The sequence below is a fragment of the Capsicum annuum genome, chromosome 7 (assembly GCF_002878395.1).
Source record: "Capsicum annuum cultivar UCD-10X-F1 chromosome 7, UCD10Xv1.1, whole genome shotgun sequence".
Taxonomy (NCBI): Eukaryota; Viridiplantae; Streptophyta; class Magnoliopsida; order Solanales; family Solanaceae; genus Capsicum; species Capsicum annuum.
The window spans coordinates 49614111-49686199 of NC_061117.1; the positions used below are offsets into that span (position 1 = coordinate 49614111).

Genomic DNA, 72089 nt, shown 5'->3' on the forward strand with positions numbered 1-72089 from the left:
CATACCCATTAGTAATTTCTAAGAAAGAGAAGAAAAAACAAAAGTTTAAGTATCATTGAAATAAGGACTGGACACCCTATGACTATAGGGCATGAGTCATACCTACTAGTCATGAGTCGTTATGGGACTCATGAAATTAGTTGGTGCTTGGGTATTGTCCACTGGTCAGATAATGAGTTTTCCTGATAAGTCATTAAGTCTTATTACGACCCGTCACTAATACTCATTGTCTGATTAGAGACAAGTACCGGGTGCATTATTCTTCCCAGTGATCATGACTCCTCATCACAAGCCATATAGTCAAACTATGACATATGACCTTGAGTCGTGATGTGAACAAAATCTATGCTCTTCTAACCAAGCATGCTACTAGTGGCTACGAGTCATGTAAGGACTCATGAGGTGACCTTATAAGTCGTTATGAGTCCCCTAGCCATTACAATATTCTTATTTTGAGGAATTAATCCCGATACACCTTCCCAACATAACATCACACATTATAACAATCATCAACAATTCCTACTTTATCCCTAATCAACAATTTATAGCCAAAAGTCCATGTTTACTCCCATTATCATATTACATTTTAAATTACTCAAGAATAGGGCCGAACTATTTTTATACACACATAGTTCGGCCAACGATTTTGTGCCAAACGATTTTTATGCACACATAGTTCAATCAAGAAACCCAAGCAACTCTTACACATTGAAGTACCAACTTAGTATATAGAATTCAAGCACAAAATACTTACTTGTTTACATGACTTGGATTTCTTAAGAACATAGATTCAATGATTTTGTGCCCTACCTCTTGAGCTTTACAACTTTGGGAGAATTTTCTTAGTTGATTGCAATTTTAAGGGATGAAATTAGAATATTCTTATGTTGTGGTGGCCAACTAAGGGAATGAAGGGAGTTACAATATTTGAAAATCGTAATTTTAATCATTTAGATTGAATTCCCATATTTAAATCAATCAAATCGGATTGGGTCAACCCGCTAAGCCAGCGATGTCGGGCATGTTCACGAGTCATCATAACGACTTATTACCACTGACTATGGGTCATGGACTCCCCCGTAATGAATGAAACTTTACCTGGGTTTCCAGTCATCACAACTTAAGGCAATGAGTCTTAATCACTGAGTACGACTCATTCTGAGAGTTGTGATAACTCCGGAAACCAAATACCTCAGGATGGTCAGAGTACCAACTCCGTACGACACTAATGATAAGTCACAAAATATCCTTATGAATCATGAAGTAGGTCATAAGGCCTGGCACCAAAACTTTTTTGGTCCTTTTTTGCAAACTCCAGCCCTGCACAATGAACACACAAGTTACCCCATAATCAAATAAGTACAAAACATGGGTTGCCTCTTATGTAGCATCTGATTTAAAATTTCAGCATGATACAGTTGCCTTGGTTACTCAGACTTCACCAAAGCTCAAATCCTCAATCACTTTCACTTCCTCAGTGTTTCCCATGTAGTGCTTCACCCTTTGCCAATTCACTTTGAACGGGGCTTCACCATTATGCTTTATCTCTATAGCACCATATATGAACACCCTCACCATAGTGAATGGTCCATACCATCTTGACTTTAACTTTCTAGGAAATAAGTAAAGTCTTAAATTATACAACAAGACTAGATCACCAGGCTCAAACATTTTTTCTCAATTTTTCGATCATGATATAGCCTTATCTTCTTCTTATATAAAGCATAACTCTTATAAGAACTAAGGAAATCATCCAACTAATTCACCTTGCTCATCCTCAACTTTGCTGCATTATGCCAATCAAAATATAGCTTTTTCAGCGCTTATAGTGCGTTATTCTCAAGTTTTACAGGAAAACGACATGCCTTGACATACATAAGATGATATGAAGAGGTATCTATGGGTGTCATATAAGATGTACAATAGGCCCACAATGCATCATCCAACTTGCTTGACCAGTCTGTCTTGTTAGAATTCATACTCTTCACCTATATGTACTTGATCTCTCAATTGGAAACCTAAACCTATCTGCTTGTCTGAGGATGGTAAGGTGTTTCCACCTTATCCTTCACACCATATTTTTCAAGAAGACTCTTGAATAGACGATTATAGAAATGTGACCCATTGTCACTAATCATTCAACATGGAGTGCCAAATAGAGAAAAATGTATTTTTTTAGAAAGGTGGTGAAACTTCAACCTTTATTATTGGAGAGCTTAGCTTCTTTCACCCATTTTGATACATAGTCCACCGCCACCAAAATATATTTCACACTATAGGAGCTCACGCATGGGCCCATGAAGTCAATCCCCTATACATCAGACAACTCTAACTCCTGAATAGGGGTTAAGGTGAGTTCATGGCATCGTGAAATATTTCCTTGAGGTTGACATTGGTCACTAGTGAGTGCAAAGTTGTAAGCATCCTTGTAGATTGTAGGCTAGCAATACCCATATTGCAGGATTTTATGGTCCATACGGGTTCCTCCATGGTGACCCTCAATGGGTGAAGCTTGACAAGCCTCAAGAATACTCAATATCCCCACCTCCGGGTTGTATCTAAAAATCATACTATCCCCATAAATCCTTTATAGATAAGGCTCATCCCAGAAAAAGTTTCTTACCTCATGCATAAATCTCTTTCACTGGTGGAAGGACAAGTCTTTTGAGACAAAGTCACTCGCTAAGTAGATGGAAAAGTTAGCAAACCAAGGAATTAGGCCTTACGATACTGCTAAAAATTGCTTATCAGGAACAATATCATTGATTTTAATCCTATCCCCTCTACTTTATGCATTTATTCTTCCTTAAGTCTGCAAAAGTGATCTACAACCTGTTTTTTGTGCCTTTCTGGTCCTTCACCTCAAAATCTAACTCTTGCAGCAAGAGTACCTAACAAATCAATCTCGACTGTGTATCTTTATTTTCTATTAGGTATCTCTAAGATGAATGATCTATATGAATAATGACTTTATTCCCACTAAATCTGAATACTGATAACATAAGTTTCGTATGATTGATATACTATTATCTGAATGACTGTGTGACAATCCTATTTTTAAAGGAACTAGCTAAGTCCCGTACTGAACTTGGTGACTGTATCTGACAGTCTTGAATTCTGTAGAACTATCTGAATTCTATTACTGAGACTGAGACTGTGGGAAGTATTCATCTAACCGACATGCCCCAAATAAGCTATTATAGCTGGGTTGGGGTCCATTCTGTAACCCCAATTAGAAAAGTTTCAATACCGCACCACTAGATAAGCTATGAGTGACCCTCATCTAATAGTGTCCCCAAAAGAAAATGGTGGGACCCTCATCTAATAGTCTTAATACATCTCATCAACCCTCATCTATCAGTGTTGATGTCTCAACCTATGTTGGCTACATAGTTCCAGAACGCAAGGATTGCTTCTAAGGATCACACCTTAACTGTCAATGTGTGCCCTCATCCTTGGGTTTACTCGGTGCTAATTCCTACTCCCATCTGAATAGACACTGAAACATGATTAATTGAACTGAACTGGACTGGACTCAGTAAGTTCTATTGACTGACAAAATACTATTGAGATTACTGAGTTATTGAGATTTCTGAGATTACTTGGATTTCTGAGTTTTCTTGAGTCATGAGTCTCACTGAATTCTACTGAGCATGGCTTGTCTGAGAGTATCTTGAAAACTGACACTGGCTCTAGCCACACAACTAAATTGTTGGGTACAAGTATCCCCAGGACTTGATAGCATGAAACTGATAAGACATGATACTTCCTGGACTCACAACCATAATCAATAATCCATAATACAATCATTGGGGAATTTCATGAGGAACTTGAATATCATGGTTTGGTACATGAATAGGAATGCATATAAACACATCATAATTTCATAGGGCTAATCTCATGAACAATCCATCAAACAATTTCAATGCATAACAATAACATGGAAGTCATTTTGAACATAAAGGTAAAGCATGGGTTCATCAATTTGGTCATAATTGAGTCCGAAAGCATGATTCTTGTTATCTTGGGCATTTTATCAAACACATTGCATGTATAACCTTAGACTTAGGAATATACACTAGTTCATACATCATGGTTACTTTAATCAACTCAATTTAAAAGTCTACAACCCACATACTAGCATAATTTCATGAAAAGTACATAAAGACTTCAACTTGGGATTCATACAACCACATCAACATAATTAAAATCGACCCACCACATGGAAATCACAATTCATGAGTTTAAAATGGGATTCTTGAGCTTTATGGGTGAAAGAAACCCATGAATCAATACTTTAAATACCTAGGTGGATGATTTCTTGAAGATTAGTGGAGGAAAGCTTGCATTCTTGACTTGGGATTAAACACCTAGGGTTTCTTATTCTTGGGGATTGATCTTTGAGAGAAACTCTAATTTGGTGTTATAGATGAATAATGAAGTTATGAGCTATGCTCTGGTATAATTAGGGGTTAAAATGGGTGGAAAAGACCTAAATACCCTTTTAAACACAGCTTAAAATCACTGATCGAAAGTGGTGATGGTTTGGGCGATGGTCCATCGCTGGCTCGACAGTCCGTTGGTCCATCCCGTAGTACTTGGCCAAAACCTAAACTTTCTGCCTCATCTATAATGGTTTAGGCGATGGTCCGTTGCTAGCTCGACGGTTCGTACCGTCGGTCCTGACCATCACAGTTGGACAGAAGATTGGTTTACTGCCTTAGCCACGATGGCTTGGGTGAAGGTCTGCCGCTAGATCAGCGGTCCATCGGTCCTGACCGTCGCTTCTGGGCAGTTTCGACAGTTCTCTGTAAAATGTCCATAACTTTTTACTCCGATACCAGATTTGGATAAAATTGGTATTGCTGGAAAGTTAATTCAATTTTCCACATGATAAAAAAATTGAAATTGGGGAAATTCTATCTGATTTAAACATTAATCATTTAGGAAGTCATTACTAACTCTTATGGAGACTAGATTTGACTTAAAGAATGTTTGGGGTATTACAATATCTCCCTCTTGGAAATATTTTTCCTCGAATGGGACTGACTAGACTAGGAAGCTAATAGAATGCTCTTACTTAAGGGACGTGAACATTTAAATATGTCTATATGACTGGAACTTCTGATATACTGAAATCTTATACTGAATATGCATGTCTGATACATGGATAAGTGACGGATAGTCTTCATGAATACTTGACTGAAATTACTGAGAAGTTGAGTTTCTCATGATAAGAATGCATATCTAATGCACGAAGACTTGACTAACATGATACATGAACATATGACTGGATATACAAGGTTATTTGATACCAAGTTTATAACAAAAATCTAAACATGAAGCTGAATAAGCTTAAGGAAAGCTATTACCTTGGGCTGAGTCTGATTTTGTGTAGAAAAGGTGAGGATACTTGGTCCGCATGTATACTTATGCTTCACAAGTAGCTCCCTCAACGGTTTGATTCCGCCAAAGAACTTTGACTAGAGGGACTCCTTTGTTCTTCCATCTGTGAGTCTGGTAGTCAAGAATTTTGACTGGAATCTCTTCATAAAAGAGGTTGTTCTGAACATCAATGTCCTCTATAGGGACTACAACTGATGGGTCACCTATGCACTTCTTGAGAAGGAGACATGGAACACTGGATAAACTGAGGCTAGATCTGAAGGCAATTCATGCTCACTTGCCGAAATAACTGAGAATTTTAAAGGGACCGACATATCGGGGACTGAGCTTTCCCTTCTTGCCGAACCGCTTCACTCCCTTCGTGGGAGAGATTTTCAAGTACAGATAATCACTGATCTAAAATCGAGATTCTTTCTGTGCATATTTGCATAAGACTTCTGTCGGCTTTGAGCATCCCGGAGTCTTTCTCTAATCAACTAGACTTTTTCTAAGGCATCGAATACTAAGTCAGGCCCTATAACTGAAGCTTCACTAACTTTGAACCAACCAATTAGAGATCTTCATCTCCTACCACAGAGAGCTTCGAATGGAGCCATTTGAATGCTGGAATGATAGTTGTTATCGTATGCAAAATCAATCAAAGAAAAGTGGTCATTCCAACTGCCCTTGAATTAATTGCACACGCTCGCAGTATATCTTCTAAAGTCTGAATGGTCCTTTCTTCTTGACCATCTTTCTAAGGATGAAAGGTTGTACTGAGATAAACTTTGGTACCAAGACTCCTTTGGAATGCTTTTTAGAAGTGAGGTGAACTGGGTACCTCTGTCTGAAATAATGGACAATGGAACACTGTGTAATCTGACCAACTCTCTAATATAGAGTTTGGCATAATCCTCAACTGAATAAGGGGTATGGACTGGAAGAAAATGAGTTTATTAGTCATCCTATCTACAATGACCCAAACTGAATCATACTGGCAACGAGTACGATGCAAACCCATCACGAAGTCCATGTTCACTTCTACCCACTTACAGGTAAGACTACTGAACTCCTGTATGGACCCACTAGGCTTTTGATGCTCTATCTTAACCTGCTGATAAGTAGATCACTTAGCCACAAACTCTACAACATCTCTCCTCATCCCACTCCACCAACAAATCTCTCACAAGTTGTGGTACATCTTAGTGGCCCCTGGATGAATAGAGTAGCATACACCATCACATATGTGAGAATTCACTGCCTCAAGTCATCTACACTGGCACACAAAGACTACCTTGACAGCGCAAAACACCATCTCCTCCTTAGGAGAAAACCTCTACTTTTTGATCGTTGACTGCTTTTTTTAACTTGATTAGACTGGGATCTCTATCCTATTTTTCTTTCACCTTGGAAACTAGAGAAGATTTTGAACTGTTCTGAGCCCATATACTACCTTCTGCTGAATCGACTAGGCGGACACCTAGTCTGGCAAGCTGATGGACTTCCTGAGCTAACTTTTTCTTACTGTCCTCAACATGATCAACACTACCCATAAACAGTCTGCTGAGGATGTCGAACACTATATTGGTCTTGCCAGGATGATAAAGGACACTCTTATCATAATCTTTCAAGAGCTCTAACCCTTCTCTGATGAAGATTTAGATCTTTTTGAGAGAATACGTATTGAAGGCTATTATGATCTAGGACCACATCTACATGAACACCGTACAAGTAATACCTCCAAATTTTCAAGGAAAAAACTACGACTGCTAACTCAAGGTCATGAGTAGGATAATTCATCTCATGAGGCTTAAGTTATCTGGAGGCGTAGGCTATTACCTTACTATGTTGTATGAGGACACAGCCCAAACCCACTCTAGATGCATCACAGTACACCACAAACCCATCTAAACCTTCTGGAAGAGCTAAAACTGGGGCTGAGGTGAGTTGAGTCTTTAACTCCTGAAAACTCTTCTCACAAGGATCTGACCACTAAAACTTCACTTTTTTTGAGTCAATCTGGACATAGGGGATGCAATAGAAGAAAATTTCTCAACAAACAGTCTGTAATAGCCAGCCAAACCCAAGAAACTCTTGATATCTGATGAAAAGACAAGGCGAGGCCAGTTTTTTACCACTTTGGCCTTTTGAGGATCAACTCTAATGCCATCACCGAAAATGATATGACCAAAGAATGCTACTGACCTTATCCAAAATTTGCACTTATTGAATTTGGTGAATAATTGATGATTTTTGAGAGTCTACAACACTATTCTGAGATGGTATGCATGATTACGCTCACTGCGAGAGTAGACAAGAATATCATCTATGAAAACTATGACGAACATGTCCAAGTACTGCTTGAACAAATGGTTCATTAAGTCCATGAAAGCTGCTGAGGCATTGGTAAAACCAAAGGACATGACTAAGAATTCAAAGTGACCATACCAAGTTCGTAAAGCTATTTTTGGAATGTCACATTCCCTAACTCTGAGCTGATGATAGCCTAATCTGAGGACTATTTTAGAGAAATAACTCGCACCCTGAAATTGGTCAAACAATTCATCAATTCTAGGAAATGGATACTTGTTCTTTACCATGACTTTATTGAGGAAATGATAGTCAATACACATTTTGAGAGAACCATCTTTCTTTTGCACGAATAAGACTAGTGCACCCCATGGGGACATACTGGGTCTGATAAATCCCTTGTCTAGGAGATATTTTAACTATTCCTTCAATTCTCTGAGTTCTTCTGGGGCCATTCTATATAGCGGAACAGATATAGGCTGAGTATCCAGAAGAAGATCAATTCCAAAGTCTATTTCCCTTTTGAGAAGAATTCCTGGAAGATCTTTAGGAAAGACATCTAAATATTCATTCATTACTGGGACTGATTCGAGACTGGGAGTTTTGGAACTAGTATCCTTAACTCGAACAAGATGATAGACACATCCCTTAGATATTATTTTTTGTGCTCGAAGGTAGGAAACAAGCAGACCTCTAAACGCTGAAGTATTACCCCTCCAATCTAGGATAGGTTCATCCAAAAACTGAAACTGGACCACTCTATTTCTGTAGTCAACTGTGACATAGCAGGAATGAAGCCAATCTATGCTGAGAATGATATCAAAGTCGGTCATCTCTAATTCGACTGAGAATGATATCAAAGTCGGTCATCTCTAATTCGACTAAGTCTGCTGATGTGACTTTCTGAAATATCATAACCGGATAGTTCCTGTATACTCGTTAGGCTATGATGGTTTTACCCACTGGGGTAGAAACTGAGAAGGGTTCTGCTAGAATTTCAAGACTGACTTCGAAATCAAATGCTATATAAGGAGTAATTAAAAATAAAGAAGCGCCTAGATCTAGCAAAGTGTAAACATGCATATGAAAGATCTGTAACATACCAGTAACCACATCAGAAGAATTTTCCTGATCCCATCGGGACTGAAGAGAATAGAGTCTGTTTAGGTGCTGCCCATTAGTTATGCTGGAAGTGGCATCCTACTGATTCAGGCGACCGGACTGGACTGAAAAATTGTTCTACTGACCTTGAAAGCCTGACTGGGGACAATCTCTAACTCTATGGCCAGGCTTGCCACATCTAAAACACACATCACTACCAACTCTGCAAATACCTTGTGGTTTTTACCATAAGTCTGGCAAAGAGGGTTGGTTTGAGCACTGCTAATACTGCCCTGAGACTTAGAGCCTGACGCCCTATCTTTGTTACCATCCCCAAACTTAGGAACTGGAGCACTGGCTGAGGAAGGAGCTGGAACGGATGACTTTGGGAGGAACTGAGAATGGTTACCACCCTCTAACTTAGGTTGATTAAAATTAAAGCTACAGATTCTAGCTTTCTTATTTTGCTTCTCTCTCCTCTTAATCTTTTACTATGTTATCTATTGAGCATGGATTATAAGCCTAGCTATATCCATCTCACTAATCAGCATTGTAGATCTGCACTCATTGACCACACTATCATTAACCCCAGAAAAAAACTTAATCATCTTAGCCCTGCTGTCTTCCACTACATGAGAAGCATATCTAGCTAATTGAGTAAACTTAAGAGAATACTCTTTCAATGTCATGTTGCCCCGCCTGAGGTTGATAAATTCTAGCACCTTAGCTTTTTTCAGCTCTAGGGGAAAGAATCTATCAAGAAAAGCAGTGGCAAATTTCTCCCACTCAATAGGCCCTACATCTGCAGCCCTCTCTACTTTCCACTATTTGAACAATGTGTGAGCCACATCCTGCAAATGGTATACAGCTAGCTCAACACTATCAACAACTGACATCCCCATGACATCGATAACCTTATAAACCTGATCAAGAAATTCTTGAGGGTCCTTATCTGACTTAGACCCGAAAAAGGATGGAGGATTCATTCAGGTTAAGTCTCAAATCCTGGCTGCAGCTGAATTGGCCTCTAGGTTGGCTGGAATGATAGCTGGAAATTCATTTTGGACAGCAACAGAATTATTAAGAGTTGTGAATTCAGCTCTAAACTCTTCATGAGAAACATGTTCGTCCAAGGGATCTTCTCGAACGGGCTGAGGGGCTGACTGATTTTCGTTTCTCCTCTTTAGAGGGATGTTCTATAGAAAAATGAGAGAAACGAATTATACTGAGATTTAAACTTTAGCTCATGCTCACTAGCATGACATAAATACTAAAAGAAGGGAAACTATTCCTAAATCATCTTATAGCCTCCTGTACATAAATGTGGTGGGCAACACATCCATGCACAAGACTCTATTAGATGCGGCTTTCAGACTCCCTAGGACACTATTGAACCTTAGGCTATAATACCAAGTTTGTAACACCCCAAATCTGGTACCCTGAATGCTACACGGTGCTCATGACCCCAAAGGACCACAAGCTAACCCATGACTGATATCTATAACTGGGCACTACATAATATACTGTATAAATGTAGAAAAAGGCTAAAAGGCCATAAGGTTCAAATATCTGATAAAACATAACATCTCAAAATACAGTCTATCAATACCAAAACAAAACTGAAATAACTGTCTGACATGCTATAGTCTGGAAGCCTCTAAACTATCAAAAAACTATGGAGTTGATGGAACATGCCCCCAATTAACTCTGGACTACTGAAATAATAAAGTAATAAAATAATTATGCTATCCTTGAATAATGACGACTCACTGCTAGTCTGGCCACTGAATATCTGATCTACTAAGGATGCTCTAGAGCTCGTGCTTCTAAACCTATGGAATAAAATACCATAGCATAAATGCATTAGTACGATTGAATGTACTTATATGTAAGTGAGGTAGGCTGAATGTAAGGGGTTTATATGCATGAACAATACTAACTGACTAAATAACATGAACGTAAGAATACATGCATGAATATGTGAACTGTAATTGAGATCATGACATCACTGAATCTGAATATTAATAACATAAGTTTCATATGACCGATATACTATTATCTGAATGACTATGTCTGACAGTCCTATTTCTGATGGAACTAGCTGAGTTCTGTACTGAACTGGGTAACTGTATTTGACAGTCTTGAATTCTGTAGAACTATCTGAGTTCTATTACTGAGCTTGAGACTGAGACTATAACTGTGGGAAGTAGTCATCTAACTAAAATTCCCTAAATAAGCTAGTATAGCTGAGTTGGGGTCCAATCTGTAACCCCAATTAGAAGGGTATCAATATCGTGCCATTGGAAAAGTTATGGGTGACCCTCATCTGACAGTGTCCCCAAACGAGAATGGTGGGAGCCTCATTTGACAGTGTTAATCCATCTCATCAACCCTCACCTTTTAGTGTTGATGTATCAACCTATGTTGGCTACATAGTTCTAGAACGCAAGGATTGCTTCTAAAGATCACACCTCAACTGTCATTGTGTGCCCTCATCCTTGGGTTCACTCGGTGTTAATTCCTACTCCCATCTAAATAGACACTGAAACATGATTAATTGAACTAAAATGGACTGGGTTCAGTGAGTTCCATTGACTGACGAAATACAACTGAGATTACTGAGTTACTGAGATTTTTGAGATTACTAAGATTTTTGAGTTTTCCTGAGTCATGAGTCTGACTGAATTCTACTGAGCATGGATTGACTGAGAGTATCTTGAAAACTGACACTGGATCTAGGTACACAGCTAAATTGTTAGTACAAGTATCCCCAGGACTCGATAGCATAAAACTGACAAGACATGACACTTCTTGGACTCACGACTATAATCAACAATCCATAATACAATTATTGGGGAATTTCATGAGGCACTTGATTATCATGGTTTGGTACATGAACAGGAATGCATATAAACATATCATAATTTCATAGGGCTAATCTCATGAACAATTCATCAAACAATTTCAATGCATAACAATAACATGAAAGTCATTTTGAACAAAGGGTAAAGCATGGGTTCATCAATTTGGTCATAATTGAGTCCTAAAGCATGATTCTTGTTCTCTTGGGCATTTTATCAAACACAATGCATGCATAACCTTAGGCTTAGGAATATACACTAGTTCATACATCATGGTTACTTTAATCAACTCAATTTAAAAGTTTCCAACCCATATACTAGAATAATTTCATGAAAAGTACATAAAGACTCCAACTTGGGATTCATACAACCACATCAACATAATTAAAATCAACCCACCACATGGAAATCATAATTCATAAGTTTAAAATAGGATTCTTGAGCTTCATGGGTGAAAAAACCCATGAATCAATATGTTACATACCTGGGTGGATGATTTCTTGAAGATTGGTGGAGGAAATCTTGAATTCTTGTCTTGGTATCAAACACCTAGGGTTTCTTTTTTTGGGGGACTGATCTTTGAGAGAAACTCTAATTTGGTGTTATAGATGAATAATGAAGTTATGATCTTTAGTCTGGTATAATTAGGGGTAAAAATGGGTGGAAAAAGATCCAAATACCCTTTTAAACACGGTTTAAAATTGCTAATCGAAAGTGGCAATGGTTTGCACGATGTTCCATTGCTAGCTCGACGGTCCGTCGGTCCATTCCATCGTACTTGGCTAGAACCTGAACTTTCTGCCTCGTCTGCGATGGTTTGGGCGATGGTCCGTCTCTAGCTCAATGGTCCGTCGATCCTGACCATCGCACTTGGCAAGAATATTAGTTCACTACCTCAACCGCGACATCTTGGGTGACGTTCCATCCCTAGCTCGATGGTTCGTTGGTCCTGACCGTCCCTTCTGGGCAGTTCTGACAGTTCTCTGTAAAACGTCCATAACTTTTTACTCCGATGCCAGATTTGGATGAAATTGGTATCGTTGAAAAGCTAATTCAATTTTGCACATGATAAAAAGTCAAAATTAGGGAAATTCTATATGATTTAAATATTAATCATTTAGGAAGTTATCACTAACTCTTCTGAAAATTAGATTTGACTTAAAGAAAGTTTGAGGTATTACACCGCTAAACAGGCTGGATGGTCTATTAATTGGCCAGGATGGCCCAGCTGAGGGCTGCTTAAGTGGAACCTTTATCTCTTAATCAATGGCCACTTAAGTGGAAAGGAGACAATTTAAGCGGTGGGCGTGCAGGAAGCTAATGCTGCTAAAGTGACACTTTGTTGATTAAGAGGCACCTAGGCGTCCTTTAAATGTCCCAGTTGCCCGAATTCTCTCCAATTTTCACACAAGTTCAAGATTGAAAAACCCTAAAATATGTGGAAACTTGGGAGAGATATTAGTAGGTGATTTTGGGGAGTTCATAAGCTCGGATTACTCGTTACTTCTCTGAATTCTTGATAAGTTTTCATCAATTCCATGGTTAATTTCTCTATTAGTTTCCAAAATCCCTAGAATATTGGTGGGTTAATTATAGCTTTATTTGAGCTTGAAATTTACCCATTCTTGAAGATAAATATTCCTTGAGCATAGAGGGACATATTGTCAGTTTCAAAAATATGATTCCACAAGTGGGCCCTACATGGGAATTTTGAAATATGGGTATTGTTGTTCTCATTTTGATTAGTAAGCAATGATTTTGTAGAATGGGATCTTGTGAAAGCTTCTTGGAATGAGAAATAGATGATTTAGCAGATTTCTTCGGGCTTTTCTTCAGCGTTCAGGCAAGCTTGGTTTACCTTCATCATAAATTGAACTAATTCATAGTATATTTATAATGTTATGCTAGATATGGGATGGTAACTAGGTCTTGGCAGTATAATTGATATAATTTTTATTAGTTGGATTATTTAGATTATTTTAGAACCGTAATTTAGGCGTAATTAATTCAGTTACTCATTATTAGAGCAAAATTGTCATCTTAGGGCTAATTGTGGATTATTTGACATGTAGAAGTAAATTTAGATACCTTTGTCTAGTCTGAGATAGAATTTTCCTTAGAACAGATTTGCAGGGATTATAAGTGGGCCTCTTCGGCCAACCATAGGCCAAAACTTTTGTTAGCTCCTTGTAGACTTATTGGGAGTGTTATATCTTTAAATTGCATATTTTAGAGTTGAAGAGACTAGATTCTTGATTTTTATGCTCTATTAGTACTTGGGAGTAGGTTCTAGTTTCGAATTAATTCCAGTGATTTATTAATAAGAGTTTTAGTTCAAGTCCGGCAATTAATACTATGAGTTTTGAGTCAAGTCTCGCAAATGATGATGATGATGATATGAGTTTGGTACGAGTCCTATGTTGAGATGTTATTTATGATATGTTATGGCACAGATGGATTCACGGTTATGGCTTAATATTGGGTAAATTTATGGTATTTCAGCTATTTACTTTCTTGATTTCACCATTCGAGCATATGGGGGGTGGTGTTGGGTTATTTACTTTTCTTCACCTACTAGCTTATGGGGGAAAATCTTGTAGTATTAATTTTTCTTTTTTTCATATTATATAATTGTTTCGATTATTTATTCATGGTGTTGGAGCTTCTTTCTAGATTTGCTATTTTACCTTGACTTAGCTTATTTATCTTGCATCTTTATTGTACTTATATTATGATTTAGCTCAGTTGTCAAATGATGTCTTCTGAGTAACCATGGGTTTGGTACTCATACTACATTTTTGTACCTTTTGGTGTAGATCTAAGTACTAGTGGCAGACACTAATGTGACAATCATGTTGTTTAGAGTTGAGAGGTAGGGTGATCTCTCGGAGTTGGATTCGCCCTTTTCTCCTTCTTCTACGTTTATCTAGACTTTCTTTATTTGAGACTGATGTATATTGACTATTATAGTACTTGTATTCCTTTTGCTAGTGACTCTTGTACTGATAATACAAGGTCGTGGGATTGTTATTTCTATTTATCTATCTTTTAGACTATTATTATATCTTGAATTACTATTGTAAGTCCTTACTTGGAAACTTTTGGCTTTTATGCCCTTTTCATCCAAATTGGCCCATTGCTTATAGGTCCGGGCTATATTTTGGCTTACTAGTGGGATAAAGTAAGTGCCATCATGACTTGTAAATCTGATCATGACACTAATCTCAAAAACTAATTAGTTGATAGCTCATAAATCTGATATACTGAAACTGAGTAAAAAATATTTTATCTAAAATTATCATGATAGTCTGAATAAGTGAGATCATAATGTAAATCTATAAATGTAAGTTAAATAGGTTATTTATGCTTAATTAATCAATATAGGGTATTATGTGTTCATAACATACCAACATGTATAAAAATTGTATTTAAAATAATACATAAACTGATATTCATGGTCCTAAGACATTTAGAAACATAATTATTAAAGAGAATCATGAAATTAGGATACTTGGGAACTTACCCTAATTCTTGAATTTCATAAAAACTGAACTTGAAAACATATTTGGGCATGAGGGTAAGAGGAGAATCTCATTGAATACTGAAAACATATTTGGGAATGAGGTTAAAAGGAGAATCTCATTGAATACTCATATACCTGGAATTTAGATAAATAAGGCTAGGACTTTCTTAGAATGAACGTAGACAATGACTCATCATAACTGGAGACGGGTCATCATCAAGATAGTTGTCACTGAGATGATCTTTCATCCTTCTTGACTTTTAGAAAATTCACTCATAATAGGTCACACGATGGCTCAGTATGACTGGCGACGACTTATCCCCTGGAGTCATTTCTACTAGGGAAAAATTAGTCTTCAGGATTTTTTGCTAAGTCCTCAAATGGATCAACCAACTATTTATTGGAACTAACGACAACTTGTTGCCTGAGTCTTTCTGTGGAAAAATTTTGAGTTTCCAATTGGTTTTCTGTACTAAGTCTAAAATGGAGTCTTAGGAACTTTTTTGATGTTGCATATATATTAGAGGAGTGCCAAACAAACTTTGATTAGTACTTTCACTATAGAGGTTGAGAGTTTGTTTCTTATTTTGAGGCTACCTCACATGGTGTATGGTTGAAGAGTTTCATATCTAGGCTGAGAATTATCTACTCAATCTTAAGCCATTAAAGTTTTATTGGGATAATTCAGTTTTTGTTTTTTATCTAAGAATAAAAAAAGTGGTAGTCGAAGAAAATATATCGACATCAAACATATAGATATGTTAAAGATAAGAAAAAGGACATTGAACACGTTAGCGCTGAAGTGATGTTAGCTGATCCTTAAAAAAAAGTATGACAATGCATAAATTTAAGGATCATATAGTCACAATGGAACTTAGTTATACTATGTAAATTTTTATTGTACCAACAAATGATGATGAAACTCTATATTATATGATATTTCACTTGTTTGTAACTAGGTGCAATTCAATTTTATTATAAATGTGAATATATGGACCTAGAATAAAGATTGAGTTTATTCATTAAGTTATAAGGGCTAAAGTTTAGAATCATGGTACGTTGTGATACATGGAAGAGACTACTCACTCTTAGATAAACAATCGCCATAATTCATTTATTAAGTTTCATTCATGTGTATTGTAAACATGGACCAAGAGGGAGTATGTTGGAAGTTCAAATTTTGAAATTTTGAATAGTGCATATCTTTTGACCAGTTGAAACCAACCCTTTCAACTTCACAGTAACTTCCACATATAATTCTATTGTAAAGAATGAGTCTAATTAAATTAAAAATTTTGACCTAGTAGTTTTATATTAGTAGATTCATTTTATATTATTTGCCTCAATTTATCAAGCATGTATATTTTGGTAATTATGCAACGTGAAAAATTCTCTGATATTTGTGAGATTCCCGATTGGATGGTGTTCACTTAGGGTGCATGGACATTCTCTGATATTTGTGATATTCCCAATTGAATGGTGTTAAATTAGGGTGCATGAACATTGATTATGCTATTAGAAAAGAAGAACCATCTATTAAAATAAATTAGCACCTAAGCTAAGATATCTCTTCATGAATAGTGGGAGCGCTCTAGCTATTTAAGTGTTGTATTCATTAAGATCAAAATATGGACTAGTATTTGTGGTTCTATTGAACAATATAAAAATGTCAGGGCATTACTAAAGGCTATTGATGAACAATTTGAGACTTCAATCACTTGCCAACACTTTAATTATGAAGTACTTATCAATAAAGTTCAGGTGTGTGAGGGGTATGCATGAGAACATCATAAAAATATGAGACTTAGCGGCTCAACTAAAGACTCTTGAGATTGAAATGTTTGAAAGTATTCCTGTGCACTATATTTTAAATACTTTGCCTGCACAGTACAACCCCTTTAAGATCTCCTATAATCCACATAAGGATTTTGAGGTACAGGGATGAAAGTAGGATATACAGGGATATAGAGGGATGAAGTCATATCCTTACTGAGGCCACATCGTTAGTCCTCAATCTATGGACTTTCCTATCCAAAATCTCGATCGGGACCTCCTCATAGAACAAGGAATTGAAAATATCAATGTCCTCTACATACAATCAAAGAAAGATCACCCACACACTTCTTCAACATTGATACATGGAAAATTGGATAAATAAAATCCAAGCTCGCGAGAAACTTCAACTCATAGGCAACATTTTCAACTCTCCTCAAAATTTGATACGGAACAATATAACCAGGAATGAGCTTCCCTTTCTTCCCAGACTTTATCACTCATTTAATGGGAGAATCTTTTAGGAGCACCCAATCACCTATAGCAAACTCCAATTCCCTTCGCCTCACATGCGCATAAGACTTTTGGCGACAGGTGAGCCTTTATCCCTGCAATTCATAATTAGGTGAACTCCAACTCCCTTCACCTCACATACGCAAAAATATAAGTTTAGCCATGAATTGCAAAGAGCCAGAAGTGTGGTACAATTCCATAAAGAAGAGATAAACTTTATGAAAAGTAACAAAATCTATGATTTGATTAGTAGCCTAATAGTGTAAAAATCACTGGATGTAAATGGGTCTTTAAAACTAAAAAGAACTCATCTTGACACATTGAAAGATATAAAATAAGACTTGTTGCTAAAGAATTCACTCAAAAGAAAGGAATTGATTACATGGATACTTTTTCTCCTGTGTCTAAAAGGAATTCCTTACACATTATATTGGAATTAGTAGCCCATTTTGACTTAGAATTGCAATAGATTAATGTGAACATTGCATATTTCCACTATGTGATGGCAAATCCTTCAAATTGGATTGTCATAGCAATTCTTCTTGACCTGGGTCAAATCATTGACTTGAAAAATTCTATCATAAGTTGACTTAGATTTTAGAAAAGCTTCGGGATCACAATTCCCATTGAAGGTTGGAAGAGAAGTCTGATAGAATTGATTTCCAAAGTTTGATCTCCATTACTACCTTGGTCCTCATGATAGTTTCATTGGTCACCTCCACCTTGATTAGCATTAACATTCATTTGTTTATCACCTCATGGTTGGTTACCAAAATTTCCCCTTCCATGTGGAACTAGACCAAATCTTTCTCCTCAACCTCTATGCCCTACTTGACCTCTTGGTCTATTCCTTCGGTACTTTTTTCATAAATCTTGTTCATCTTTCCCGACATAGTCATTTTGTGGATCATCTTCCCTTATTTCCTTGACTAGATTTGGTGGATTTTAGTTTTGTAAAGCTTGGAGTTAATCTTGTTTTTGTGGTATTTAGTAAGGTGGGTCATGGTTTTGTGGATCTTCTTGGTTAACTTGGTTAAGTTGGGGTTGGAGTTGCCGAATGGGATTTTGGGTATTTTGGTTGGTAGTGGGTTGTGGGTAGGGAGCTTGTTCTTGTATTGGTGGATTAAACATTTGGCAAGAAGTACCCAAGGTGATAGTAGGAGAGGTGTTGTATGTGTACCCACTTAATGAGGCTTGGTAGTTTTATGAAGTAGAATGGGTTGAGCTAATATGATTCTTCCATGTTGATCGTCCTTCAATCCAAATTTGGCACGTTACCTCGAAGAGTAGATATTTGCCCTTCCATTGATTCCATCCTACGACCCAATCCATCAATTGCCGTTAAGATTGCATTCAAGGCATTTCCATCCATTGGATTTAGTGTTTCTCCTTTCGTTGCCAGTGTACCTAGCAAGAATGACACTCAATAAAAACAACAAGAAGTTACCATTAAAAAACTAAAACTCACAATCACTCAAGTTGAAACACCTTGGATTGCCTCACAATTAGATCCGCTGGCATTGAAGACTTATTTATACTTCGGTGGTCTATGAGGTGTTAGTTGCTACTCTTGATCGAAATGGTTCTTATTTTTAAGGAGGATGAACGACTTGATTAAGCAAACACAGACTTGAAGCAAGAAATAACGATAAAGTAAAATGAGAAAAGCACAAAAGAAATTGGATGAAGAAAGAAAGGGACTCAGGAACTAATCAACAACACAGTAGGATAATTACTAGTTGAGAATTAATTTTAGGAATCAAGAAAAGTGAATCAAGGATCAACAAGGTGAAACTATGGACTAAGAATCACCTAGTTGGCTTCACTTGACGATTTGCCTTAAAGATTTGTCAGAGGCTTGAAGATTTGTGACATGAGTCGTCAAGTTTGGGCAGAATAGGCATCCAAGCTAGTACTTATGACGATTTGGTCTGAAGATTTTTCAAAGGCTTGAAGTTTCGTCACATGAGTCGTCAAGTCAAGATAGAATAGGAATCCAAACTAGTACTTGTGACGATTTGGTCTGAAGAATCGTCAAAGACGTGAAGATTCGTCACACGAGTCGTTAAGTCTAGATAGAATAGGCGTGATTTGGACTCCAAACTTTTTGGATGAATTCTTTGATTTGTTCACTTCTTGGGGCCTGTTTCACCTAATATTTACCCTTTATGGGTCCATATTTTTCACAAATTTGTACCAAAGGTTTTGGGTCAAATTGTACTTTCTTACTTTTTCTTCACTAAGAAGATATAAAGATCACCAAGAACACTTTGAATATTTAAATTTCTAGCCTTTTTCAAATCAACTCGAAATGGCCCCAAATTTTAACCTTTGCTTCCTCTCAATGTAGACAACAAAGCCCAGTATAAATCGGATCTAAATCAACAACAAATCAATAGACTCATTTCAAGTTCTTCAAGCTTCTTCACTCAACAATGGTGGAAATTTTAACCCTCATCCAAAGTAAGATGAAGTCTAGACTATAGCAATACTAGAGAATGCAATTCTAGTATTAGAAAGTTCAGAAAAAGACTCAAAACAACAAAATATTTTTGGATTTTTCTCAAAAATAAAATTGAACACACTTTTTTTTGTAAGACTAGAACAAACCCAAGACTAGAATCGTGAGAACGATCCTAAGCTGGGCTCTGATATCAATTGATATGACTCAAATTAAGAAAAGAGAAAATATACTATAAAAACTAAAGAAAATCGATAGAGATGATAAGATAGATACGAAAAAGATAATAGAAATAGCAATCAATAGATTTTTCAAATCCAAAGACCTCCAATTAAATTATCAAAAAGCACCTAAACTCTTAGGTTTGTCCTTGAGGGAATTGTAACGCCCTCGCAGCCAATTATTTCTAAACATGAATTCAACAAAATCTCATCAAGCTCAACTCTCTTTGGACTGTTTTTTCATCAATAAGCAAAAACTAAGGAATGAAAATCTAAAATTAGCTATTTATAGTCAAGACTATGTATTACATAAGTGACCCAAAAGTGGAACTTCAAATAAATCAAAAAAGTAGCCAAAGGTGGGTTGTTTCACTATAAAGAATCATCACCCACGTGAAGAATCGTCACCCAAGTCATCACAGACTTGAAGATTCGTTGCACCAACCGTCACAACTATGAAGATTTATCACACCAAACTGACCCAACTTGGCAGAATATCATTTTTCCCAATCCCCAGCCCAATCATTCATGATATGGAACCCGTTGGATGTGATCAAAATATGCTCAAGTACGTCCATCTTCACGAACAATTCTTGAAGGGCTTGGCTTCTTGTGAATGGTTTGAAGATGACTTGCATTGCATTAAGCTAGCATATTAGCATCAAGTATCTAGTCATAAGAGAATGTGTTAAAAATAAGAAAGTGTCATAGAACACATTAGCACTAAACTAATGTTAGCTGATCCCTTAACTAAAGGCATGCCACCAAAAAAATTTAAGGATCTTATAGTCAATGGAATTTAGTTCTATTATGTAAAAATTTCGTTGTAACAACAAATGTTTATGAAACTCTATTTTATGTGATATTTCTTTTATTTGTAACTGTATGCACATTCAGTTTTATTTTGAGAAATATCACTAGTGTGGACATAGATTAAATATTGAAGGTATTCGTTAATTCGTGTTGGCTAAGGCTTAGAGCCATAATGCATTGTGATACATGGAAGATACTACTCATTTTTAGAGGAATTATCATCATGATTCATGTATAATGTTTCACTTAAGGGATTAGAGTTTACAAGACCAAGTGGGAGAATGAATGTTGACATTTTCTAAAAAATGATTGGTAACTTCTCTGTAATTGCGTTGTAATTTTGTGGTAAGTTATAATCCCTTCCCCATTAATCAGATGCCTCTTATTTTGATATTCAAAATTGAAATTGTTGTAGAACTGCTAATCTATGATCTTGATGGGAGAACATTAGATACAAGTGTAGATCTGATTCGTGTCCCTAAGCATAACCTTTTTAAAAACTCCACACCATCTAAAGAGTGAAGGTTGAATGCTTAGAAGACTCACCAAAAAGGCAGTAGAGAAGTTGACATCAATGCCAACGATTTCGACAATGGTTGAAGGTACCCTATTTTTAAATTCCACTGAGTCATTGCTCTGTATTTCTAATATTTCCATCATCAAAAGATTTCACTGCGAGAGAAAAAAGTTGATTTTTTATAGCGCAAAGTCGCGCAGTTGATGATGAAGAACAACATCGGTCTTGAATGTTGGTTCCTAAATTCTGTGTTTCTTCCTTTACCTCCACTTCCAAATTCTACCTTCCGACCCAATCCGCAACCCACTTTGGTAGCAAGCCTATTCGAGCTTCCACCACCACCAATGGTTCAAGCATTAGATCTTCAATTACGAAATATTACTGAGGATTCCAAGGATTTTGCACTCCAAATGTGCAGATATTTATTAATTCGAGATAGGCTTTTTTGTTACGAAATTGCAGGTGAAGATGTTATTTACAAATCGTTATCACATGGAAGAAGTAGAAGAATGAAGAAGAGAAGCAACACAATGAAGAAGATGATGATGAAATACATGTAGTTGGAGGGTCAATTTTAGTACTCCCTCCGTTTCCAAAAGATTGATCTACCTTCCTTTTTAATTCGTTTAATATAGAATCCTTTCCTATTTTGATAACATTTTATTTTCAAGTTTCCACGTGACATGTTTAAAACCAAAATATTAAAGAGCATTTTGGTACTTTTACATAACTTTAATTTAAAATCACAAGATTAAAAATTCTTCTTTATTTTATTAAACTGCACGTCAAGTCAAAACATAGTCATTATTTTTTAAATGAAGGGAGTAATTAAAATAGCTGAATGGTCAATACCTATGTAATAAGTGGGTAATTTCTTTCAAGTAGACTATTTTTTGGGCAAGAAATTTAACCGAATGAATATTTTGTCTAATTTTCCCCCTTTTTTGCCCCTAAATAGGATGAAGTACAGTATAATCTACGTTGGACACTTTTGTATAATGTTTGACCGCCTGAACACGCATAAATGTGATTCATTAGGGACAAACAAAGGTGATCTCAAAACTCACTTGAACTTATTATGCCCGAGTTATTTTCAATTATAGAAACATGATATTCAACTTATAAATCTGAACGAGGGAGTAACTTAAAAATTGAAAATGCAAGAAAACCACTCTTGATATGGACGAATCATATGTATCCCTGATGAGAAGAAAACAATTTCACTTGTTCCTTGCAGTTTAGTAACAGATTTCCGAAACATATGTTTGGATAAATTTGGAATATTGGTTTTGATCTCATATTAGGCACTCCTTTTGCTAAAACTTACGACAAAAGACAGTACACTTCTCATCTTTTGACCTCATATAAGGCACTCTCTTTCCTTACTGTTATACTTTTTGCAAATTGCACGAGCCCAGCTTGAATTTTTTATTATTTCACTAAGATCAAAAGGTTTTAGTTCAATCGGTTCCTCAACCATAACCTATGTTTGTATGTCATACAAAACGAGTAATTTAATTTAGCTGATAATCAAACAATTAATTTGAATAATCATAAACAGTAAGAATGAACACAATTCGGTGCAAGATCTTTACCCAAAACTACATTTACCAGAATTCAAATAATTTTCAAAAATCTACAAGAATTGACAAGCTGCCAGCTAATTTAACCACACTTACATCCATCACGGTTAAAGGTGAAAGGCTGTATTATTCATGCGCTTAGTCATTCACCTCACAAGCGGTACGAGCAAATACTCTGCGTAGAAAAGCTGCCAACCAAAAAATGAAAGTTCATGGAATGAATATACATAAAGGAGTCATAAAAAGATGGCCTGAATAAGCAAGGTTCAAGCTAAATAAGGAAAGAAACTAAGGTGCATGCTGTACTGAACTCTAAGCACAGATTCAAGCTCAACTTTGTAGCGACATTGCCAAAGTATGCTTCACATTTGTAATGCAAAATATGCATTATTGATGCTACAGTATGTGTCATTTTCTCTATGCATGACGCTAATTACATTGAGACTATCAATTGTGAGTTTCACCCCTTCTATACATATTACTCCACCACTTCTAGGGAAGTTCATAAAAGCAGCATTTTCAGCTGAGACAAATCTAAGTGAAGTTACTAGAGATGACTTATTGTGTAGGCTTATTCTTGAGATTTGAGAAGCTGGTCATTATCTAATGCTGTAAAATTCTCCAAACCTCATCATGTTGCTCTATTGTTTTAATATACTTTCCCTAACATTAACGAACAAGTGTGGGCATTACGTCAGACAAAAGACTGCAGGTTGATAGGATCTCCCAAAAGAGGTCATGCTGAACACCAAGTTGAGAGACTATATACGCACACATAAATTTGTACTCGTCATATAAGTATGTACCGATGAGAGATTAACATTTTGGAATGCCATTATACTCTAGCAAGTGCAGGGAAATAAAAGGTGAACTGGTTTTACAGCCAAAGATATGGCATATGCACAAAACATAGCTAAAAAAGATCTTATTGTCTTGCTTTACATGCTAAATAGGGCCACAGTTTCGAGCTAACATGCTTTTTGCACGACTTTCTGGGAGAAATATTACCTTCCATATGAACATGTAAAAGGATGTTATTGCTGTTTTTTTACTAAAGTCAACTGATTTGGCTCGAGTCCAAAGTAAAAGAGCCAAAGCAGCATGACCCAGAACCTGACAAATGCAAATATAAGTACTCATGTCAGTGCAGGTCATTTGGAAGCTCAAATGTTGAATAAAGACCAACCTATACACAATGATCATATGCAGATTATTCACTGTAGCTTCAGCAACAATATGTTGGAAAGAATATCTAATTTTCCTATTTTGGTTAATTTTAGGTGAAAACTTCAGGCGGACTGCAATTCGTCTGAGCTTAGTCTTCTCTTCTGAGACTCAACCTCCTCTTTCATTTCCGCTTAAGCTTCCGCGCTTTTTCGAGCAAGACTATCTAGCACCCAGTTTTCAAGTTGTCAAATTTCTCAAAACTTCACGTGACACTCTCGCGTCATACAGGCTTTCATTGAAGCCCCTACAACATGGGATATTTGAAGAATCCCCTTTCTACAAACCTTTCTATAATATAAGAGAAGCTCTTCGAGCTTTCTTCGCATTTAATCCTTGTTTATCTGTTAGGTTTCAGTTCTTATCTTCGGCGCGGGGTCTTGCTAACACTCCACATTTCAAAGGTTGCTACACCTAATAATAGATAGTTATCTTTCCTTTTTGGTTACATATGTGATGTCGATTCAGACAGAAGCAGTAACCATCTTGCGAGTTTCCAAATAAGTGGTACCCTTTCTTTACTTTAGAGTCCGGTAGGGAGCCCGGATGGTGGAAGAGCAAGGGGAGGCCGGGGGAACTTTCGATCGGGGAGAGCTCAACAAGGTCGAGACCAAGACTTATCAGCCAGCAAGTAAACTACCTTAATCCCCTGCCTGGTCGTTTCGAGAATCAACCAACGGAAAAATCCGTAGCCCAGGTCACTCGACAGCTCAAAGCTGAAAAGTAGCCCACGTTAGAGGGGAAGATTAGCAAAGCGGGAAAAGAAAGAGGGAAGGGGAGCCTGATATCTCAGACAAAAAGAGGATAAATGAACTAATGCCCCAATCCACTACCTCATTGAGACCACAACTTCTGGAAGATGTAAAGAACCAGAGCTAAGAAACAAACAAGGGAAGTAGGACACAAAGTGGAATTACGATACGATAAAAGCCTGTAGGGAGAAATGGAAGGAAAAACAATAAAGGAGAAAAGACTAGGTTTACCTTTGTAAACTCTCCTAAATAATATAGTCCAGACTGCTTCTTCAATTACAACCCACAACACCAGTAAGATGGAGAACAAAAAGAAGAGATGCCCAATACAGGATATTGGTAAAGACTACATAGATTGGTGGTGGTGATTTAAGAAGAACAGAAGGAGCGAAATTTGGCTATTTTTCTGTTGCGAGGATCTGGCAATAATGTCATTATTTGCCACGCATGTGCCATGTTTTGTCTTTCAAGTAAAACAAAGTTCAGCCACTGCTGATAAATGATTTATGTTTTAAGGATGAAAGAGATTTTCCTTTTCGACCATACCAAAATTACATTCTTCCATTGCTTTGTCTGAGGTTTAAAACTAAAACTGAAAATTCTAGATATTGAAATAACAAGGCAGACAGAGAAGCAAAAAGACTTATTATTTGGCTGTTTACTATTTTATATGGATTTCTCATGCTATATAAGCCTCAGAATTCAGAACAGAAATACCATCATGCAGGGCAGAGATGATGTCTTTAAACTATATCTAGTCATACTGTTTTAGTGTCAGCTTGTGTCTGGCAATCTGTCTACTTACACTTTTTTCATTTGATAATTAACGATATCTCTATAAAACAATTATAAGAGTTAAAGATGCATTACAGTAAAATATTTGCTCCAGATGTTGGAAGATGTTGCACCAACTAAGATGGCAACAAGATAAGCCATTTCAAGTAGTGAAATACAAATCCAAAAGACCTGTCAAAAGTGCACAGATATAGTTTAAGTATAAAAGACAATAGAATAGAGAGAATAAATGCCAAAATTAGTGAGACTTTTGGTACTTACCCTCTCTTGACCCAAGCGGACAGTAAAAGATTGAATTCCAAAGATCTTGTCACCAACAATATCAGGTATGTCCTACAGTATCATGTGAAAAGTGGATATGACTTTCTGTAGCTTGGATTTATTGCATATAGTAAATTATTATATTTCAGGTTATAAGGCTAGAGAGAAATTCAGTTTTCTAAACTTTTTAATGGTTTATATATTTTTGCGTTACTTTGACTTTTAGTTAGAAATCAAATATTCAGTTCTCCATTTATGATCTCTTTTGAGTAGCACGACATTATTCCAGAATCATAAGAGAGATCAGTTCGTTAGTAATGGCAGCAGCTCTCATTGGCAAAAGAAAGGTTCGAGAATGCAGTGTTCTAGCCACTTTTCAAGTGTTACACAGCGATGACTGATAACTTATTATCATGTCCGACTATGTAAGAGCAATGAAATACAAATTGTCTTTAAGAAACCACTCCCTTAATGTAATTAATTTCAACTTTCAACCCAAAAACCCAATACAAGGATATCCTGTCGTTGAGATTCTGCCAGTTTGAAATCGTAACTTGAACACACCCCACACCCCCTCCCCCCCCCCAAAAAAAAAATAGAAAGTCATAACATGAGCTCAGGTTACTTTTTGGGAGGGCGTAGATTTTCGATTCGATTTTTATCCACAGAGATAGATTGGTAAAGATTATAGGTACTACAGTCCTGTGCCTATGATATGATAGTGGAGTTCACAAGCTCCCAATTATGAAAGGTACTGGGAGTCAACTCATTTTTGTATTTGACAGTTCTCTTCTTCCCTTTTTCTTTAATAATGTAGCTTGAGATGGTTTGATCATATCTCACATCGACCTAAAAACGCAGTGTATCTCCAAAACCTATGATATGATAGTGGAGTTCACAAGCTCCCAATTATGAAAGGTACTGGGAGTCACTCATTTTTGTATTTGACAGTTCTCTTCTTCCCTTTTTCTTTAATTATGTAGCTTGAGATGGTTTGATCATATCTCACATCGACCTAAAAACGCACTGTTTCATAGGTGTGAAACTACAGTGAGAGAAGGTGTAAGGTGTCGAGGTAGACCTAAAATCACATGGAAGGAAGTTGTCTCAAAAGACCTACAATTTTTAGGAACCAATGTATACTAAGCTAAAGATAGGGCACAATGGAAGAAAAAACCCACAAGGATAATATCTACAAGTTGGGAATAGTTTTTAGTCTTGTTAGTACGTGTTTTATAACCTATTGCTTTTCTAGAGTATTTTGACCTCATCATAGATTTGTATGTCGATCTATTTCTAACTCTGAGGTAGGGGTAAGATCTGCATACACTCTATTCTCCCAGACCCACTTTGTGGACTCTACTGGGTATGTTGTTATTGATGTTGTTGCATAGATTTATATGCCAGTAAAGTAAAATATAGAGAATTTTTACTATTATAATTATTATTATTATTAATATTACTAGTATTTGGATATTAATTTATTTTTCATGTATATCTTTATTTGATATCATGATGTATGAGTTAAGCTTAAATGTAAAAACATGGTTAGTGAGGATTCATACAGCCGACCCCAACTTGTTTGGGATAAAGACATAGTAGTAGTTTGCTGTTGTTTGATATGATAAACTGCTCTCTTTTAAACCCCTCCTACTCAAGAGCAAGAGCGGAACAATCGCGCTTTCAGAATTTGCTCCATGACCCGAACCACAACACTATGATTGGAAGTGGAGGGTCATTATCACTTAGGCTATCCCACCCTCATCTCAAATTGTAAAACGACTACTATGCATAGAACTCCGAGTGGCCTATTAAATCAATTAATCAGCTAAGCTCTATAATCAAATTTATTAAGTCCACTATCTGGACACTCTATGCGATTCAATCAACTAATTCAGTTCATTCCAATACCAAATAACTTTTTGTTACAGACATAAAATTCTCAAATAGCATCAAAAAACCTTCTGACAGATGCTGAACCTAATGTTAGTATAAACTACTAATCTGATCAATGATCTCCTCAACAACAACAACAACAACAACAAACCCAGTGTATTCTCACAAGGTGGGGTCTGGGGAGGGTAAGATGTACGCAGTCCATACCGCTACCTCCGACGGTAAGATGTACCTAGTGATCAATGATCTCCTAGTTGGTAATATTGATCCCTTGTTTTCATTTGGTTCTTTTCCTAGATAAGTCTACATAAAGAAGGAATTTGTTGTCCGAAGGAAGGACAACAAATGAACTTGGATGAATTTTTTATTTTTTTTTTGAAACTAGTAATGACAAATGGACTTGGATGATTTGTCATCTAAAAGTTTAGGTTGCAGGAACTTTTGACAATATCTGGCAACTTATTATGGCTTATTACATATACTTCCAGTTGACTATTGAAACTTAGGGAAACTTCTAGTTGATGTCATGCACAGTGAAAGAGTTGGTTTGGTTTTTGTGGGGTCTAATCCATGTGGAAGAAAACTCCATGTACCAATTTACTTGGTTAGGAAGTAAACTTGGAGAGCAAGCAAAATTTGTGGAGGACAAATTTTGTATTTATTTTCCTTTTCTTATTTTGTGCTTGGAGCCCAAGTTTGGTCATCTATAAAAGGATGACCATTCTTCGTCATAAAACCATCCCAAAATTCATAGTTAATCCATTGCAAAAGCTGAGAGTTGAGAAAGCAATTTTGTTAGGTGTATACGGGATCTCTCCCCTTTCTTTGTTAATAATATAAAGACAGCTGTTGTTCTCTGGTTGATGTAGGATCATTTGGATCCGAACAACGTTAAATCTTGTGTCTTTCTCTTGATCTTTATTTCACGTTTTCGCTCACACACAGTTAAGTCACCTCCACCTCCAGAATTTAAATTGAACCACTTCAAGATCATTGACCCGACAAGGTCGTCATAACATTAGCAGGAGTAACACCTATCTACATTAGACATGTACTTACAGCAGTGCTTTTCAATCTAGGACAAACTGACAGTTGGCAGCTTAAATTTAAACTTCAGGTTGAGGACAAAATCTGCTTATGGCAAGTAGTCATTACAAACTGAATGAATAATTGTAACCAAGTCATTACAAACTGAACGAATAATTGTAACAAAGTTTTTGAATTTTAGATGGGTTAAGATACCTTACAGTTTTACCAAAACAAATCTTTTACACGGTCCATACTACATAGTTGGATATACACTACCTATAGACTAGATGACAGAGAAGGAAATTTTTCAATTAGTTTTTAATCTGAAAGCAAATTAATGAACCCAACTCACATTTGTTTCTTCTAATCAAACAACATCTAGTTGTCCATAGTAGTAATTTCCTCTTATGGCCTACAAAATAAGTCTCTTTTCTCTCTTTTCAAAAAAAAATTAATAAAATAAGTCTCTTTTTGAAAAATACTCAAAGTCTATTCTTTCATAAAGATTAAAACAAAAATTATCTTTCATGTAATCAGGTTTAGAGAGCAGATATTTACCTTGAATAATGCTATTACAACTGAGAAAAAACTCATAAATGCTGTTGCAAATAGCAAAGGTCTTGAAAGAACAACTGGTCTTCTGTAAACATAAGTCTGAAAATTGAAATACTTTTGTCAGGAAATGATAGACCAGAAATAAAGGTGATCAGGGCAATGTACGACTCTATGCATATTTGATCTCGTTTTAGTCAACGGCAATATAAATTTACACCAGACAAACAAATACATTTTTGTTAACCTCGAAAAGTTTTCAAAATGTGTGCAATGATTAAGGACAACGCACAAGGAAATAGATTTATGTTTTCCACATGACCTGGCAAATCACTACGTTTGTTTCTTTTTCCCCCTTTTTTCATAAATGAAGTCTAAACATCACATAACAGATACAAGGTTTTTGGCCTATTTGATTACATCATACTTGTTCTGACGTCAATACTATTTAAAATTAAGGTCTTCATATGGCACAGTAAAAACTTTGGGTGTGTTCGGTATGGAGGAAAACTAAGTTGTTTCTTACTTAATTTCATGTGTTTTGTAGGCAAATAGAAATTATTTTCCTAGAAGCATATGTATATATCTAACACAAAACCATGAGAATGGGTAGGAGTGAAGTAAGGGATATTGTGATGGTAGGGCTGGTCATTAAATACCGAAAACCAAATTAAAAAACTAAACCAAAAATTTTGGTATTCGGATAATTCGGTATTTGGTACGGTATTTGGAAGTAAACTTTTAAATTACAGTATCCGGATTCGGGTTTGGGACAAGATGTGAAGACCGTTTGGTAATCGGTATTTACCAAGTACCGAATATATATATATGTGTGCCCAAAGAAGCACAAAGCCCAAAGGTGAAAGGTTCACTCCGTTCTACACTTCTTTACAAATTACAATAGCAAATAGCAATAGCAATATAATATTAAAAAAAGGTTCTCTTATAAACTGTGCCAAGACAAGCATGTAATATATATCAAAGTTGATAGCAGATGATAGTACTTCTTTGCTAATATGGTTGTTGAAGCAATACAGCCAGCAAGATGCTAATGTTAGGGGTGAAATCAAATATCCTACAAAGGTTATCAATTTACTTGAAGCACATGGTAAAAGTGCAAACGATAGCTATCTACTGAAGGGTACTGGAAAATTTGCTAATATCTGCTGAAAACCAAAGAAATAGCAAGCTAATATTTGCTGCATATAGCCATGATCAGTGCTGGAAATACTATTCAAAAATGTTATCGGGGGCCCCAAGTCTATCAATTCTAATTTAATATGGTATTACCCAATATCGTACCGAATCGAAGTTTAATTTATCGATTACCCAACCAAGTTTTAAAGCATGGTGTTTGGCATCTATTTTCAATTACTGGTTACTAAATTACCGAACTCGAACTTTGCAAATACCAAACGCCCACCCTAGTGATAGGGAAAGAGGGAGGACAGGGAATTTTGGTGGAGGGTTAGGGGGTAGGGTAGGTGGTGGGGGGAGACGGAGGACGGGGAATTTTGGTGGGAGGGTTAGGGGGTAGGGTATGAAATTTTTTAATTAAAAAATGAATTTTTTTTGTTTGGGAAGGGTCGGGGTGGGGTAGGCGGTGGGGTGGATGGGGGTAGGAAAGATCAAAAAAAAAAAACTATAAATTTTTAATTTTGGGGGGAAAAAGGGGGGGCCGGGGGGGCGTAATTTTAAGAGTATGAGACATTGAAACTTGTTTTCCCCAATTAAGGAAGTCATTTTCCTACTTTTGAAGGAACTTGTTTTCCTAGAAAAATTATTTTCCAAAACTTTTAGCCAAACAAACATGAGAAAATAAGAAAACATTTTCTAGAAAATGTGTTTTCTTCTATACCGAACACACCTGTTATACTATACATTTTTGTGGACAAAACAGAAAGATAAGCATAAATTGTAGGAATAGAAAAGACCTGAATATGCAAATAAAAAGCTATCTGAACTATCACCGCTCGCACAGCAAAGATGCACAATGCAGCGACCACAGCAAATCTCTTCCATCTCATAAGAGGTAGCTGAAAATGTAGAAGCATTTTGAGAAACAACAATTAAAAACCTTTCTTGTGACATCATATCACACATTTTACTGATCTTACAGCCAGCCATTGCATGGAAGTGAAATTATCCAAGTTAGTAAAACACTCTGGACAGCAACTAGTTCGCCACCCTCTCCAAAACTTCCTCTCTGACACATCACATTTATTCCTACTACTTACTGTGATTCATTCTTGAAAGCAATAATAGTTACATGTGGAGATGAATTTTCACTGGAACACAATTAAAATTGCAGTAATCTGGTTTCCAGTCAGCCAGAACACAGTTACTTATGGCAGTATTTGCTCTTGCTTATTATTGCGTCGTCCTTTTTATCAAATTGTAAAGATACAGCCACAACTAATGAAACAAGCGATAAAAAAGAGAGATCAGATATGATAGTACATATCACAACAGTTAAAATATGAGAAGGAATAGGAATAGCATATAGAATCCTACTTGAAAAAGGAGTGTAATCTACCTCTTTGGAAAAAGATTGGAATGTAATGTCTATAAATAGGGTCTCAATGTAATAATATAGACACAATAATTCAATAATATTCCTCCTCTATATTTCTCACATAGTATCTGAGCTTCTACGATCTTGGTAAAGAATTAAAGAATTTCCGTTGCCGGCGGGTGGCTACAATCCATATATGTTGCCCGTCTGGCCAATGATTATGTTAACAAAAATTGGGTCAGTGTGTGTATCTTTCTGGTGATTATTTGCTCATATATGATTTGCACAGCATTGTGCATTTATCCGGTTACTATTTTCTCATATCTAATTTGGTAGCACCGCACATATCTCGAGACTACTTCTCATATTTAATTTGCGTAGTACCGTGCATCTTTCGGGACTAATTATCATATCTGAATTGCATAGCACCATGCGTATTTCCGATGACTCCTCATATGCTTTGCATAGTTCCATGTGTCTTTATGGGGACTCTTCAGATCTGATTTGCGTAGGGTCATGCTATCATTCCGACCCTACCCATATAATTTCTCTTTTTAAGTAGGGTTGTGCCATCATTCCAACCATACCCATATAATTTATTTTTCAGTAAGGTTGTGTCATCATTTCGACCCGACTCATATAATCCCTTTTTTCAGTAGGGTCGTGTCGTCATTCCGACCCTACCCATGTAATTTGTATTTCTCAGTAGGATCATGCCGTTATTCCGATCCTACCCATATAATTGTTATTCCTCCGTAGGATCGTGTCATCTATTCAACCCTACTCATATAAATCTCTTTCTTAGTAGGTCTCTGTCATTATTCTGATCCTACCCATATAATTTTTTCTCAGATGGTGACCACTTTTCAGCCATCATATCTTTTTTTTTATATTAATTTTTTGGGGCTGAGCAGCACCCCTAGGCTTTATCATTAATCACAAAAGAATCTGTACAATGAGGGGGGCATAAACCTGACCTCAAGTTTAGTAATAACATTTGAATGTATGAAACTAATACAGCTGTGAGAATATACTATTTGGTTATTTCTATCAAGATATAAAATGCACTAAGGTGGTTCCTGCAGTTTATTCAATTTCCTCCTTCTGAAACTTGGTAATCCCATTTTATCAAGTTGGAAGTACCCTGTTGCTTCTGAGGGAAGTTGATAATTGTGAAAAAGTGTTGAGGTTGTTCTTTGATGACTCTCTTGTTCAAGATCTACTCATTTCTTGATTTTGAGATGACCCATATATTTTATACCAGTTTTTAGTAATTTTCCAGAGACATAGACTTTTCGGCGATGTTACTACTTTTCGAATCACTTTTTTAGTTTGTTCCTTTTCAATTGAGGTCTCCCAGATGTCCAAAGCAGTCCTTATTAATTTTCTTGCAGATATCTTCACCAATTCTCAAATCGATCCTCGTATTAATTACATCTATAACAAGCTCGGTACATATGCCTTGTATGCACCAGCTTGAGGAGAGTGTTAAAATATGAGTAGGAATAGCATATAGAATTCTACTTGGAAAAGGATTGGAATGTAATGTCTATTAATAGGATCGCAATGTAATAATATAGACAATAATTCAACGGAAAAGGGTCTAATATACCCTTCAACTATTGAAAATGGTACACAAATACCCTCTTCCACCTTTAGGCTCAAAAATACTCTTCCATCTATCTATTTGGCTCAAAAATACCCTTAATTATTAGAAATGACTCAAAAATACCCTTCTTCCTCTATTGGTTCAAAAAATACCCCTCCATCCACTTATTTGGATTTAAATCCAAAAATGTCTCCTCCTTGATATTATATTATTTTTTTTGGTTTCACATAGGGGTAATTTTTTTTGTAATTACAATTTTTTAATTATGATATTATATATTTTTTGGTGGAATAGATATGCATTAATTAGTATATTACTTTTTTGGTTTCACGTAGTGGTGGGCTTTTTTTAGTTACAATTTATTTTATTATTATATTATTTTGGGGTTTTTTTAATTACAACTTTTTATTATTATATTATTTCTGGGTTTTTTTAATTATAATTTTTTAATTATATAGTTTTTGTGGGTTTTACGTCAGGGGTGGGTTTTTCTTTTAATTATTATTTTTTTAGTTTTAGGTTGGTAGCAAGTTATCAAATAATTTATGGTACATCATAATAGCTATTTTTATGGTAATTTTTGTTTTTTCAAGAAATATATTTTTTCTATTTTAGGACTCTTAATTTCCTTCCATATATTTTAGGACTCTTAATTTTCCTATATGTTTCGGGTTTCATATTTATATATTTTAGGACTCTTAAGTCCATTCTATATATTTATTTAATAAAATAAAAATTAAAGGAAAAAAATTAAATGATTTTATCTATTGTAAAGTCTTCCAAGGGAGAATGTTTTTTTAAAAAAAAGTTATTATTTTGTTTTTTTTGGTTTCACGTAGGGGTGTTTTTTTTAATTACATTTTAATATATATATAAGGAAAAAGATTAAATGATTTTATCTATTATAAAGTATTCTAAGGGAGAATGTTTTTTTTTAAAAAAAGTTATTATTTTCTTTTTTTGGTTTCACGTAGGGGTGTTTCTTTTAATTACATTTATATATATATATATATATATATATATATATATATATATCATTACTATTTTTCTTTGTATTATTACTATTTTTATGGTTTCATGTTGGAAAAAGATAGAAGTGTAAAATATTATGCATTCTTACCTAAATTAAATAAAGACTTAAATAACTTTCAAGTTTTTTTTTTATATAAAAAGTTCAAAACCTAAAAAGAACTAAAAGTCTTCAAAATTTTACCTAAAATATGTTTTCTAATATTTGAGCACACATAGATTATCATTAACTATGAAAGTATTTGCCCTTTGCTAATTATCCTATTTAAGGAATTCTTTTCCAATTTTGCACTTAAACATTAATTAATTCTTTTTAAATTTTTATATATAACTAAAATTAGTGAAAAGAGGACCATTAAATTGTGAATGAATTTGAGTCTAATTACATGTGGACCAATAAAAATAATGTCATGTATTTAATTTAAATAAAATTATATTTCACATCAGAATTTGTTAAAAGGAGGAGACATTTTTTGACTTAAATTTAATGTTAAGGGCATTTTTTATCCAAATAGGTAGATGAAGGGGTATTTTTGAACCAATAGAGGAAGAAGGATATTTTTAAGTCATTTCTAATACATTAAGGGTACTTTTGAGCCAAATAAATGGATTGAAGGGTATTTTTGAGCCTAAAGGTGGAAGGAGGGTATTTGTGTACCATTTTCAATAGTTGAAGGGTATATTAGACCCTTTTCCGATAATTCAAAAATATTCCTCCCTTATATTTCTCACAACAACTGTAAGGGAGACACCAAATTTGTAGGAGGAATTATCTATCACCCTTTGAAGGAAAAATGGAGCTAGAAGTTAGAACCATAGAAGAATCTACGATAATTCTCTATAAAATTGTTGCATGAGAAATCAAGCTGTAAAGTTTACTCCCTTCATCAAAACTTATATAATCCATGTTGAGATGTCCCAAATGGTTTGACACCATTCCACTTCTTTAAGACTTTAACAACTTCACAATTTTTAAGATTACTTGAGTTATTCAAATTTAAACTTCAATCTGATGCTTTCTATATTGTACCAACTTCTGAATCACTACTTTTATAGTTACTTCGAGTACTACCAAGTAATACTATAATGGACAAATCAAATCAACATTTTAACTCTGTGTCCAGTCAAGTATCGGACACAGAGTATTCGCATTGCAAATTCAGTGAGGGGTTAGCAAGAGGCGAGCGTGGAAGTGATGTTTGACACAAAAGTTATCCCAAGAGAGACAATTTCAATATCTTGGATCTATAAACTAGAGAAGTGGAGACATCGACGATGACATCACACATCGTATTGGTGCGGAGTGGATGAAGTGGAGGCTTGCCTCTGGAGTCTGTTGTGTAATAAAAAGAAGATACCACTGAAACTTAAAGGTAAGTTTTATAGAGTGGTGGTTAGAATGACATTGTTGTAGGGGAGGAGTGTTAGCCAATCAAGAACTCCCATGTTCAGAAGATGCTTGCTGCGTAGATGAGGATATTGAGGTGGATGTGTGGGCATATTAGGTGTGATAGGATTAGAAATGAGGTTATTCGAGATACAGTTGGAGTGCCCCTATGTTGGACAAGATAAGGAAAGCAAGATTAAGATAGTTTGGACATGTGACGAGGCAAGGTACAGACGCCCTAGTGAAGAGTGACGAGATGCTAGAGGCTAGATATAGTAGGTAGAAGGAAAGGTAGAGGTAAGTACTGAGGAGAGGTGATTAGACATGACATGACGCAACTTCAAGTAATTGAGCACATGACCTTAAATAGGAAGGAGTGGAAGATGCATATTAGAGTAGAAGGTTAGTCGAGTATGAGTGGTCTCGCTTTTCAAGGGGTTTAGGCTTGTTGGTATTTGTCGTTGTACTAGTTGTAGTATTGTAGTCCCTGCTTGTGATATCTATTATAGTCTGTTGTTTATTGTGTTTCGACTATCGCACTATTTTATTGTTCAACCTGACTCTTTTTTGTAGACATTGCATTGTCCCCTTGTTAGTTGCTATATTTTCTTTATTGTTTCCTTCTTCTTCGTACCTGGATTTGCTGCACTTGAGTCGAGTGTCTTTCGAAAACCACCTCTCTACCTCCTCGAGGTAGTGGTAAGGTTTGCATACACTCTACCCTCCCCAGACCTCAATTGTGGGATTTCAATGGAAATATTGTTGTCCAGTAAGACTGTAATATAAAATAGCACAAAGGAGTATTAAGATGGAGATATTCCTTCAACTGGTAAAGACCAAGAATTTGGAAAAAAGAAAGAGATGCTAGACGATCCATCGCTTATTTATATCATCAAATGTAACGGGTTTGTGAGTTTTTGCCAGGTTGGAATTTAAGGTTGACCAAAGTAAACATTTGGGGTTAAAAAGGTTGTTTCCGTGATTTCGGTGATTCAACTAAGTCTGGAGGGTGTAATGTGACTTGGGCGGAGTTGACCACGGTCAACATTCAGTCAAGACAACCTCGAATTTGTGATGTAAAGATTCCAGCAAGCCCGAAATGTATTTTATGATCGATTTACACTATTGGCTAATGCTTGGGGGTTTCGGGTGTGTTTTGAATGTTGAAACCAAATATTGAACTTGGTTGATTTTCTTGTGTTTGGTGTGAGGGTAATCGGCACATTTAGCGCACAATTGCGCTGAAGGAAACTTTTGGTCAGCCATCAGCGCACCAAATGTGGGATTGCGCAAGGGAGCGTGTACGAAGCATGGTGCATGCAATTGCCTGAAGAGACGCAGCGCGATCCCACAAGAAATTTGGTCCCACGTCGGGTGCTAACGCACTATGGCAGCGCAATCTCTTTAAGAGTGATGCAGGAGTTTAATAATGATTTTTCAATGTTTGGGGATTTGAACTCGGGGGTTTTCACCCCAAAGTTCTTAAATCGATTTTTGATGATTTGTGTCCTGATTTGAGCTCTGTTTTTCACGAAATTCATATCTAAGTTCATTATCTTATGTGCAAAATGATTTGAAAGAATTTTCCTGTTTCATCGCTGGATTATGAGGGTTGACTCTTTGACCCAAATTTGACCCAAACTTTTATATTGCAATATGGGTGTCGATGGACTCATATTCACTTATAGAACATATTTTTGATAGATTGAGACATTACAAGGCCATTTGAAAGGGGAGGACCATGATGTGACCGTTGATGTCTTGCAGTTCGATTTTGAGGTAGGTTATGACTTACTTTTCTTTAGACTTAGCCAAGGTGGGTGCTTATTGTGTAAAGTATGTTTATGGGTTGGGCAAAATACTGGATCGAATTATTATTGTGATGATTCGATATTGTGATACATGAAATGGGTTTTTGGCCAATATGGCTTGAGATTCGAAAAGATTGTCGTGTATATTGTGTTTTAGGCTATTTTGTGCATTATTACACATATTAGGGGTTGATTTGACATGATGGGCATGATATGAAATGTAAATGACATGAAAAAGAAGCGCGGCGTACGGAGCAAAATTGAGGAATTTATTGACATTGAGGCTTGTGGCATATGCTTATGAGTTGAGACGTAGCATTTGAATTCACTTTATTATCGTGATCATGCATATTCATTGATTTCATGGATCATGGGAAAATCCCATTGGAAATACTGTTTTTGAAAGAAACAGCTCTTATTTTATTTTGTTCGGGGTAAGATTCTAGATGGGCCTGAAGTAAGATTCCGAACAAGTATATGGACTTCGCGAGTCGCCTATGAGTCCCAGCTCACAACATGAGACTATGAAGGGGATGTATACTGGTAGAAGCATCGGTTCATTGCATTACATAGCATAGCATCACATTGCATAGCACATTTTATCATTCTTATGCCTTGTAGTGTTTCTTATTGATTGTTATGATTAAATTGCTAGGACTTTTCTGCTTGCAAGTTTTTATTTTAACATGCTTATTCGATATAGTGACTACTTAAGCTCGGTCGGCCTATGATGCCTACTAAGTACTAGTGGTTGTACTCACCCAATGTTTTCTGCATCTTTCTTGATGCAGATCCTAGTACGAGGCTCTGGCACAGTCCTTGATTTCTTTCGTGATCACATTGTTTGGATTTTTGTTGAGCTCCCGCCTCCGGACACTTGACCCATTTCCCTCCTCATTTTCATCCCTGTCTGCATTGTTTGGATTTTTGTTGAGCTCCCGCCTCCGGACACTTGACCCATTTCCCTCTTCATTTTCATTCCTGTCTGTTATGTTTTGGATAGTGAGGTATCAAATTTTGTCAGTGTTTCCTAGTTTTAGAAGCTCTTGTACACATGACACTGAGTCTTGGGTTGAGTTTGTTCATATTGTTGTGTTATTTATTAAAGATATCTTGGGTTTTTAAACATTGTGTTCTCATTTATATTACATTTGTGAAGTTCTTTATGTTTTATGTTTATGAAAGGTTTGGTTTACCTGCCGTGGGGATAGGGTATGTGCCATCATAACCCCAGATTTTTGGGTCGTGACATCAAATGAGTTCATAAACATTAATAAGGACTGTGAAAACAAGAAACATATGACACATCACATGCTCAGTTTCAGGAAGCAAATAAGAGAGAGAACACAACTCACTGATTACGGAACTAAACTACAAACAAGATAATATAGATGCACCATTTCCTACACAATAAGAGGCCGATCACAGATATGATTTTCTTAGATATACAGAAAACATAATTAGTTGATCATTTTCTGAAAGCTTAAAAGAAGACAACAAGTTATCTGGCTTCAAATTTACCGGCTGAAGAATAATTAACAGTTAACGAACTTTATCAGTTATACAAGTCTGACTTTGAGAACCAAGTTACTACTACAAAATGAAACTTCAAGGCAATCAAACTGACCATTCAAAAATGTCAAAGGTAAATAAGTTAACCACATAACTAAAGGACCATACCAGTTCACCTTGCAAAATCTCAAGAGACTAAGAACAAGTAGAAAACTTATTTTGCAAATGTCATTGATGCCAAACCCAAGGTTTACCTCTCATAGGAACACACGCTCATGAACCCCCATTAGAAGCTAATCAAATTTAAAGGGAGAATCATTAATCATTAGTTGGTGGGTCAATAAGATAATAAGTGAATTATGATAGGAAGACTTAGGTAAGGTACTGTAATATGGAATAGCTACTGTGCAGAAAAGGAGGTTAACAATACCCATCACTCCTGAAGAGTTATTTTCCCCCCATTTAGTAGGACAATACAACAGAACCATATTGTAATATGGTGTTAGGGAAACCCAGTCTCTGCATTATGTATAAATTAATTCAATCCTCTATTCTGCAACCAGATGTCCAACCATGATCTGAGGCATAATTAGAGCCTGTTTGGCGATGAAAATTTTTCCCTTTTTACCGGAAAATTTTTCCGGAGTTGGAAATTGTGGTGTTTGGCCATGAAAATTCGGGAAATAATTCCGGAAAATTTTTCTGAAAAGGGAAAATAGGTTTTTGGTGTTTTCCCAATTTTCCAACACCAATTCCAACTTTTATTATTATTACATATAACCCCAATCTTTTAAATTTTTACATAAAACTCTCCTTATAACATTATTTTACAATATTACGTATATAGCAATTTTAAAAAATAAGATAATTATAATTTCAAACTTAATGCTATCCTAATTAATGTATATCTCTTTTTCTCTCTCATCATTAATTTTCTCTCTTATTTAAGACATTATTTTACTGCTAATGATCCTAATTACTACTCCCTCTGTTTCATATTAGTTGGCCTTGGCACACCCATTAAAAAAATATTAATTAGGGGTTTATCTTATCAAATTAGCCTTATTAATTATGCTTTGAAAATATAATTTGAGTAAATACACTTTGTTTAGTCATTTAATGTCGGGTAGTATTGGAAGAACATGATAAAATTCTCTTGATTTCGTCAAAGGGACAACTAAATTGAAATAAATATTTTTAGAAAGAGGGCCAACTAAAATGAAATGGAGGGAGTATAATATAATATAATAATAATTTTTCTGTTGTGATACGGACGTTTAAGGAATTATAGTCGTGTTATTAATAATGGATAATTGTTTTCTATATTTATGGAATTAATAAAGTAGTAGCAGATTAGTTTACCACTGCCATAAATTATTCTCATTTTTAATTTGATATATATTATATTGTGTACATCTTTATTATACTATTTAAATATAAATAGTTTATACCATATATATGCTAAAAATATAAATTGGTGATACATATTTTTCATAAAAAAATATGTCCAATTTAACAAATTTGTACCTTAAACTGCAACTACCCATAATACTTGATATCTTTATACACAAAGTATTATATTTATACCCATAAATATATAAAGTATTATATTTATAATATAAATATCCAAAGTATGTTATATATAAAGTTTATACCATGTATATACTATATACACACATATATAAATATACAAAGTATAAAGAAACATACTAAGCATATTTATATATTTATGGTATATGATATAATATATCATAAATATGCAAAGTATGTTTTACATAGAAATAATTTATTCACACACAGTAAAATCTTTTATGTATAAGAAAATTAAAGAAATAAATTAGCAGCACCCTAAAATTTAATAACAACTCATCATTTTCTATTTTTTAGGAATGGAAAATAAAGGAAATAAATTAAATAAATTCCTAAAAAAATAAATTTATTTGAAAGATAATATTTGTTACCTAAAAAATAGGAAGCAATGATCTGTTAATATAATATCCATATTTAAAATTTTCAAATATGAGAAAATGGCTATTAATGTAAATATTATATATGTCATAATTGAAATTCATTAAATATGACCATGTATATGTAATTATTTTTATAAAAGTGGCTAATTGTGTTCTTTTCCCGTTACACTTTGTTTGGATGATGGTTTGACATGGTTTCATAATGTATGGTACAGTATTGTACGGTATTATACTGTATGGTATAGTACAATACAATGTTTGGATCGACTGTATCGTTCACTGTTGTTTAATAACAGTTTTATTGTTTGGTCTGATGGTATGGTACTGTATCGTAACTGATAAATTTACTAAAATGCCCCTTATTATTATAAATTTTAAAGTTATCAAAAATTATTAATAAATAAAACAATTTTCTTTCTCTTATTAATTACAGGAAATGTTTCACTCAGATTGCACTAAGAAAATGTAGATACAGGTTTACTTACAGCACACCACTATTGATTGTTTGCAATTCATATACAAAGTAATTCCATGCATCAAATTGAACTCTAGCCAGAATAACATATTCACAAACCACCTCAATAGAGGAATTCACCAAAGTCCACCGTAACGAGATAACAGGACGATTCAAAAATGCAAAAACGCAAAAACGCAGAGGAGAGGTAAACAGAAAAGCGTAAAATAAAAATACATTAGGTTTAAAAGTGATATAGGGTGAAGGGTAAAATGGGATTAAAGAATATTATATAAGGGTATAATTGAAAAAAAAAAAAAAAACCATGGGATACCACCAAATTAGTATTCTGGAAATTGAGAGATTTCATGGTTTGGTAACCATGAAAACATACCATACCATACCATACCATGTCTTTTAAAAATAATCAATACAAACATGGTTTCTTGGGTAACCATACCATGGAAAACTACCATCCAAACAGGAGCTTAGTAGGTAAATTTTAGTTGGGTGATTTTTGATAGTTTGTAAAAGTTGGGGCATAAAATCATATTTAAAAAAAGTTTTTTCAAAAGTCAAAAAAAAATTCAAAAAAGACATGGCCAAACACAACTCCAACTCCAATTTCAACTCCAACTTCAACTCCGGAAAATTTTAGTTTTCATAGCCAAACGGCTACTTAATCTTTGCCACTGTCCAAACAAATTTCAATGTCAAGATGAAATATTCTAGTGACTTTTATCTGACACAAAATGACTGAACTTATCATGATTATGATAGCAAGTGTTTTTCTATTCTTAACTTGCAACAATAATGTTAAGGAAAAGGAAAAGAGGAAAATTGCAAAACTATTTCTACTTCCTTTTACAACAACAACAACAACAAACCCAGTGTATTCCCACATAGTGGGGTCTGGGGGGTAAGATGTACGCAGTCCATACCACTACTTCAAGAGAAGTAGAAAGGCTGTTTCCGATAGACCCCCGGCTCAAGACAAGGAATAATAGATAAATACTTAATAAAGCATGGAACAAGATGTCAAGCTACTCTCTAAAGAACAGCGTTGTTTATTCTTTTTTGAGAGAATAGATAAACTCTTAATTTTGGTAACCAACAATTAGTGGTGAAGATGAGATCAACTCACATTTACTGAATAGGCAGTTCCCAGTAGAAAACTGATGAAAAGAGCCCAAAACAAAGGCCAGGAACCAACAATCCATCCAAGCCAAAAACTCTGAAAGGAGGAGAAGAGTTATTTCTGTAGCCAGGAATTTTAATACTTTTGAAAATAGAAATTGGAAGTTCACATGCTATGCCATGATTCTTTCAATTAACACACTATGAATGTAGAGCAGTAACAGAACATCAGTCAGTGAAGGATAACTACCCAAGTTGCAAGAATTGAGCAACCAATATTTTGGTCTCAGAGACCAAGGATGATGCCGAGTCTTCTAGTGCCCACTGCAGATACTTGAATAAGCTTCAAGCTTCATATTAGAACCCTTCTACCTTAAGACTCACAAACTATATCACTTAGATTATCAGAAAAAGAGGAACACGAGATGAGAATAGCAACCCTAATTTTTTTTTGGCTAACCGAAAAATGCCAGAGGGCAATGAGAACCCAAAGTTCTTCAAAGTTTAATAATGCTAATAAAGGGTGGAAACGAGGTTTACCAACAGCGTACGCTTCTCAGAACCTTCGTAAGGATGCGGCTTTTAAGTATTTAAACAGTACAGCACAAACATATGCTCTCCCCAGCAGCTAAAAGTATAACCAACCGAACAAAACATAAAGCTTACATGCCCAAAACAAACCATTGAGCATTATGTTCAGCAAGAAATTTAAAGTCAGACTGCTTTAAAAGAAAATCTTGTTCCCAGACCTCAACATTCTGAGGGACAAACGAGATTACACTATTAACTAAACCCTACATTGCCCGACCTTCTAACTCCATGAAAATTGGGTTGGGGAATCATGAATATAAATGGTTACCAAATATATGAACAACAGCAATATAAGAGCCAGAATGCATTAGCAGCTCGAGACAAGAAATTTTAGTGCTTAAGGGAAGATTTTTATATTACCAAAATGGCAAAAGACGACACGATAATCACTCCAGTTTGCATAGAGTATTCCCCTGATGCTAACGGAAGATATGGCTTATTTACCTGAAAAGAAACATCTCAAAACTTCACATGTCGAAGTAGAAAAAACTGCTGAAAATTATCTTTTTCAACAAAGGAAAAACTAAACATTCTCCTAAGATCTTTTCCTTTGAGAGACATTAATTGCAATAGTTCCGTTTCCCAGACAGGATCAGAAAATTTTTTGTAGTACATCAGGATGTAGAGACAATTTTGAGATACAGGTGATAGAGGGGTAGACACCTTAGTCATCTACATAAGTTACCTCACCATCCAACTTCATCTTAAATCTGCAACTTAGGGATTTTTTTTTTGTGGGGGGGGGGGGGGGGGTCCACCCCATCAGAGATCAATGGCTATTGTATAAAGTGGATATTCCTTCAGCTTCAGTTGAATAAAATTATAGACTAATTTACTATTGAGTGTTAGTAATATATATGTACTGGTTGACAAGCTAGTTACTCAAACATCTTCCTAAACATTGAGTAAGAGAGATGTACTCCGTGAGTTCTAAATGGCTCCTAATGTATCCCCGATCTCCCAAAGACGAATCCACAATTTACAATTACCGTATACAGAGTTGGTGCAGCCTGCGATAGCCTCTATCTCTCCCTCTCTAAAAGCTCCATGGGCAAGGATGAAGCTATAGAAGCCCTATGAAGACCGTCGTCAAGATCCCAACCTAAGAAGATGCAAGCCAAGGTTGTTTGGGAGAAGGGTGCATGGTTTTCTCCCTATATAGAGGGGTATTTTGTTCTTTACGGCACAACATTATCAATATTATTGAGAATTTTTTTCTTTAAACCTTTGTGTATTGGTTACTTGGGATTTATCTTACAACCTTACTAGAACGATTCCTCTAAGAAGATTGATTACTAGCTGGAAATCTATGGTTTTTACTGGATTAATTGATGAAGATAATTAGTCTTATACAAATTATTATCTTTAATTATTCAATTAGGGAGGTGTGGAGGATGTGGATTAGAGTAGGGGGCTAGTGGGTAGGAGTATGTTCGGAATAGTAGGAATGAGTGCTCTATTTGTTTGGGTGTCTGCAGTGTCTAGTAGCCTCTTGTTCATGGTGTTTTGGTGATGTGTATGATTTAGTATAACCAGGTTATAAATATTACTTTGTGGGTGTCTTGTATTCTTTAGTATCTGGCAGTGTGTCACCCCTTGTTTGTTGTTTGCTTCTATGTTTTTGTTATATTTGTTACCAGTCCTGAGCCGAGGGTCTATTGGAAACAGCATTGCTACTTCATCCGAGATAGTGGTATGGACTGTGTACACTCTACCCTTCCCAAGACCCAACTTTGTGGGAATATACCGGGTATGTTGTTGTTGTTGTTGTAATTATTCAATTAGGGCTCTCGATCACTTTCATCTGAATTCTTGAACTAAATCTGCTAGTAAACATGATTAGCCCTAAACTGCTAATTAAGTATATTACAATTATTTAAGGTTCTTTGTGATTACTTTCAACATTCGGGAATTTATATCTCAAATTTCACCCATATTAAGTTTCCAGTCTTTAATATCTTTGTTTCATCTGAGGTAGTGGTATGAACTGTGTACACTTTACTCTCCCCAGATCCCACTTTGTGGGAATACACTGGGTATGTTGTAGTTTTTGTATTTTCTATTCCACATTATTTTCTTGTTTTTCTTTAAGTAAGCCTATTCCTCCCTCCCTCTCTCTCTCTCCCCCCATACACTCAACACAAACTCACCCAGCTAACTCAAGCCAGTTGCAGACAGCCTTATCAACCCATGTCCGCTCACTCGCTAGGCAAAAAGATAAAGTGACATAACAAAAACATGAGATATGAGTCCTCGACTAGGCCTTCACATAGGTAGAATGAAGCCTGCATAGTTCTGCATTCAGAAATCAGATTCATGCAAACTAAACAGAAAAGTACCTTGTCTATTTCGATATCAGACAACTGGTTTAAACCAACTATGTATATGTTCATGAATAGGGCAGCAACAATGGCCTGCAACAATATAGCGATAATCAAAATGCTTGTCATCGCAGATCACATCAGGTGTTGAATCTAAGAATGACCTTTACCCACCTCTAACATCCCAGTGAAAAATAATGGTGAAAAATCAGAGAACTTCTCAACTGCAAGGAGAGAAACTGAAATTATGCTCAATGCCTGCTCAGAGAAAAGTAATGTAAGTTCACTTTCTTACATTTTCAATCTATCAAACTTAAAAAACAATATATACATTTGCATGCACATTCACATAATTACAGATGAAATTCCCAAGCTTTATCCGTCAGGCTGATTCTATGAAATTAACATCTTTTGACACCTTGTGGATCAAAAAACCTATTCCTCAAGTATATCTAAAGCAATTCAAAGTAGTCATAGTCAAAAGATGCATTAATAATACACTCTTTTCTTGGTAAGGCATTAAAAGCTCCACAAACTAAAATTTGATAAGAATTATGATGACATAAATAAACACATATGAATGGTGGGTTTCACACATTGAGATAACTAGATCCTATGGCATTTCATATAACATGGAAACAAAATAAGCCATGTGCATGTTATGGTGCTCAACATAGGAGTTGTGGACCTAACTGTTCCTATTATGGTATGGGGCCGCGAGAACCTGTAGAAAGCATCTACAGCATCATGCACCGAGTTCCAAGGACTCTTGGAAGGTTGAGATTCAAGAGAGTGTTCAGATGATGCATGCACCAAAAGCCTCCCTTTAAGTTTTTTATCCTCAGCAATAATGCTTCCATCACTGCTTCCAACATGCTCTTGTGTCATATACTGCTTGTGCAACTTCACAGAAGTGTAAAAGTGCTTTTCTGGATAAAAGTGCTTTTCTGCTCTCTTCCATGCTTTACACTTCAAAACTCGTACTATTGCATGTGAATCTACGATGTCAAAGGATTTGAGAAAAACATAATTCAGGTTATGAACAACAGCCGATCTAATACTCCACTTGGTACAGCATATGATACAGTAGTTTCCTACTTTACAGATTCTAGCTTTTTAAAATGGCAAGAATATATTAGACTGGAAATTAATAAACAAAAGCACATTGAACATCTAAAAGCACAAGTCCTTTTGCAGTATCATTCGAACAAACATTATCATTATTGCTTGGTCCTGTGTAAAAAAAGCAACACCATATATCAACATTTCTGCCGGAACTTCAGCTACCACTCCAGACCACTGCTTTGGTCATCCTCAAAAGCTGTAACACCGTCTCTTGAATTTCAGCCAGCACCAAAACAAGATCAAGAAAACAAACTTTTATAGCAGTCACCCTATATATCCAGCCAGAGAGAGCAGACAGATGACCACTAAAATGTTCTCAAAGTAGGAACTAAGTTGGAAAACTGAAATTAAATAATGAACAAACAGATAGTTCAGTACAAAAAGTTTCAGAATGGAAAAGCTTTAGCACATTATTTGCTTGCAAAAATAGGGAAACAACAGAAAAGGAAGGACTTTGATAAGCAAATAACCAGAACTCTCACGATAGGACATAAGAATATGAGGATTAATGTACCACCAGAAAACTATACGTTTTGGATCACAATGATTCACCAAAAAAACTAAACAGGATAAAATGTTAACATTTAGCCTGAACTAAGAACTTCCGAAGTTATGACTCAGCACATATAAATCAAATCAAGATTGAACATGAATCTAAATATTTTTTCTTTAATAACCAAGATTCCCTAGAGCCATGGTGCACGGTTCGAAACTCGGTGGATAGTGGATCTGCCCCTAAACCCTTCGGCCTTCTACACTTAACTACCAGGCTCCTGTGTGCTGCAGGGTTTGAACTTACGACGAGCGTCTAATCCACTGATCACTCTTTGCACTCTATCATTAGGCAAAGCTCGGGGGCTTGAACATGTATAAAAACTAAAAATATCACAACAAAATACAAATTTTTACATGCTTTGAGCAAAATACAAATCATCAAGAGTACACTTAACGGCATAAGATTTTTGAACACCCAAGGATAGTTTGGTACACGGTATAAGGTGGGATATCCCAAAAAGACGTATACCGTCTACCAAATGCGGTGTAAATCTTATCCTAGGCTTAATCCTGAATATCCCACTGTATTTCATCCAGCTTGGGATTATTTTATCCCATCTCCAAGGTGGGATAAATTAGTACTGGGATTTTAGTCCCATCACTATATTCCTAGGGTAGATTAGTCCACGAATTAAACGACCCATCAATGTGATACAACGAACTTCAAGAGCTGGACTCCAGCAGTTAGACATGAACTCTGATTGAACATATTTTCCAAGTAACAAGCAAAATACCCAAAGAAAACTACATCATGCAAAGCTGAAATAGTCGGAAAAAAAAAGTTCCAGACTATTCAAGAACCCACATGGAGAAGGCAAGAAAAATGAGAATAAAAACGTCTTTATACCAATTAGCAGTAGGCAAAGAAAAAAAGTGCAAATTTTGGAAGTGCGCATACTGGTTTTGAGTGGAGAGAAATCTGCTGCAACTGGAAATGATGGTGTCTGAAATGACCCAATAAACAAAGATGCCATTTTTTTTATTTCTCTAAACTGAAATCAAATTGATTTGAACTGGAAAATGACACTCTCTTTAGTGGAGCTAATGAATGTGTATATGTTGCTAAGTCTGGTACACCTAATTTTCCGAGGTTTCCCACATTAGTACTTTAATATAAGCTTCGGAACATGTGATGCTTGCTAGTATTTTCAATCTCAGTTTTGTCAACCTCAACCCTAATTTTCTAGGCGTAAAATAACTATGGGCGGGTGCTGTGATTTTCTTTTTTTTATTTACTAGCTTTACGGGGGTGTTATGTGCGCATACTCCAATATAATATTTAAAAATTATTAATTAAATTAAATATTATTTTATTTAATTGTATATTTAAATTATTTAAATATATTTTGTTTGTTGTTATTATAAAAATAATACAAAAAAGACAATGTCTTAAAAATAGTTGTTCCTATTGAGATAAGTTGCTAACTCTAAAGGAAGACAATTGGTTTTGAGTGGGGATGGGATGGGCAAAAAGAACATTCAAGTAGGATTGGTGTTGGTCGGTTTGGTATTTTTATTTTTGATTTGGTGAAAGTGGTAATGAAAATCGATTTGAAATAACTTTAATTCAATTTGATTTTTGCAATTTTGATTTGGTTAATTTCAGTTCAATTTTACAAAATTGATTTGTATAGAGTCCAAGACAATCTCTTGATATGATTTATAAAAAGTTAGAAGAGAGTTGAAGAATTTTTCTTCAGAATATATAGAGTTGCTTTAATTGCTTACAAATCTACCCACCAAATAATGAACTAAAAATGTATATCTTGCTTTCGGCAACTTTCACGAACAAAATGCATTTGTTATAGATTTTTTTCATCACCATCTTAATTAATTTTTTTAGAAGGCTACACTTTGGTTTCATGAACTTATTCAAAGCTTTCGCTGCAATTCTATAATTATGTTCTGTCAATAATCTTTACAAGTGCGAGATCTTGAATAATGAGAAATATGAAATCTCATAAATAGGTGTATGAGTCTTGAAAAAGAAGAACCTTAATTTTAGGAGGGAGGGGGGTCGCATAAGCGTATAGCGGGATAAGATTTGGGACTTATATAATAAATGGGTTGAATATTTTGTGTTTGAGTTATTTCATTTTGACTTGTGGGTTGTAAGTAGGGAATAAAATGTGGATCATGTAAATTGTTACATATATAGCCTAACCTAAGGGAATCGGTGTCCAATCTGTAACCCCAGTCGGAAGGGTGTCAGTACCGTGCCACGAGTACTAATACTGGTTATGTGGATCCCCTAAACTGGTGTCCCGAAGGACTAGTGAGTCACCCTCAACTAACAGGTGCTCTAATGAGATATGTGTCACCCTCAACTGGCAGGTAGACATCTTGTTAACTCTCAACTGGCAGGTAGACATCTCTAACCTATGTTGTCTATGTAGTTCTATAACTCGGGGATTGCTACTAAGGGTCATACCCTCTACTGACAGGTGAGCCGCCATCCCTGGGTTCGCTCGGTGCTAAATCCTACTTCCAACTGAATGACACTGAAACTGGACTAAGTTTAACTGAATATGATTTCATGACTGATAGTGCTTATTATGATCATAATAACTGAATAAATAAGAATAATTATGGTTTAACTGAATCATACTTGAAAAGTTGAAAATCATGTAAAAAACGTAGATATCGGGTGGTTAGAACCCACCAGCACTGAATGATCATAAAATATGATATTTAAACTTATGACTGTAGTATTGAATCATGGTTCAATCCAAGACATGGGCAATTCACCAAACGTGTAGAAAGCATGGACTTGTACATGGGGATATTCTAAACATGAGATTTCAACAACATGAAATTTACTTGAATAAGACATGAGAACTAAAATTCATAGTGTGAGGTAATCAAATCTTGCATGGGATCATACATTGGCTGAATTGAATTTAAATCACCATGAAAACATGAAATTCAATCTTTCTTGAACATACAAAATACCATAATGATAGAAAGTTCATTCTTTAATCGAAAGAAAAGGGTTTTTGGGCTCCATGGGTGAAAGGGACCTATGAATAATCACCTCTCATACCTTAAGTTTTTAACTTGAGAGGAAAATACAATTATTGATGCTTTCTTGAAGGTTCTTGAACTTGGAAAACTTGGATTCTTGATTTCTTGGGGAAAAAGAAATTGAATTTGTTCTTGGGGGAGGAGAGGGTTTTCTAGAGAGGAAAATTGGAGAAGAAAAGTAAAATTATGCCCTAACATATGCCCAAGTCGTGTTATGGAGTCATGGTTTGAGGAGGTAAAAGACCCAATTTCCCCTCAATTATTTAAATAAAAAAACTAGATGTAACTAAGTCATCGCGATGCGGTCTTATCGCATAGCCTACTAGTTCTAACGAAAATGATCATAACTTTCTGCTCGGGTATCGAATTAAGGAGAAATTGGTAACTTTGAAAAGCTAATTCAATTATCTACAATTTGTCGAGTCTTGAGATGAAAAATTCCATATATGTAAAAAGTGATACACGTTCAAAATTGACTCTTGTAGAATCGAATACCAAAATTTGGCCGAATCAAAGGCTTTTAGCTCAACTTTGTTCTAAGTGATTCCTATGAACATTTTTTTACCTCATAAGCACTTCACACACTAGAATAAAGATCATGAAATATTTATTTAATTATTAATCAAGAACTGGACATAACACCTTCACTGCGATACAGTCAGCATGCGATTGGGACTAATGCTGTGTCGCAGGCCTATTGCGGTGATCCACTGGTTTTGTGACCCAAACATACCCCAAATGTTGTCCATAAAATCTGAAACTCTTCTGAGACACACTTCTTACATCCCTAAACATGAATTAACTCAAAAACTAACATCTCGGGGTCGGGAAGACCCAATTGAAAATCCTCAAAGTTTAGGGGTCTTGAAAATGGCTAAGTCCCCAACACTTAGTAAAAATATTAAGCCTTAATCCCCTTAAGCATGCAACTAAGAGATGAATCGAGATATTATTAGTACAGGGTATTACAGAAGTAGGCCCATTCAGCTCACCTTAGGCTAATACTATAATTAGCTCCTTATAGACCCAAGAGGCCCTTTTCTATCATCTCTTTTATATTTCTAAGTTGTAGGAAAGACTTAGACATTTTAGGCATATAGACAGACTTGTACCACAGATTTATATAAAGACCATTTTGAGTTTGACAATTTTGATATTAAGACGGGTTTGAGTCCAACAATTATGATATTAAGATCTGTTTGAGTCCCACAATTATGATACTAATTTTGATTCAAGTTTGACATGTGAGATATTATTTTTGGTTTGAGTTCGACATTGAGAGGTTACTTATGATGATTAAGAAACTAATTTGAGTCTAGTGTTTATGGTTTAGGAGATTCCGTGTTTATGATTTTGAGATTCAAATATTTTTTAGTGTTATGATCAGTATGTCTTCTTGATTGCATCCATCAGGCTTATGAGGGATCGATTGGATTATTTATATTTATTTGTGCCTCCTACGCTTATGGGCCTCCAGTTAGACTAAAGTTAATAGGTTTATCCTTTTTCCTCTGACTTTAGTTTATTATCTCACATCTTATTATATTTATATTATAATTTAGCTCAATCGTGCGATGATGCCTACTAATTACCCGTTGTTTTGGTACTCATACTATACTTCTATTATTTTTTATGCAGACCCGAGTAACCGTTGTTGACATCTATACTAGTGTTGGTTGGAGTTCAAAGATAAAATGAGCTTTTGGAGCCAGAGCTGACTTTCTCTCCTTCTTTTATTTTGGATGGTCTTTTTATTCGAGACTATTATACATTTGATACTTATAGTACTCTTATTCTTTTATTAGAGGCTTATGTATTGACCTTACTAGGTCATGGGATATTTATGTTTTTTTCCTTATTTATCTTTAGTTATGCTATCATCCATATATTTTATGGCTTGTAATCTAATTATTTACGTAACTTTGGTATTTTCTCTACTTTCCACAAATTAGCCCATTACTTATCCTTTTGAGCTTTGGTTTGGCTTACCTACTGGCTGGTTATAGTAGGTTAAATCATGACTTGTGAAATCAAATTATGACAAATTGGCATAAGAGCGTAGGTTCACTGGTATTGTTGGTACAAAAGCAAGTGCCTAGTAAAGTCCCGCTGATCAAAACGATGACATTCATTTGTTATCTTTATGATCTATTGGATATTCTTATAGATGTTCACTTCCTTTAATTATTTCATGCAGTGAGTCTATGTTGGTTTCTAAGATCACTTGGTTTCACTCTTTCATAGATGGTTAGGACGGAAGCTATTGCTGCTAAAGACACAAACCCCAAGTTCGCAGCTAAGGATTCTGTCAAATGTCGTAGCCGACCTAAAGGTCAGGGCAGGTGGGAGATACATCCCAGTTAGGGTCCTAGATAAAGAGCCTTCACCAAAATTTATTCTTGCTTATGCGCCAAAGATTCCTCCACCCCAACTAGTGGTGGGCTAGGGAGCGGCCTAGGCTCCACTGCGGTTTTTTGCTTCATCACTGCTCAGAGATGCTTTAGTTTAGTTTTTGGGTTTAGTTAGTGGTGTACTATTTTTTCTTCACTACTCAGAGATGCTTTAGTTTAGTTTTTAGGTTTGGTTAGTGGCGCATTGTCTAATGGTGCTAGTCTATAGATTAGAGTGGTAAAAGATCGAGGTTAGCCTACAGCTGTGGCCCCCAAAATTAAGATCCCTCCAGCACCGGTTGTTGCTCAATTGGTAGTTGTGTAGCCTACTATATTTGTTGAAGAGCAAAAGATATTGGGAAAATTCATGAGATTGACTCTGCCTAGAATTTCTAGGGCACTGGACGAGGATGCATTTGAGTTCTTGATTGCTTGTGAAAATAGGCTCCATAATTTGGGCCTGGTTGATACTTACGACATTGACTACACCACTTCTCAACTAGACTTGGCAGCTAGACATTAGTGTAGAGGTTTTTTTTATTCCAGGCTAGCTGTATCTCCCCCTTTGACATGGACTCAGTTCTCTGAAGTTTTCTTAGAGAAGTATATACCTCATACCCTAATAGAGCATTTGAGAGATTGGTTCTAAAAATTGGACTAAAGTTCTATGACTATTCTAGAGTATAAGGCTCGATTTAATGAGCTAGAAAGTTATACTACAACTATTTTGCTGATCGAGTATGAGCCAATTCAGTATTTTATTTAGGGACTAAGACTTCCTCTTTGCATGGCTACTAAGAGTTTGATTGCCATTGATAGGTCTCTTATCCAGCTTTCTGATCATGTTCAGACCATAAAAGAGATACATCCAAGCCCCAAGGGGACAATAATAAGAGACTGTGTTACCAAGGCAATTTTAATGGGACCCGGAGTAGCTCATGGTTTAGAGGTAGAGGTTCTCAAGGTAGGTACCCTCCATGTAAGTCATATCAATATCAGCGTTAGTCTAGTTGGCCTGTTAATACCGCACTTCAGATTATCAATGGGGGTTATCCTAGTTACAGTGATCATCCTAGCTAGAGCAGGAGTTAGTCTTCTAAGGCATATATTTTGGGTTTTCTAGCCGATGTGGCTATTTTGAATCAGTCAAATCTTTTATGCAGAGTGTAGTACCAAGGGTGTGTTATGATTACAGGGACATTGGCAATTATTCTAAAGAATATCCTTGGCATGGGATAGTTATACCTATAATGCAGAGTATTTTGTTGATTAGGAAAGTATTGCTCCCAGCTAAAGGTGATATGTAAGGTCATCAAGGTGGTCCGTAGAGTTTTTGAGGAGGTCCTCAGGTAGGTAGCACAGGTGATCAACCAGGCACCCAACCAGATGGTGGTGAGGTCATTTATATACTGTACTTGGTAGACTAGAGACAGAGTCTTCGGATGCTGTTATTACATGTACGATCTCAGTATGCCATCAGTGGGTTTTTGCCTCTATTTGACTCAGGTCCACTTATCATATGTGTTTGTTTGTTATGAACCATGATTAAAGTTATCTTGGAATTCTTTATCTATGCCATTACATGTATCTACTCTCGTTAGGTGATTCTTTAGTAGTGGATCAGATTTATAGATTATGTGTTGTAACCATTCGAGACTATGATACTCGGAATGATCTTATTGTGTTTGATATAGTGGTTTTTAATGTGATTTTAGGCATGGACTGGTTATCTCCCTATCACATGGTCTTGGATTATTTCACCAAGACTGTAATATTAGTCATGCCTAAATAGCCCCGATTGTGTGGCAAAGATCTATTAGTCGCATGCTGATTGGAATTATTTCTTATATTCGGTGTAAGAGACTTATATAGAGATATTGCATGTCTTGTGTTGCTTATATTTGTCATGAGAGTGCAGAGAGCCCCTTTTTTGATTCTATACCTATAGTCTGTGATTTTCCTGATGTATTTTCTATTGACCAACCTGGCCTTCCTTCTGAGCATGATATTGAGTTTATTATTAATCTTGAGCCAAGCACCTGACCTATTTCTATGGCTAAGCTATAGAAATATAACATTTTTGATGCTTAAAACTATAAGAATATACATGTACTTAAGGCTATTTTGCTGGATTTAAGGTGTTTTTGGAGTATTTTGCAGGAAACCGTATTTTGGATACTAATTTCGTAAAAAAGAGGAGAAAAGGTGTTTTTGGCTACATTTTGGTGCAATTAAGGATGTTCATAATTTCTGGCTTATTCATGATCAAAGTTTGTTAGAGAATTGAAGAAAAGCTGAAAAGATGACCTCTGGCACTTACTTGGTCAACCTACGAACCGCAAGTAGGACCTATGAATCGCAAGTAGGCAAAGCAAGTACTAGAAGTCCAAAATCCCAAAAGATAAACTTGTAGGGTTTTTTCATCTGCTACACGTACCCTATACCTTCACCCAAGGTCAGGACTGCAGGTTGTACTTGCATCTAGGGCCAGACTACGAGTGTAGACCATATGTGGTCGCCGATAGTGATTTTCCTAAATCATTCAAAAATTATTTCGTAGTGTTTCCATGTATCCCAGTTACACTCCTATGATGTTTGTAAGTCCTATTTTGTATGGGTAATTAAGTTTTCCAATTTTAGTTAGTATTTGAACTCTAGGGTTGCTTGTAACCTATAAATTCCCTTTAGGCTTTGTATTTAATCATCAATTCATACATTCACATATTCAGGGATAGGCCCTTAGGGGCTATCCTATGCTCTTATTGTTCTTGGTTTGTTTTTGACTTGTTATTCAATTTAAGACTTTAGAATTTCTTCTCTTATTATTGGGAGATTGATTTTTTAATTATTTGTGGATTCCATGATTGATCTCATAACTATGAGCAGCTAATTCCCTTATCTAGGGTACTAGGAACCTTGGCAGATTAACGAAGTAGAGAAAGTGCCAAGTTGTACTAGAGAAAGATTCTTGCATGTATTGGGTTTTCTTTGTTCTTATTGATTTCTTAGCAGTGGCCAACACTAAGATCCCACCTAGATTATTGCTGCTTACACCAAATGAGGAGTAGTGACTAGGAAAAGAAAATCACAATAGTAATTTGAAAATTAGCGGTCGATCCGTGCTACTAGGCATTATCTAAGTAAGATCGTTAACTATTATCTAATAACTAGAGACCCAAAAGGTAATAGTTAGCTGGGATCTAGGATAAGGGTTAGTATGACGACATCCTGAGACTCAAAATGTAAAGGGTGACATCTATCTGCTCATCCAAAATATAGTTGATTGAACATAACTTATCATATTCTGCATACAAGGTATTGAAATAGTTTGATAGTATATGATAAGTCTACTGAGTTGAGAAGACATGGGGAACCCAAGCTTAGTGTTCGTCTTAGATTGTTTACAACCAAGAGCAACTAATTCTTTTCCTTTTTCTATTTCAGTAAATGCTCCTTTTTACTTTCCCGCACTGCCTAGTAATTGTAACAAGCCCGAGATAGATTTTTAGCCTATTCCTTGTGGGATCAACCCCAACCTAGTTGGGTTACCATATTTGACAACAACTGTTTCATCATTTAATTAGAGGTGTATTTTGGGCATTATCAAATTTTGGCACCATTGCTTGGGAATATGGTCTCGAAATTCTTGATTGAAGTTGTTGGAGTTGTCGGGTTTTATTTTCTTTTATATTTTTATTTTATTTCCTACTCTTCTTGAGATGACAATCTGGCCAGAGGAGGTATGCAGTGATGATAAATCCTTATTTATTGATCCTTTTCCATTTGATGTGATGCATTACTACAGGAGTGCGATAAATATATTGTTGGAACATAATGAGAGCATGTTTGACACATTGGAACTCTTGAAAAAATGAAATAAATATCATATTCAAAAAATTGATAGGTTTGGCTTAGATATCTTTCACTTACCATTGGAGCTAGATGCAAAGGTTGTTATATGTAATACCTAACAAAGTAGTTATAGGTGGTGTGAGACTGAAATTTTTTTGAAAATCTAGCTAGATGAGCTAAAATTAGAGGAGTCAAAAATTGCTCATGCTCTTATGGATAGTGTCACTCTTAAGGAGAGTATACTAGAATTATGTGGGGATGTAAAGAAGACTGCAAATCATGAGTTGGGGCATATTAGACCTCATTCTAAGCATTTTTCCATATTGTGTTTGGATAGTCAGATCTTAGTCTAGCCATCCGATCTTGAAGAAGAACGCAAGGAAGAGGAAACATATATTTATATTATTTAATTTGCTAAGCCAGAATCAAAGAACTACATTCGTCACATAAGGTCCAAGAAGTATAATCTATTTCTTGGGTCCTTTACTTTTCTACCTCCGCCTCATGAGCATAATGGGAAATATAAAAAAATTTGAGGTGTAGTTTATAAGTTCAAAATAGAAATAGAAATTTGAAGGCCAACTTTTGGGCTACCTTAATAAAGTCTGAGCAATCAGGGTACCTATGGGCTTGTTGGGGAAGTCTGAGTACCCAACCAAGTCCGTCATGCCGTGATGTGAAATTAGGTGCTGCTTGGAAGGAAACCCAAGGTATTTTGTTGTTTGTATTTATGTTACTTGATTGATGTCAAATCTCTGCACCTGTGGTGCCATAGATATGTTCCTAACTCTCTTGTTTTGTAGATATTGATGCATTGGGGATAATGCATGATTTTAAGTTGGGGGTGGGGTTTCTTGTGGGTCTTGATGTCCTCTTGGGGTTTCTGTTATCGTGCCTCTTTTCCCCGAGTCTTGTTCCTAGTAGAGCCGACATGTTTAGGCATATTGTGTTTTATTTTGTAATGTTTTGTGTTTAACTTGGAGAAAAATAAGTATCTAAGGAAGTTGACATATTTTTGTTGATTTTTGAGATAAAATATAATACCTCTCCAATTGTCTGTTTTTGAACTGTGTACATGTATATATGTGACTATTGTGGATCTTTTTATGGCATTAGAATTAGGGACATGATAATCACTTGCTAACAATTGTATAAATCGGTGAAACACCCTGGGTTTTGGCCCTTGTAAATTTCCTGAGCTTTGAGCTCACTGTCCTAGTAACGACTCACCATATGAGTAGTATGGTGTGGGAACGGGTCAGGTGACCCTAGTTGTTAGGTGTCTAGTAAATGGTGGTTGGTCTTCTGTTATGGTTATTATTTGGTGGTACAGATCATTAGGGGTGGTGACAGGTCATTTAGTCGATCCTTTATCAAATCAGAAACTTAGTTACTTAACTTGGCTCTAAGTATGAGTGGCTTACTAAGAGCCATGAGGATAGTTTACGAGTGGTAAGGTTGGGTCGTATGTTGTCCAGTATCCAATCCCTTGGGTTCTGTCTTGGATACGACTAGACAGTACGAGTCGTATAGTCAGGTCATAGGTGGGGTCATGAAGTCGTATGGTGGAGAGTATATAGGTATCCAACTCATTATCTTGGTGACGATTCAATGGTACAAGTCATATGTCTTGGTCACGAGTTAAGGGTCTACTCATAACCACCTGTGGTCTTTTTACAGTTTTAAGTTGGGGGCGCTTTAGACATTTTCCACTCAAAAACCTTAAGACCCCACGTCCCTAGAACACTTTTTGGTCATTCATTCCAAACTTATAAGATTAAACATCCTCTTTACTCTCTCTCAAAGTCCTTTCAAGAAAATTTGGTTAGGGTTTCTTTAAAGCGGTCATCTTAGGGCTAAAAGATAAATTTCTCTCCGTGAATCTTTGTAATTCAGGCATGTGACTCTTCCCTCATTATTAGTTTACTAAAATCACATGTTTAAAACATTGTTCATGAATCCTTAATGGTGGTTTTGAAGTCAAGGTTTGGGGGTTTGAATGCATATTATTTAATATTATTTTCTATCATTTAAATTATGTTTATGAATGTTTTAATTATGGTTTTGCACATGTGAGTGCATGGGAATGGTGATTTAATGAAGGGTTTATGGTTGAACCCCCACAATTTTATGAGTTTGGCTTTTATAATGGCATGCCCTCTACCTGTTTGTGAAATTGTTAATGAGAATGATTTTGTCACATTATTTAATTATTCATGGAGTCCTTGCATTGCATAAATGGTTAAAGAAACATGAATTGGTTTTGGTTGGTTTCATATGGTTTTGGAAAGGTCTTGGTGGCCATGGTTTGATTATAAATGGTTTTGGTTTATTGGAAACTATGAAGTCGAATTTGGTTTAATGGTTTATATGGCACAAGATAATAGACTTGCAAACTCTAATTTTAGTATAACGATACCAATAGTTAATGCCTAATTAAAAGACTCCTTGGTAATGGTTGGGAATATGTAGATGTTTAATATGGGCTTAAAAGGGGTTGAGTAGCAAAGTCATGGAAGGTGGGGGTCCCGGGGGGACCGATACTGGAAACTCATATTTGCCGATGTAAGGGTGGTCTTGGTGACCGTGTACATGATGCCACACTCTATACTTTGGGAGATGTACTAGTCATCTTAGGTTCTTTACTCTGTTCGTGTGGCTAACACATACTGGGGCCCTTTCAGCAGGGGAAACTGAACCCTTATAGCCCGTGGGTAGTTTTAGGATGGCCACAGGTTAAGGATTTAAATGCATGCTAAACCTTGTTCTCTATCCCAACACGATATATATCTGTATTACATATGATTGCATATGGTTATTTGATTTGGTTTTGAATGATGGCATTATTTTATCTTTATCCTTGAGTTATATGCTAGTGTTCACTCTGCTAATCGTCTTCGGGCACTGTATCCCCCTGCGGTGCAGGAACCAGTCATACTACCATTCCTCTTACTCAATGGCATGGATTCGAGGACAACTTTAAGTCAGATTAAAGTGGTTAGCTGCCATACTCCAAAAGGCTCTATTTTATGCGATGGATTTCTTTTCATTATTGTTATTTCTTTGGTTTTGGTTTTGGCTATGGTCGGGGGCATGTACCAACCAGATGTTCTTTGATTCTGGGTAGAGGCTTTGTCAAACTACTATAGGCATGGGCGGTATCGATATTGTGTTAGCCTTAGTATTAGTATTGACATTGGGATTGGAAATGGTTGGTTAATTGGTTCTGGTTTTCGACTATAGTTTTAAGCTTACGTTATAGTCTTTTGATTATTATTGTTTTATCTTGTTATATTCTCAAAATTCTTCCGACATAGGGAATAAAGAGGTTACGGTTGGGCATTTTGGGTGGTCTCCGATCCTGGTCAAACCTTGAGATACCCGACACGACTTGGCCCTGGTTCTGATTTTGTTAACTTGATAGGTAGTAGCTTGTAATATTAACTCCATTCCATATGTGTGAGAGATACTACTTAGTTCCATGTGTGTGTTAAATTCAGAACTTGTCCGGTTAGTCTTGCCTAGGTTGTAGGATAGTTGCTTAGAAAGGATTATAGGCTGTTTTTTTGTAGTAGTCCACTTTCAGCTGACATGGCCTTCCATGTGTGAATTATAGCTCTTGATCTCGATTTTGAGCCTAATAGACAATTTCTTTGTTTTAGCCTTCCACCTTCCCATTTGCTTACAATGAACCTATTTTGGCCCTGGTCCTCCTTGGACATTGTGCACCTCAACTGAGGTAAATTGCTTAAGTTGAGGGTGACTATCATAATGGTGCGTAATGTATAGTGGGTATGAAGAAGGAAAAAATAAGAGAAAAAGATAGTAAGGCTGGGTGTGGTAACAAAATAAAAGAAAAGAAAGAATAAAAAAAACCATACCTAGCTTGAATGTGCATAAAAGATTGAAAGGGAGAAATAAGGGTGAAAAATAAAGTGAAAAATGGCTAATATGTGAGACCCCAAAGTTAGTGTAGTGTACTTAAGGCTATTTTGTTGGATTTATGGTGTTTTTGGAGTGTTTTGCAGAAAATCATGTTTTGGATGCTAATTTCATGAAAAAGAGGGAAAAAGTGTTTTCAGCTACTTTTTGGTGCAATTAAGGATGTTCGGGGCACTTTATGGCTTGTTCGTAATCAAAGTATGTTTGAGAATCAAAGAAGAGATGAAAACATGACTTCCGACACTTTTTAGTCAACCTACGAACCGTAAGTAGGACCTACAAACCGCTAGTAGGCAAAGCAAGTACTAGAAGTCCAAAATCCTGAGAGCTGAGCTTGTAGGATTTTTTCATCCGCTACTCGTGCCCTGTACCTGCGCCCAAGGTTAGGACCACGGGTAGTACCTACGTCCATGGCCAGATCGTGGGTGCACACCGCACGTGGTCGCCAATAGTGATTTTCTCAAATTATTCTGAAATCATTTCCAAGGATTTCCATTTATCCCAATTATACTCCTATGATGTTTTTAAGTGTTATTATGTATCAGTAATTTTCCTACTTCAGTTAGGATTTTCACTCTTGGGTTTTTTGTAACCTATAAATACCCTTTAGGCTTTGTATTCAATCATCAATTCATACATTCACACATTCAGGGGTAGGACCTTAGGGGCTATCCTATACTCTCATTGTTCTTGGTTTGTTATTCAATTTAAGACTTTGGGATTTCTTCTCTTATTATTGTGAGATTAATTTTGTAATTTTGTCTGTGGATTCCATAATTGATATCACAACTATGAGGGGCTAATTACCTTCGCTAGGGTTGTGGAAACCCTGAAAGATTAACGAAGTATTGAAAGTGCCAAGTCGTTCTAGATAAAGATTCTTGTATGTATTGGTTTTACTTCGTTCTTATTTATTTCTTAGTGGTGGTCAACATTAAGATCTTGCCTGGATTATTTCTACTTACTCCAAAATATGAGTAGTGACTAGGAAAAGAAGATCACAATAGTAATTTGAAGATTAACGATTGATCCACACTACTAGATATTATATAAGTAAGATCGTTAACTATCATCTAATAACTAGAGACCCAAAAGGTAATAGTTAACTGGGATAAAAAATAAGGGTTAGTAAGACTCAAAAGATAAAAGGTGAAATCTTTCTGCTTGTCCAAAAGACTGTTGATGGTATTTAACTTATCAGATTCTACATGCAAGGTATTGAAATAGTTTGACAGTGCGTGATAAGTCTACTAAGTTTAGAAGCCAAGGGGAACACAAGCCTAGTGTTTGTTTTAGATTGTTTACAACTAAGAGCAACTAATTCTTTTCCTTTTTCTATTTCAGCAAATCCCCCTTTTACTTTCCCGCACTGCTTGGTGATTGTAATAAGTTCGAGAAGGATTTTTGGCATATTCACTATGGGATTGAACCCAACCTAGTTGAGTTACTATATTTGACAGCGACTGCTTTATCCTTCAATTAGAGGTGTATTTTGGGCATTATCAATGGCACTTTACTATATGGTTACTGCCTAGCTTAAAAAACTGAATTTTTAGTTTCAGAATCTTCTGGGTAAGTGTTTCATTAGGCTATGTATGTCTCATTGGGATGATCTTGTCTTGTTCATGAAGAAAGAGGATGATTTTTTTCATATGTATATAGATTACAAGCATTTGAATAAGGTGACAGTGAAAAATAGGTATCCTATGCCTTGTATTGATAACTTGTTTAAATAGATTTAGGGAGAGGTGTTATTCTCTAAGATTGACTTAAGATCCAGTTTTAACCAGATGAGCATTTGAGCCGATGACATCCCAAAGACAATCTTAAGGACTTGCTCTGTCCATTATGAGTTCCTAGTGATGTGTTTTGGTTTGACAAATGCCCCTACCGTACTCATAGATTTGATGAACCACATGTTCAAATCTTATATGAACTCCTTCATGGTTGTATTCATCGATGACATTCTTGTGTATTCGAGGAGTAGGGAGGATTATGAGTAACATTTAAGGATTGTGCTCCATACTTTGAGAGATTATAGGATTTTTGCCAAATTCTCAAGTGTAAGTTCTGGCTCGAGTTTGTTACATCCCTAAGACATGTGGTTTCTTAGGATGGGATTATGATAGATCCAAGAAATATTAAGGCTATTTGATATTGGGCCAGACCTATATCTCCATCCAAGGTTTGTAGCTTTATTGGTTTGGCTGATTACTATAGGCAGTTCATTGAGTGTTTTTCTACTACTGCAACACCAATGACTAGATTCACCTAGAAGGAGGTTCCTTTCCAGTGTGGTTTGAGAAGTGCAAGTCAAGCTTTTCGAAGGTTAGGGATTTTCTCACTTCCGTACCTATATTGACTCTTCCTGTTATGGGCGAAAGGTTTACCATATACTATTATGCTTCTAGTGTTGGTTTGGGTTGTGTTTTGATGAATCAGGGATAAGTTATTGCTTTTGCATCGAGGCAGTTGGAGGTTCATGAGCGAAACTACCTCACGTATGAATTGGTTTTGGCAATGGTGGTTTTTGCACTTAAGAGTTGGAGGCATTTTCTGTATGGCATTTATTGTGAGATCTTCATTAATCACCATAGTATTTAGCACCTTATGACTAAGAGAGAGCTTAATTCGAGATAATGCAGATGGATAGAGCTACTAAAGGATTCTGACATCTCAATTCTATACCATCCGATCACGGTAAATATGGTAGTGGATGCCTTGAGCCAGAAGGCATTAAGTATGGGTATCTTGGCTTCTATTTCAGTTTCAAAGTGGTTGTCAGCGTGGGACATCCAATTCTAAATGAGCTTGATGGTTCGACTTTATATTTCAAAATTAATAAGGATCCTTTCTAGTGCTGAGGATAAGTCTACTTTATTTGAGCAGATTCATAGTCGTCAGTTTGAGGATAGTAGACTTTGTGGAATTTGTGCTTAGGTTCTGAGGGGTGAGTCCAAGAGAGCTACCATGGATTTTGAGGGTATTCTGAGATATGATAGTCGCATTTGTGTTCCAAGAGTTTTGAGACTTTATTTAGTTAATATTGCATGAGACTCATAGCTCTAGATACTCTATTCACCCTGGGACTGCTAAGATGTATAGTGATTTGAGGCAACACTACTGGTAAAGTGGCATGACAGAGATGAGCGGACTTTGTAACTCATTGCTTATGTTGTCTGCAGGTGAAACTGAGCATCAGAGGCCTGGCATCCAGATTCACAGATTGCCATTCCCGAGTGGAAGTCGAAGCAGATCACTCTGGACTTTGTTAGAGGTTTGCCTTGCACCTTTCATTGTTTTGTTCGTATTTGGGTCATTGTAGATCGATTGACCAAATCAGCATATTTCTTTCCTATTCAGATGTCTTTTAATGCCGAGAGGTTCGCTTTTATCTATGTTCGTGATATAGTTCACCTACATAGGGTACCCATATATCATTACCCAAAAACCAAGGGTCATGATGACACATGTCTCGGCGAGCCTTGGCAAGTATGCCTATCACCCAAACTGATATGAAATGAGAATCACTACCTAAACTGAAGACAAGGCTTCTAGAATGAAGCTGAGACACATAAATATAATCTTAGCAAAAGTACATAACCAAAAAAATACTATAAGAATATATCAAAACCTGGTGTCACAGTGTAAGAACTACTAAATACATCTTGAATGTCAAATGATACAATGATAGTCCAAAAGGATCATAATTTATCTCTGAATACTAAACAAGACATAAAATAGATAAGAAGTAGTAGGTCAACTTTGGAAGCATAGATCGACCGCTACCTCGAATATACTCTATTTACCACCTGAATTAGCTACCGTGTAACACACTCGTACCTAGATCTTCGCCAAAGGGGCGCAGTAGGGTTGAGTATGGTCCACTTGTACTCAATAGGTATCATAGGTCGATTGAGAAAAGTAGAAAATAAAGCATATGTAATACACACTATGGGCAAGTCACCAACAATCAGAAATGTCCCAAATGGTAGCCCATATCATCTCCACTAACTGTCCTACAATATACATATACCAAATACAAGTACGAGAAAGGAACAAAATATGCACTTATACCGAATACAAGTATAAGAAAGAAGTACAAATAGATAGATATCACATCATGGACAATAGTACAACACAAAATGAGTACAATATATATATATAATGCAATAATGATGATAATGATGTATTGCTCAAGGTTGTTGCACAATCTTCGTATACACCTACCAAGATATGCTCCCGAGGTAGGACCTTGGGGGTTTCGAAACCCATATACAATCCAATAACCAATAGTAATGTCAATGACTCTTCTCTAGCACATTCCTCGATAGAAGGTCTATAAAGATGTCACAAGCCAATGTTTCTAGTATTTCCACAATGGTACCAATGTTTCACAAGTGTATATAGTATTAGGATGCAAAGCTCCAACTAACCAAAATGAGACTTTCCAAAGACAAAATAATACCAATCATGTGAGCCTATAGTATTAGGATGCAATGCTCACAACTAACTAGAATGAGACTTTCTAAATCCAAAAATAAACCAATCATGTGAGCCAAAATCCACTCAATATGCCAACAATCCATGAATCTAATAAAATCATATGGAAATAGGGAAAAATACACAATATACAATTGATACCACATAAATTCTAGTTTTGGCTCTTCACCAGAAAGATACCATCAATATACATACATAAGGCCAACAACATCTTACAAGAGCCCACATGGTCACATATAGCATATATGTCTCAATACCACCAAATTATAATAACATAGGCCCCCACATGGTCACAACATAGTATTAATAGCCATTTTCATAATTAGTTCCCACACCCATAATATAATTTTATATCAATATTAATTACCCAACCCAGTCTGAAGAAAGTTAAGCCATAACCAAACTTGAATTACAAAAACTAGTCCAAAAAGTCTCTACTATGGAGCTTTCTCTTCACGAATGGACCTGAATCAGTAAAAAACACAACTATAGAATCTACATATTAAAAGAAAACCAATGATACCTATGTTGTCAATTTTTGAGCCGGTATCAAAATGGACCCTCAAAACAGGTTTTTGAAAAAGAATGGTAACATAGGAATTTTAGTCCAAAAATACATTACCCATTATTAAAGGAATCACTAGAAGAAAACCTAGGTAAAAACGAGTTGGAATTAGGGTTTTAAATCGAGAAATTGCTAATTTAGTCCTTCCGAGCCAAAATCCCCAAATTTCACTTTTGAATTCAAATTTTAAAAAGAATTTAAATAACAAGAATCAAAGAAAATAATTGAAATAGGAGTTTTGGAGCTTAGCTAATCTAAAATGGAAAAAACTACCAAAAAACTCAGAAACCAAACCTGCAAGTTTCAAAAATGGTGAAAATGATGAAAATGAGTGATACAATCCACCTGGTCGTTGCTTAAGTGAACAGGCACCGCTTATGCGATGCCTATGGCTTAAGAGAAGTTCTCTTAAGTGAGTCTAGTGTTGCTTTGGCAACACTTTGGTTGTCAATCCAAGTTGCTTAAGCGGTGCATCAGCCGGGGACTTAGAGAATTCCAAGTCTCTACAAATCCGTCAGGATTCATTCAGAATCCTGAGAACACAAATAAACTTTGCTACTAGACTTAATTTGATGCTCCAGACTCAATGGATATCAGATTTGTGAAAAAATGTTGTTTTCACAAAGTTGACCCCCAATTTGACAACTTTCCAAATTGAATGTCAAAATGAGATATAAAAGCCGTAAACCACACCAACAATATTACCAATCTAAAATCGACATTTTGAATCTGCTGGTGCAATCCATTGCCATCCGATGTATGTGTCAATAAATGTTGATCAAAGTTAACTAATAAGCCTTTATAACCACCAAAAATCAAAATCTCGCACAAATCTCACCGAAATGCATTGGGAAGAGTGATGATTATCCCCATGCTCCAAAAATACCACAATGCAACCACGGGGAGGGGTAAAATTATCAAATCAGAAAAAATAAATAATTCACATAAATCACTAAAAATCGGGTCATTCCATCATCCACCACCAAGAATCTAGTTCATCCTCAAAATAAAGGAAAGGGAAATACCTAAATCAGCAGAAAGTTGGGGATAACTACTATGCATATCTGACATAACCTCTGATGTAGACTCATCTGCAAGTCGATGTCTCCATTGGGCTATAACAACTAAAATATCCTAGCACGCAACCGTCTAACATCCTTGGTAGAATGGAGATGAGATCCTCAACAAAAGACAAACTCTCATCTAACTGGATTGAATCCCAAAGAATGACATGGGACTCATCCTGAATGTAACACCTAAGCATAGAATCATGAAAAACTAGATGAACAACTGATAAATTTAGGGGTAGTGCTAACTCATAAGCCCCATCCACAGTAGTCTGAAGTATCTTAAAAGGTCCAATATACCTGGGGCTAAGCTTGCCCATCTTCCCAAACCTTATTACACACTTCTTAGGTGATACACAAAGGAAAACTCAATCACAATTACTAAATCTCAAGGCACGAAGTGTATGATTAGCATAACACTTCTACCTACCCTGAGCCACTCAAAGTCTATTATTAATTACCCAAACTCTATCCAAAGATTCATGAAGCAAGTCAGTACCTTGAGGTCAAATCTCAAAAAGCTCAGACCAACCAACTGGAGAGTGATAATGCCTGTCATACAAAATCTCAAAAGAAGCCATCTCAATACTGTAATAGTAACTATTATTATACATAAACTCTGCCAAAGCTGGGTGCTGCTCCTATATACCTCCAAAGTCCATCACTTAAGTGAGGAGCATATCCTCCTAAACCTGAATAGTCTACTCTGACCGACTGCCGATCTGGGGTGAAAAACTCTACTAAGATAAATTTGAGTACCCAAATTCTCCTAAAAGGTCTTCCAAAAGTGAGATATGAGCACTGAATCTCGATATGAGATGATGGACACTAACATACCATAAAGGCAAACTATCTCATGGTATAGATATAGCCCAACCTCTCAGCACTAAAAATAGCCTAAATAAAAATAAAATAAGCAGACTTGATCAGTTTATCCATGATGACCTAACCACTATCAGAACCATAAGAAGTATAAGGCAAACGAGTCACAAACTGCATAGTGATCCTTTCCCATTTCCACTTAAGAATGACTAACCTCTAAAATAAACCACTAGGTCTCAAATACTTGGTCTTCACTTACTGGCAATATAGGCAATGGGCTATAAAATCTGCTACATCCTTTCTTATACCACTCCACAATAATATTGTCCAAAATCACGATGTATCTTAGTCACTCCTGGATATATAGAAGTCACTCATGGATAGAATATCTAGAACAATGCGCTTTCTCCAAAATCAATCTAATCTAATCACCCACTCTTGACACACAAATTCGACCCCCAATCCTCAAAATACCATCTAGGTTAAGTAAGGCTTTCTTAGCCTCTCCACTCAACACCTTATTCGGAATCACTCTCAATCTAACATCATCCAATTGATGAGCCCAAATCAACTCCATTAAAGAAAACTAGCCTTCACAAATGCAAAACCACACTCAGGTATCAAAATTTTAAGACTAACTACCTGATTAGCATAAGACTGAACCTCTAACGCCAAAGGCCTCTCCTGGGTCAAAAGATGTACCAAGAAACCCATGCTAGTCGAATTTTGGCTCAAGGCATATGCAGCCATATTTTTCTTACCCAGATGATAGAGAATACTCAAGCCATAATCCTTAATAAACTCAAGCCAACAGTGTTTTCTCATATTAAGATCTCACTGGGGGAAGAAATACTGAAAGATACAATAATTTGAGAAGATCTTAAAATGGACTTTATCTAAATAGTGCCTCTACAACTTTAAAGTAGAAACAACCATGCAAAACTCCAAATCATATGTAGGAAAATTCTTCTTATGGGGATTCAATTGAAGAGAATCATATGCAATCACCTTACCCTCCTATATCTACATAATACCTAACCCAATACCAGAAGCATTACAGAATATGGTAAAACCCACACCCTCCTTGGAAAAAATTAAGATAATAGCTGAAGTCAACATATCCTTGAGGCTTCATAATCATCGGACCACTGAAAGAAAATCTTCTTCTAAGTCAACTTGGTTAATAGAGTTGCAATAAATTAAAAATCTTCAAAAATACGCCATAGTAACCTGTCAAATAAATAAAATTCTGAATCTTGGTAGAAGTAGGCCTAGCCTAATCATGAACTACTACAATCTTGGCAAGATTAATCATAATACCATCCTTAGTCACCATATGACCTAAGAAAGAGATAGATTCTAACCTAAACTCACATTTAGAGAACTTAGAATACAACTTCTCATCCCTTAAACTATATAACACAAACCTATCTGAAAAGGCCTCAACAAATTGATCCCAAGTCATATCTAGAGAATCAAAAGGTCTATAACTAATAAGTGACCTCCACTAATATTTGGTTATATCTCTTAACTGACAAGTGGTATAAGAAACCATGTATGACTCAAGCAAACAAAGGTTATGCAACTTTTTATAACAATATATCAAGAACTCATAGGCATCATCACCTACAACACTATTAAACCTAGGAGTACCCAAATAAGTTAATCTCTTAAACCACTACTGATCATATAAAAACATAATTGTACTCGCAATGATAGGAGGTATAGTGAATCTAGATGGTTCAGATCCTACTTAAGAATGTAAAATAGAAGAAAGAAGAACTCTTGGTCTTAGAATTTGATACTCAAACGCTGGCACAAAAATAGAAACATCACTCAAAGTCTGTCGAGTACCACAAACAGACGTTGGTACTACTATAGGATCTATACTCAGAACTACAGGAACACCATAGGCATACGTTAGCTCAGACAAAGGTATAGTACTTGAATCTGGAGGAATATTAGGTGTATTTAAAGGAACACCCTTCAAATAGGTCAACAAGTGAATCAAAAACCCCTCTAAAACTAGGGTAGAAGAACTCTGTGGGACCAGAGTAAGCCTTATATCTCTAGTATTCTCAACCATAGGCTTAGGGGAGAGTCCTTTATTACTACCTCTCGACAGGGCAAAGCTTCGTGCCTATACACTACCTCAAATATGTCTATGGCTTGCAACTCGCCCTCTAGACTAAAATCTCTCCTCGAATGATAGCTTAGCACCCCTAGTATCATGGGATCTAGTCCTCACCATCTGGTATAGAAAAAATTAAAATACTATTTAGAGCATAAGTCATAAAAGATCCTCATGATATTGAATAAACTAAGAAATATTTCTGAAAGATATCTTATAGCCTCTCAAAGATAGATACGAATGTCTACATACCGATTCGTGAGACTCTACTAGACATCCTATTCTTACACTAATGAGACTAATAGAACATAATTCCTTTTATACCATTCTATTATTTCATACAGAGGCTCGATATTTACTTCTAGATTTTAGAGGACTTTGTAGGAAGAGTTGAGTACTCAGGTGGACCTTAGCATCAAATTTCACCCTCAGACTAATAAGCTGTCAGAACATACTATTCAGGTTCTCAAGGATATGCTTTGGTCTTATGTTATGGACTTTAGAGGTAAGTGAGAGCAATATTTAGCATTAGTCGAGTTCGCCTATGATAATAACTATTGTTCAAACATTGAGATAATGCTATTTGAGGTACTATATGGTAGTCATCTTTGATCTTTGATAAGGTGGTTCAAGATCTTTGAGGTTTGGCCCTATAGTGCTAACCTACTTTGGGAGTCATTGCATAGAGTGAAGGTAATTTAGGATAGACTGAGTGAGGCTCAGAGTAGATAGAAGGCTTATATAGATTGTAGAATTCATGCCTTAAGGTGAGTTAGAGACTGATTATTCCTTTGAGTATTGCCCATAAAGGGCATAATGGGGTTTGAGAGGAAGGGTAAACTCAACCCTAGATATTTTGGGCATTTTGAGATACTCCACATAGATAAAGAGATGACTTTTGAACTGTTCTTGCCTTAGATTTTATAGTTTTTCATCCAATTTTTCATGTTTCCATGTTGCATATTTATATCCCTAATAAGTCATATATGCTTCAATAGGACTTAGTTAGTTGGATGAGAAATTTACCTTCGTGGATGATCTAATTCTTATATTAGCCAGCGATGTTAGGCGATTGTACTCTAGAGAGATTCTAGTAGTTAAGGTTTAGTTTAGACACCGCCCAATAGAGAAGTCTATTTGGGAGATCGAGAGCGAGATACGGGATCAATATTCCCACCTATTTGAGTCTTCATGTATATCTTAGCCCTTTACTTTTGTGGATGAAAGTCCTTTCAGTAGTGGATATTATAATGACCTTCTAGGTTATTTTTTATATTTAAAAACTTTTTTGCCATTTATAACATTCCTATAACTACCCCAAGTTAGTTCTGACGTGTAAGAGCTAACAATTTGGTTATAGGGTAGTTCATTTTTATTTTTGAGCCAATTCTCTATTTTGAAATCTTTACGAGTAAGAATTGGCTATTAGACATTAAATTTATGTTAACAACCTTGTATGCTAATTTTGATAGTTTTATCAGATCCAAACAATGATTTTAGTCTAGGGGGACCTTTAGTTCGGTCCCAGGACTTCTAGACTCATTTCGAGCTCTGGGATGGATTTTGGCAAAAAAATAGCCCTTAGGTATGGGGCCCATACTTCATCGAAACAACTATGGATGTAAATTTTAATGGTCCTGCTGAGTCTAGAATGTCAAATTTGATGAGGTAGAATAGTTTGTTTGCATTCATAGGATTCTGAAAGAACCCCAAGGGGTCTACAAAAACTTGGTAATAACCAAGTTTCAATTGGTGCATGGACTCATCTGGTGCAACCACTTAAGAGGACCTTTGGTTGCTTAAGTGGCCAAGGAGTTATTTTAGCAGCCAATCTTGTCCTTTCCCTATTTTTTTAGTAGAGGACTAAGCACTTTAGTAGAAGCTAACTAGGTGTAAAGGTTGCTTACGCGATCACGTGTTTCTTTAGCGGAGATCGCTTAAGCGGTAACTGCAGGGGAATTAAATTCCCTTCTTCAACCTATTTTCTCCCATTTTCTCCAAGTCCCAAGAGCCATAAAACCCTAGAGAATTTAGAAAAGCTAGAGATTGATCCTTGGGTGATCGTGGGGTATTGGTTGACATTTTCTTATTATAATTCTTGTAAGTTACATTGAATTCTTAATTTAATTCTCAAATTCTATCATAATTACTAGATTCTTAATGGTTTGATTTTTGTGTTGTTTGAGCTCAGAATTAACTCATTCTTG

At 35.9% G+C, this 72089-nt stretch overlaps 1 protein-coding gene across 4 annotated transcripts; it reads right to left on the reverse strand.

The window, feature by feature from the left end:
* Positions 1 to 22996: 22996 nt before the first annotated feature.
* LOC107850218 (homogentisate phytyltransferase 1, chloroplastic) lies at positions 22997 to 48790 on the reverse strand. 4 transcript variants are annotated; one of them, XM_047393534.1, is made up of 12 exons: positions 48434 to 48788; positions 46600 to 46904; positions 46081 to 46164; positions 45925 to 45999; positions 43946 to 44029; positions 43002 to 43091; positions 31505 to 31606; positions 29577 to 29672; positions 26094 to 26165; positions 25908 to 26003; positions 24070 to 24174; positions 22997 to 23249 (listed from the first exon to the last, which is right to left on the reverse strand). In XM_047393534.1, exons 1-12 carry the CDS (start codon positions 48558 to 48560, stop codon positions 23208 to 23210), a joined length of 1278 nt encoding a protein of 425 aa, XP_047249490.1. In that variant the 5' UTR covers positions 48561 to 48788; the 3' UTR covers positions 22997 to 23207. The 4 variants fall into 4 exon arrangements, with proteins under 4 accessions (XP_047249490.1, XP_016550116.1, XP_047249491.1 ...); XM_016694630.2 differs by having other exon boundaries at positions 48485 to 48783; XM_047393535.1 differs by lacking the exon at positions 24070 to 24174 and having other exon boundaries at positions 48434 to 48790.
* Between the last annotated feature and the right edge of the window lie 23299 nt (positions 48791 to 72089).

What these genes read in the sequence shown, in the direction of transcription:
- LOC107850218 (XM_047393534.1), bottom strand. Translation starts at nt 48,560, where the DNA reads ATGGCATCTTTGTTTATTGGGTCATTTCAGACACCATCATTTCCAGTT. An exon ending in CTTTTTATTTGCATATTCAG is followed by an intron (nt 29,673 to 31,504) that starts GTCTTTTCTATT and finishes TTCAATTTTCAG; the next exon opens with ACTTATGTTTACAGAAGACC. An exon ending in TTTACATGTTCATATGGAAG is followed by an intron (nt 23,250 to 24,069) that starts GTAATATTTCTC and finishes TTTGGTTGGCAG; the next exon opens with CTTTTCTACGCAGAGTATTT.